The 71,477-nt window shown below is 42.7% G+C and overlaps 3 protein-coding genes across 5 annotated transcripts; 2 read left to right on the top strand and 1 right to left on the bottom strand.

Annotated features, from left to right (window-relative positions):
* The first annotated feature begins 18,997 nt into the window (after positions 1-18,997).
* Positions 18,998-40,968, top strand: ALG8 (ALG8 alpha-1,3-glucosyltransferase). 2 transcript variants are annotated; one of them, XM_036324857.1, is made up of 13 exons: positions 18,998-19,132; positions 23,171-23,249; positions 24,143-24,336; positions 27,143-27,252; positions 28,819-28,886; positions 31,495-31,621; positions 31,863-31,966; positions 32,726-32,846; positions 36,078-36,217; positions 36,938-37,077; positions 38,396-38,493; positions 38,801-38,873; positions 40,342-40,968. In XM_036324857.1, the coding sequence occupies exons 1-13, from the start codon at positions 19,038-19,040 to the stop codon at positions 40,571-40,573; spliced, it is 1,581 nt and encodes a 526-aa protein (XP_036180750.1). In that variant the 5' UTR covers positions 18,998-19,037; the 3' UTR covers positions 40,574-40,968. The 2 variants fall into 2 exon arrangements, with proteins under 2 accessions (XP_036180750.1, XP_036180751.1); XM_036324858.1 differs by lacking the exon at positions 18,998-19,132 and adding an exon at positions 22,796-22,841.
* Positions 40,969-47,864: 6,896 nt separating this feature from the next.
* Positions 47,865-56,799, top strand: NDUFC2 (NADH:ubiquinone oxidoreductase subunit C2). Its single transcript, XM_036324862.1, has 3 exons — positions 47,865-48,176; positions 54,261-54,404; positions 56,621-56,799. The coding sequence occupies exons 1-3, from the start codon at positions 48,008-48,010 to the stop codon at positions 56,668-56,670; spliced, it is 363 nt and encodes a 120-aa protein (XP_036180755.1). The 5' UTR covers positions 47,865-48,007; the 3' UTR covers positions 56,671-56,799.
* Positions 56,800-58,936: 2,137 nt separating this feature from the next.
* Positions 58,937-62,418, bottom strand: LOC118664594 (thyroid hormone responsive). 2 transcript variants are annotated; one of them, XM_036324860.1, is made up of 2 exons: positions 61,681-62,418; positions 58,937-59,388 (listed from the first exon to the last, which is right to left on the bottom strand). In XM_036324860.1, exon 1 carries the CDS (start codon positions 62,162-62,164, stop codon positions 61,718-61,720), a length of 447 nt encoding a protein of 148 aa, XP_036180753.1. In that variant the 5' UTR covers positions 62,165-62,418; the 3' UTR covers positions 58,937-59,388; positions 61,681-61,717. The 2 variants fall into 2 exon arrangements, with proteins under 2 accessions (XP_036180753.1, XP_036180752.1); XM_036324859.1 differs by having other exon boundaries at positions 61,699-62,413.
* Positions 62,419-71,477: the final 9,059 nt, after the last annotated feature.

Here is a 71,477-nt window from a genome sequence, read left to right on the forward strand (position 1 = left end):
CTATGTTTCATGTTAAAATGAAGTGGGCTTTACACCATGGCCGGCGTTCTCTGTAGTTACAGCATTGCCCTGTGCATGGACGGGTCATAAGTTTGATTCACAAAGGCAGGTACTTGGGTTGCTGGTGCAATTACTGGCCCCATTTGGGCCAGCAACCAATTGTTGTGTTTCTCTCCCCTCCTTCTGTCCTCCCCTGTACTCTCCCTAAAAATCAATGGAAAATATATCCTCAGTTGAGGATTAACAAAAGAAAAGAGGACGTGGAAAGATGGCGACTGGCAGGAAGGTAGGGAGGGAGAGAGTGTGAGAGCACGAGGGAGTGATAGCGGAGTGTGTGGATATGTGGTGTGTGTGTGTGTGTGTATGAGCTAGGGACAGCTAGATTCTGCAGGTCTTCTAAGGGGCTGCTAAACCGGGCAGTTTTAGACAGTGGAGCCCTGCTCTCAGCGCGGATACTAGTAGGTGGCCAGCGCAGGCACAGAGACCACGCCATCTTGAGAAACAGAGCAGCTTGAGACTAGGATTCTGGCCTCAGCGCCACACAGTCTGGTCTCAGACGCAAACCAGGACCCTGCAGCCACTGGGGACAGAGACCTGCGACCACAGCTATAGACACACGGACACCAAGAATCCAGACATCCCAGCGGCAGATCTCTGTGAGTAATGGAGCACACCCCCTTCTCCACAGGCTCACGGGCAGCGCCATAGTAACTGATAGACCCACCCCTCACCCAGGCCTCAGTGCTGCTATAGGAATCTTAGCCTGGAAGCACACAAACACTGCGAACTTGCTCCCCGCAGCACGGGCTACAGGAATCTTAGCCCGGGAGCTAATGCACGAACACTGGGAACTTGTTCCCCACAGCACGGGCCCCGGGACCCCAACTCTTCAGGCGGGAGGCAGCACCAAGCACCAGTGACTTGACTATGTTTCCTATCACCTGCACCTGGGATCCCTGATTTCCTGTGCATTCACACAGCCAGTGACTCCAATTATTGGTGCATGTGCAAACAGGGACCCTGATTCTCAATGCGAGGCCGCGCGAAGCAACAGAGACTCTGATACTGGATTCTTAGGGAACTCTGACTCCTGGTGCACGCTAGGGGACTCTGATTTTCAACACACTCCAGGGGGGTTTTCAGCACGGTGCAGATGGGGTCCCTGATTCTAAGTGCGCACACGAGGCCACATTGAGCACTGGTAACACTGACTCTGAGAGATCCTGGTTCCCACCAACCCACCACAACCACACATCTTAGTGTCAGAGCTCTTCAGTGCAACTAGGGTGGTGCAAAGCTGCCACTGCACACGGCCCAGGCCCACACAACTCGACGTTTGAACCATCTGGAGATAGTCAGAATGGGGAGATGACAAAATCCCCAGAGAAAAGAAAATGAGGAGTCACCAAGAAAGGAAATTAATGAAATTGAAGCATGCAACATGACAGAAAAAGAATTCAGAGTAATGGTTGTACAATTCATTCACCAGATGGATGAGAAAATCAACAACCTATGCAAGAATCAGGAAGAAATGAAAAGTGATATAGCTACAATTAAAAACACCATGGAAGGTTTCAACAGTAGACTAGAAGAATCAGAGGACTGAATTAGTGAGTTAGAAGATAAGGTAGAGAAACAAGCTCAATCTGAACAGCAACTGGAGAAAAAAATTAAAAAGCAGGAGGAGAGCCTAAGGGAGCTTTGGGACAACATGAAATGAAGTAACATAGGCATAATAGGGCAGCCAGAAGGACAAGAAGAGCAGCAAGGATTAGAAAATCTATTTGAAGAAATAATGACAGAAAACTTCCCTGATATGGGGAAGAAAAAAGTTACACAAGTACAGAGAGTCCCAGGCAAGATGAACCCCAAAAGACCCACACCAAGAAACGTCATTAGTTTTAGAGAACCAAGATGGCGGCATAGGTAAACACCGGAGTTTGCTGCCTCAAACAACCACTTCAAAAATACAACTAAAAGACGGAACGGACATCACCCAGAACCACAGGAAAGCTGGCTGAGGGGAAATTCTTAAACTAGAAGGAAAGAGAACAGCATACTGAGGCTCAGAGGAGGCGCAGTGCGGAAAATACAAAGGTGCGGAGGTGCGCGCGGAGCGGGCTGGTGGCTGAGGGCGCGGTTGTCGTTTTCAATCGGGAGGGAGGCTCAGGCTCTGAGCTCCAGTTCTGGGCGAGTCTCTAGGGACCCAGACTCAAACGGGAGAAGCGGGACTGTCTGGCATCGGTCGGAACGCGAGGGCAGCTTTCTCTCCGAGGTTTGCAGCGGTTGCTGGGACTCTGAGAGGCAGAGCCTCTGGGAACGGGACTGAGAGCAGCCATAACTGCTCCCTCCGCCCGCCCTGTTTGATCCCCTGCGACCTGCCCCGCCAAGCCCTGCACAGAGCCATTTGCCGGATAGCCTCAGGCAAAGGCTAGATTAGCACCTCCCCAGAGGACAGAAGTTTTCCCACTGCAGACACAGCTGATTCTCACAGCCAGTTGGCCTGGAGGTCAAATCCCCCCAGTATCAACTACAACAATCAAGGCTTAACTACAACAAGACTGCGCACAAAGAACACTAGCGGGTACACCAAGAAAGCATAAAAAATGCGGAGACAAAGAAACAGGACAAAATTGTCCATGGAGGATATAGAGTTCAGAACCACACTTTTAAGGGCTCTCAAGAACTGTCTAGAAGCTGCCGATAAACTTAATGAGATCTACAAGAAATCTAATGAGACCCTTGATGCTATGATAAAGAACCAACTAGAAACTAAGCATACACCGACTGAAATAAAGAATATTATACAGACTCCCAACAGCAGACCAGAGGAGCGCAAGAATCAAGTCAAAGATTTGAAATGCGAAGAAGCAAAAAACACCCAACCGGAAAAGCAAAATGAAAAAAGAATCCAAAAATACGAAGATAGTGTAAGGAGCCTCTGGGACAGCTTCAAGCGTACCAACATCAGAATTATAGGGGTGCCAAAAGATGAGAGAGAGCAAGATATTGAAAACCTATTTGAAGAAATACTGACAGAAAACTTCCCCTACCTGGTGAAAGAAATAGACTTACAACTCCAGGAAGCGCAGAGAACCCCAAACAAAAGGAATCCAACGAGGACCACACCAAGACACATCATAATTAAAATGCCAAGAGCAAAAGACAAAGAGATAATCTTAAAAGCAGCAAGAGAAAGAAACTCAGTTACCTACAAGGGAATACCCATACGACTGTCAGAGGATTTCTCAACAGAAACTTTGCAGGCCAGAAGGGAATGGCAAGAAATATTCAAAGTGATGAATGCCAAGAACCTACAACCAAGATTACTATATCCAGCAAAGCTATCATTCAGAATTGAACGTCAGATAAAGAGCTTCACAGATAAGGAAAAGCTAAAGGAGTTCATCACCACCAAACCAGTATTATATGAAATGCTGAAAGGTATCCTTTAAGAAGAGGAAGAAGAAGAAAAAGGTAAAGATACAAATTATGAACAACAAATATGCATCTATCAACAAGTGAATCTAAGAATCAAGTGAATGAATGCCGAAACCGGTTTGGCTCAGTGGATAGAGCATCGGCCTGCGGACTGAAGGGTCCCAGGTTCGATTCCGGTCAAGGGCATGTACCTGGGTTGCAGGCACATCCCCAGTAGGAGATGTGCAGGAGACAGCTGATCGAAGTTTCTCTCTCATCGATGTTTCTGACTCTCTATCTCTCTCCCTTCCTCTCTGTAAAAAATCAATAAAATATTAAAAAAAAAAGTTTTAAAAAAAAAGAATCAAGTGAATGAATAATCTGATGAACAGAATGAACGGTTGATTATAATAGAATCAGGAACATAGAAAGGGAATGGACTGACTATTCTTCGGGGGGGGGGAAGGGGTGTGGGAGATGTGGGAAGAGACTGGACAAAAATCGTGCACCTATGGATGAGGACAGTGGGTGGGGAGTGAGGGCGGAGGGTGGGGTGGGAACTGGAAGCAGGGGAGTTATGGGGGGGAAAAAAGAGGAACAAATGTAATAATCTGAACAATAAAGGTTTAATTATAAAAAAAAAGGAGAAAAAAAAAGAAACGTCATTATAATGATGGCAAATGTACACAACAAAGAGAGAATCTTAACGACTGCAAGAGACAGACAGAGAGTTACCTACAAAAGATCCCCCATCAGATTACCAAATGATTTCTCAACACAAACATATCAGGCTAGAAGGTAATGCATGGAGGTATACAAAGTGTAGCAAAGCAAAGGATTGAATCCACAAATACTCTATCCGGCAAGACTATCAATCAAAATTGAAGGGAAAATCAGGAGCTTTGCAGACAAAAAAAGGCTAAGGGAGTTTATCACTACCAAGCCAGCAATGCAAGAAATGCTAAAGGGAATGCTGTAAGAAGAAGAAATAAGAAGGTAAGAAAGAACACAGGCATAAAAATAGAAATGACTACAAGCAAGTACCTTTCAATAATGACTTTAAACGTAAAGGAACTAAATGCTCCAATCAAAAGACATCGAGTGGCTGAATGGATAAAAAAACGTGACCCATATATATGCTGTCTACAAGATACCTACCTCAGAACAAGGGACTCACACAGACTGAAAGTGAAGGGATGGAAAAAATATCTTTCAGGCAAATGGAAATGAAAAAAAAGCTGGGGTAGCAAGACTTATATTGGACAAAATAGACCTCAAAGTGAAGGCCTTAACAAGAGAAGGAAGGCCACTTCATAATACTAAAGGGATCAATACAACAAGAGGATATAACCCTGATAAACATATATGCATCCAATGCAGGAGCACCCAAATACATAAAAAAGAAACTCCTGGAAGATACCAAAGGAGAGATCGACAACAATGCAATCATAGTAGGGGACTTTAATACAGCACAGACATCATTGGATAAATCCTCTAGACAAAAAATCAGCAAAGAAACAGCAATCCTAAATGACTTACTAGATCAGTGTTGGGATCCAACCCCAGCAGGTCCAGGGGTTCCCAAAGGTGTGGACAGAGTCAGCAAAGAAGGAATGACACAGAGAGAGCATTCAGTTGATCAGCAGCCTAGCCAGGTTCTCTAGGCAGGTTCTAGCCAGGAACTCCAACCAGGTTCCGTGTTTATTTGTCTTGTTACATCTGTATTTATACCAGTTTATTTTAATCCTATCAATTCTATTTCAAAGGTTAGGGCGTTTCTTATCTCCATTCCAAGGTTACTCTATTGTTCTATTAAACTACAAGGGAATAACTGAAGGAGATTATCCTAAGTAAAGATTATGTAGCTTAAGCGTGATTGTTCGTAGTTAAAGTGATTAATTACCTGCCTGGCACTTAGTTAAGGGGTTTTATTCCCGCCCTAACTCCAGGGAAAAATTCTCACCTGGGGAAACAACCTTTCTCAGGGAGGTGGTCCTGTTTAAAACACATAGCGTTAAGAGGGGGAGCAAACATATGCCATATATGCCAGGTCCCTTGAAACATAAGCTGTGCAGATGTTTCTTCCCTGCAGTGACTGTGTCAAGCAGTGGTCAAGGGTGGACCAGCTTCTGGACGATCAGATGGACTTAAGTGTCATCTTCAGAACATTTCACCCCAAAGCCACAGAATATACGTTCTTCTCAAGTGCACATGGGACATTTTCAAAAATAGACCACATATTGGGTCACAAACAAAGTCTCCCCAAATTCAAGAAGATTGAAATCATACCAAGCATCTTCTCAGACCCCAATGGCATAATATTAAAAATAAACTACAATATAAACAACCCAAAATACTCAAACACTTGGAAGCTGAATAGCATGTTATTAAATATTGATTGGGTTACCAATGAGATTAAAGAAGAAATTAAAAGCATCCTGGAAACTAATGACAATGAAAACACAACAATCCAAAACCTTTGGGACACAATGAAAGCAGTCCTGAGAGGGAAGTTTATAGCTCTACAGGCCTATCTCAACAAACAAGAAAAAATGGTAGTAAATCATCTAACTCTACATCTCAAAGAATTAGAAAGAGAGCAACAAGAAAAGCCCAGAGTGAGCAGAAGGAAAGATATAATAAAGATCAGAGCAGAAACAAATGACATAGAGACCAAAAAAACAATACAAAAGATCAATGAAACCAAGAGCTGGTTCTCTGAAAGAATAAACAAGATTGATGAGCCTCTAACCAGGATCACCAAGAAGCAGAGAGAGAGGACTCAAATAAACAAAATCAGAAATGAAAGAGGGGAAATAACAACAGACCCCACAAAGATTCAAAGAATTGTTAAAAAATACTATGAGGTGCAGCCACTATGGAAGACAGTGTGGACTTTCCTCAAAAAACTAAAAATGGCCAGAACCGGTTTGGCTCAGTGGATAGAGCGTCGGCCTGCGGACTGAAAGGTCCCAGGTTTGATTCCGGTCAAGAGCATGTACCTGGGTTGCGGGCACATCCCCAGTAGGAGATGTGCAAGAGGCAGCTGATCAATGTTTCTCTCTCATCGATGTTTCTAACTCTCTATCTCTCTCCCTTCCTCTCTGTGAAAAATCAATAAAATATATTTTAAAAAAAACACTAAAAATGGAACTCCCATTTGACCCTGTGATCCCACTTCTAGGAATATATCCCAAGAAACCAGAAACACCAATCAGAAAGGATATATGCACCCATATGTTCATAGCAGCACAATTCACCATAGCTAAGATCTGGAAACAGCCTAAGTGCCCATCAGTAGATGAATGGATTAGAAAACTGTGGTACATCTACACGATGGAATACTATGCTGCTGTAAAAAAGAAGGAACTCTTACCATTTGCAACGGCATGGATGGAGCTGGAGAGCATTATGCTAAGTGAAATAAGCCAGTCAATGAAGGAAAAATACCACATGATCTCACTCATTCATGGATAATAGAGACCATTATAAACTTTTGAACAATAGATACAGAGGCAGAGCTGCCTCAAACAGATTGTCAGACTGCAGCGGGAAGGCCAGGGAGGGTTGGGGGGCAGGGGGGATGGGGGTAAGAGATCAACCGAAGGACTTGTATGCATGCATATAAGCATAACCAATGGACATAAGACACTGGAGGGTAGGGGCGGCCAGGGGATTGTTAAGGGCGGGGGGGGGAAAAAAGGACACATATGTAATACCCTTTGTAATACTTTTAGCAATAAAAAAAAAATACTATGAACAACTCTACTCTAACAAACTAGACAACATGGAGGAAATGGACATATTCCTAGAAAAATACAATCTTCCAAAACTCAATCCGGAAGATTCTAAAAATCTCAATGGGCCAATAACTATGGAACAAATTGAAGCAATCATCAAAAAGCTTCCAGCAAACAAAAGCCCAGGGCCAGACGCCTTCACAGGGGAGTTTTAGCAAACATTCAAGGAAGAACTAAAACCTATCCTCCTGCCCTAACTGGTTTGTCTTAGTGGATAGAGCGTCAGCCTACAGACTGAAGGTTCCAGGTTTGATTCCAGTCAAGGGCATGTGCCCAGGTTGTGGGCTTGATCCCCAGTGGCGGGCTTGCAGGAGGCAGCCAATCAATGATTCTCTCTCCTCGTTGATGTTTCTATCTCTCTCTCCCTCTCCCTTCCTCTCTGAAATCAATAAAAATATATATTTTTTAAAAATAAAATAAAACCTATCCTCCTCAGACTATTCAAAAAAATTCAAGAATAAGGAATACTTGCCAGCTCATTCTATGAAGCCAGCATCACCCTAATACCAAAACCAGATAAAGACAACACAATGAAAGATAATTATAATCCTATATCCCTCATGAACATAGATGCCAAAATACTCAACAAAATTCTAGCAAATCGGATCCAGCAATACATCAGAAAGATCATTCACCATGACCAAGTAGGATTTATCCCGGGGATGCAAGGATGGTACAATATCCACAAATCAGTAAATGTGATATTTCACATAAACAAATTGAGAGATAAAAATCACATAGTCATATCAATTGACGCAGAAAAAGCATTTGACAAAATCCAACACCCTTTCTTGATAAAAACTCTCAGCAAGGTAGGAATAGAAGGATCATATCTCAACATAATAAAAGCTATATATGACAAACCCACAGCCAACATCATAATCAATGGACAAAAACTAAAACCATTTCCCCTAAGAACAGGAACAAGACAGGGATGTCCCCTCTCACCACTCCTGTTCAACATAGTACTGGAAGTACTAGCCATTGTGATCAGACAAGAAGAAGAAACAAAAGGCATCCAAATTGGAAAAGAAGAGGTAAAACTGTCCTTATTTGCAGATGACATGATACTGTACATACAGAACCCTAAAGACTCCATCAAAAAATTATTAGACTTAATAAATGAATTTGGCAATGTAGCAGGATACAAAATTAATGCCAAGAAATCTATGACATTTCTTTACCGCAATAGTTAACTTACAGAAAGTGAGACTGAAAAAACAATCCCATTTACCATCGCACCAAAAAAATTAAGATACCTAGGAATAAACTTAACTAAGGAAGTAAAAGACTTATATGCGAAAAACTACAGGACACTGAAAAAAGAGATAGAGGAAGACGTAAACAGATGGAAGAACATACTGTGTTCATGGATTGGTAGAATCAACATCATCAAAATATCTATACTACCCAAAGCAATCTGGAGGTTCAATGCAATCCCCATTAAATTACCAATGGTATATTTCACTGATCTAGAACGAACGTTCCAAAAATTCATCTGGAATTAAAAAAAGACCTTGAATAGCTGCAGCAATCCTGAAAAAGAAGAACAAAGTAGGTGGGATCTCAATACCAGATATCAAGCTGTATTACAAAGCCACTGTTCTTAAAACAGCTTGGTACTGGCACAAGAACAGACATATAGATCAATGGAAAAGAAGAGAGAACCCAGAAATTGACCCAAACCACTATGCCCAATTAATATTCGACAAAGGAGGCAAGAGCATACAATGGAGTCAAGACAGTCTCTTTAATAAATGGTGTTGGGAACATTGGACAGATACATGCAAAAAGATGAAACTAGATCACCAACTCACACCATACACAAAAATAAACTCAAAATGGATAAAGGACTTAAACGTAAGATGGGAAACCATAAAACTACTAGAGGAATCCACAGGCAGCGAAATCGCAAACATATGCCGAAGGAATTTCTTCTGATACTGCTCCTAGGGCAATGGAAACTAAAGAGAAAATGAACAAATGGGACTACATCAACATAAAAAGCTTTTGCACAGCAAAGGAAACCATCAACAAAACAACAAGAAGACCCACTACATGGGAGAACATATTTGCCAATGATATCACCGATAAGGGTTTAATCTCCAACATTTACAGGGAACTCATGAAACTTACCAATAAGAAGATACACAATCCAATCAAAAAATGGGCAAGGGACCTAGATAGACACTTTTGGAAAGAGGACATACGGAAGGCTGAAAGACATATGAAAACATGCTCAAAGTCACTAATTATACGAGAGATGCAAATCAAAACAACAATGCGGTATCATCTCACACCTGTCAGAATGGCTATCAACAAATCAACAAACAACAAGTGTTGGAGAGGATGTGGAGAAAAAGGAACCCTTCTGCACTGCTGGTGGGAATGCAGACTGGTGCAGCTACTGTGGAGAACAGTATGAAGTTTCCTCAAAAAACTAAAAATGGAACTCCCATTTTAACCCAGTGATCCCACTTCTAGGAATATATCCCAAGAAACCAGAAACACCAATCAGAAAGGATATATGCACCCCTATGTTCATAGCAGCACAATTCACCATAGCTAAGATTTGGAAACAGCCTAAGTGCCCATCAGCAGATGAGTGGATTAGAAAACTGGTACATCTACACAATGGAATACTATGCTGCTGTAAAAAAGAAGGAACTCTTGCCTTTTGCAACAGCATGGATGGAACTGGAGAGCATTATGCTAAGTGAAATAAGCCAGTCAGAGAAAGATAAATACCACATGATCTCACTCATTTGTGGATTATAGAGAACAACATAGACTGATGAACAGGGACAGATCCAAAGACAGAGAAACAGCGATCAGACTATCACTCCCCAGAGGGAAAGTAGGGGAGGGAGGGGGTAAGGGGAAGAGATCAACCAAAGGACTTGTAAGCATGCATATAAGCCAAACCAATGGACACGGACAACAGGGGGATGAGAGCATCAGTGGCCAGGGAGGTTGGAGGTTAATGGGGGGATGAGTACACATTTGTTATACCTTAACCAATAAAGAAATTAAAGATAAAAAAAGAAAACTGTGGTACATATACACGATGGAATACTATGCTACTATAAAAAAGAAAGATTTCTTACCATTTGCAACAGCATGGATGAAATTGGAGAGCATTCTGACTTAGTTTGAATTTTGATTCCATCTTTACCATGTTTTTAATTCACTTCTTTCATTGTTTGGAAGTGGAGGATCTTTTTCACCATTGTATTTTGAATGAGTTCTATATTTTGCCTACATTCTGTAAACATATTTCTGCCAGAAATTAAATTCTTCATTGATAATGTTTTTTTCTTCCCTGAGCATGGCCTACAGAAATCATTTAGAGATGTCAGATGTCAGGTAATTATCACTCTTTTGAAAGCAATGTTTTCTTTCTGGTTACTTGTAAGGCCTTTTGGTCATAGCTGATCTGTGATTTCACCAGGATACATTAATTTTTTCTTTTTTTTATTGCTTAAAGTATTACAAAGAGTATTACATATGTCTCCGTTCTTTTCCCCCTTGACATTTCCCCAGACTCCCCTATCCCCCAGTGTCTTGTGTCCATTGGTTATGCTTATATGCATGCATACAAGTCCTTCGGTTGATCTCTTACCCCACCCCCTCCAGCCTGCCAACCCTCTTTCCGCTGTAGTTTGACAGTCTGTTTGATGCTGCTCTGCCTCTGTATCTATTTTTGTTCATCAGTTTATAATGGTCTTTATTATCCATAAATGAGTGAGATCATGTGGTTTTTTTCTTTCATTGACTGGCTTATTTCACTTAGGATAATGCTCTCCAGTTCCATCCATGCTGTTGCAAATGGTAAGAATTCATTCTGCAGTCCCAGCAACAACAACAACAACAACAAAATCACAGATATTCCAGAAAGCTGGGATCTTAAACCAGCCAAAGGAATGACATTTCTATTTTTCATTTTTATTTTTTATTATTATTTTCTTAGCTTTTTTTTTCTTTTTTTTCCCCCTTCTTTCTTTGTTCTCCTTTTTTTTTGTTTGTTCCTTTATTTCCTACTTCTCTTCACATTATTTTTTCAACCACGTGAGCAGCAGACATGTGAGCGGTGCGCTTTTGTCCAGGGTGCATCAGCCCGGTGAGCAGCCTGCCTCGAGCCTAAGAGCAGCAGCCTCATGTGGCCTTCCCCTGTCCAAGGAGCAGTAGCTGTGTGAGCAGCCCACTTCCCCATCCGAAGAGCAGCAACCACGCGAGCAGTCCGACCTGTCTGAGGAGCAGCGGCTGCACGAGCAGTCTTCCTATGTCTGAGGAGCGGCAGCCCTGCGCAGCTTGACCCCATCCGAGGAGCAGCAGCTGCGCACAGCCCGCACCCTGCACTAGTCCGAGGAGCAGCAGCTGCACAAACATCTTGCCCTCGCCCAAGCAGCAGCAGCCACACAAGCAGCCTGCCCAATCCAAGGAACAGCAGCTGTGTGAGCAGACCGCCCCCTTCCAAGGAGCAGCAGTTCTGCAAGCGGCCCAGCCCCATTCGAGGAACAGCTGCAGTCCATCCCGGTCTGAGGAGTAGCAGCCATACAAGCAGATAGCCCACTTCCGAGGAGCGGCAGCCCTACACAGTACACTCCGGTCCGAGGAGCAGAGCCACAACAGCCTGTACCTGTCCAACGAGCAGCAGCTGGTCCTAGGAGCAGTAGCCCCACAAGCAGCCCACCACATCAGAGGAACAACAGCAGTGTGCAGCCAGCCCCCATTCTAGGATCAGCAGCCACGTGAGCAGTCTGCCCCAATTCAAGGAGTAGCAGCTGTGTGTGTAGCCCGCCCCCATCCAAGGAACAGAAGCCTTGTGATCAGCACATCCTCTGTCTGAGAAACAGCAGCTGTGTGTGAAGCCTCCCCACACCAGCCAGAGGACCCACCACAGCTGTGAACAGCACCCACCAGAGGAGCTGCTGCCAACTGAGGAGCAGCTGCTACCACAACCACCCAAGGAGCAACCACAGCCTGAGGAGCCACTGACACATCAAGGAGCAGCCCCTGAACGACTCAATATCTATATATGTCGGTGAGATCAAACATGGGTAGAAAAAGAAACCCCCAAAGGAAAGAAAAGGAGGACTCGCTAGAAAAGCAGCTAAGTGAAACAGAGGCATGCAGCATGACAGAAAAAGAATTCAGATTAAGGGTCCGAGAATGCATAAACCGGAGGGAGGAAAAAATCAACAACTTATGCAAGAATCAAGAAGAAACGGATGAAAAAATCAATAAACTATGTAAGAACAAAGAAGAAATGAAGAGTGATATGGCTGCAATAAAAAACACCATTGAAAGCTTTAACAGTAGACTAGGAGAAGCGGAGGACCGAATTAGCAAATTAGAAGACAGGGAAACAAAACACCCAAACTGAACTGCAATTGGAGAAAAAAATTAAAAGACAGGAGGAGAGCCTAAGGGAGCTATGGGACAACATGAAATGAAACAACATACAAATAATAGGGGTGCCAGAACAACAGAAAGAGGAACAAGGGTTAGAAAACCTATTTGAAGAAATAATATCAGAAAACTTCCCAGAGGTGGGGAAGAAAAAAATCACACAAGCACAGAGAGTCCCAAACAAGGTGAACCCGAAAAGACCCACACCAAGACACATAATTACCATGGCAAATGTTCAGGACAAAGAGAGAATTTTAAAGGCTGCAAGAGACAGATGGAAAGTTACATACAAGGGATCTCCCATCAGATTATCAAATGATTTCTCAACAGAAACACAACAGGCCAGAAAAGAATGGACAGAAATTTACAAAGTGATGCAAAGCAAAGGACTGAATCCAAGAATACTCTATCCAGCAAGGCTATCATTCAAAATTGAAGGGGAAATAAGAAGCTTCACATACCAAAAAAAAGGCTAAGGGAGTTTATCACCACCAAGCCAGCAATGCAAGAAATACTAAAGGGACTGGTGTAAAAAGAAGAAATAAAAAGCTCAGAAAGAAAACAGCCACAAAAAGTAGAAATGGCTACAAACAAGTACCTTTCAATAATAACTTTAAATGTAAATGGATTAAATGCTCCAATCAAAAGACATCGAGTGGGAGAGAAACCAAGATGGCAGCATAGGTAAACACCGGAAATTGCTGCCTCGCACAACCACTTCAAAAATACAACTAAAAGACAGAACGGACATCATCCAGAACCACAGGAAGGCTGGCTGAGTGGAAATTCTACAACTAGAAGGAAAGAGAAAAGCATACCGAGACTCAGAGGAGGTGTGGTGCTGAAGTAAAATATAAAGGTGTGGAGGTGCATGCGGAGAGGGCTGGCGGCTGAGGACACGACTGTCTTTTTCAATCGGGAGGGAGTCACAAGCTCCTGACTGCTCTGAACTCCAGTTCTGGGAAGTCTCTGGAGACCCAGGACTCATACGGGGAGAAACTGGACTGTCTGGCAGCAGGCAGAACTCGGAACTTGAGGGCTGCTTTCCCTCAGAGGTGCTTGCAGCAATTACCAGGACACTGAGATGTGGGGCCCTTAGGGCAGGGCTGAGGATCAGCCATAGCTGCTTGCTCCACCCTGTTGATTCCCTGAGACCTCCCCTCACCCAAGCTGCAGCAGAGGCTTTTGCATATGAATGCCCTGGCCCTTTGCAATCTGAAAATTACCTAACAAATTGCAGCTGGGCCAGACAGACCCAGAACTTCCAAGAGAAGGCCTGAGGCCCCACAGCAGCTTGCATTGCTTCACAGCTGGGCCTCATCTGGGCACCTCCAAACCCCAAAAAAGTAAGGGGAATCTGCAGATCTCTTCATAGCTCCTGCTGGGTAGCCTCAGGCAGAGGCTAAATTAGCACCTCCTTGGATCCAAGAGCCAGTGTACCCAGTGGTCAGAGTGGAACCATCCAGATTACAGCTCCTCAGATCCATAAGGGACACACTCAGGGGGCAGACTCAGTGAGCACCAAAGCCCCACTCAAGCAAGTCTTGCCCCAGAAGGGTGTCTTCAGCACAGAAGTTCTCCCCCTGCAGACACAGCTGATTCTCACAGCCAACTGGCCTGGAGGTCAATTCCTCCCAGTGATAACTACAACAATCAAGGCTTAACTACAACAAGACTACAACAAGACTGTGCACAAAGCCCACAAAGGGGTGCACCAAGAGTGTCCACCTCAGGTAATTGGGGAGGCTGAGCCACTGGGCCCTATAGGACACCTAGCACACAAAGCCACTCCACCAACAAGGGAAGCAGCCAAAATGCAGAGACAAAGAAACAGATCACAAATGACAGAAATGGAGGAAAGCAAACGACTGGATATAGAGTTCAAAACCACAGTTATAAGGTTTTTCAATAATTTTCTGGAAACCGCCGATAAATTTAGTGAGACCCTGGAGCAGGGGTCCTCAAACTACGGCCTGCAGGCCACATGCAAATACAAATATTGTATTGTTCCCGTTTTGTTTTTTTACTTCAAAATAAGATATGTGCAGTGTGCATAGAAATTTCTTCATAGTTTTTTTTTTAACTATAGTCCGGCCCTCCAACGGTCTGAGGGACAGTGAACTGGCCCCCTGTTTAAAAAGTTTGAGGACCCCTGCCCTGGAGGATATGAAAAAAGACCAACTAGAAATTAAGCATACACTGACTGAAATAAAGAATAATATACAGAGATCCAACAGCAGACAAGAGGATCCCAAGAATCAAGTCAAAGGTTTGAAATACAAAGAAACAAAAAATACCCAACCGAAGAAGCAAAAAGAAAAAAGAATCCAAAAATATGAAGATAGTGTAAGGAGCCTCTGGGACAACTTCAAGCGTACCAACATCCGAATTACAGGGATGCCAGAAGAAGAGAGAGGGCAAGATATTGAAAACCTATTTGAAGAAATAATGACAGAAAACTTCCCCCACCTGGTGAAAGAAATAGACTTACAACTCCAGGAAGCGCAGAGAACCCCAAACAAAAGGAATCCAAAGAGGACCACACCAAGACACATCATAATTAAAATGCCAAGAGCAAAAAAACAAAGAGAGAATCTTAAAAGCAACAAGAGAAAAAAAGTCAGTTACCTACAAGGGAGTACCCATACGACTGTCAGCTGATTTCTCAACAGAAACTACGCAGGCCAGAAGAGAGTGGCAAGAAATAGTCAAAGTGATGAATGCCAAGAACCTACAAACCAAGATTACTTTATCCAGCAAAGCTATCATTCAGAAGTGAAGATCAGATAAAGAGCTTCACAGATAAGAAAAAGCTAAAGGAGTTCATCAACACCAAACCAGCATTATATGAAATGCTGAAAGGTATTCTTTAAGAGGAAGAAGAAAAAGGTAAAGATAAAAATTATGAACAGCAAATACATATCTATCAACAAGTGAATCTAAAAATCAAGTGAATAAAAAAATCTGATGAACAGAGTAAACTGGTGAATATAATAGAACCAGGGGCATGGAAAGGGAGTGGACTGACAATTCTTGGGGGGAAAGGGGTGTAGGGGTGCAGGAAGAGACTGGACAAAAATCATACACCTATGGATGAGGACAGTGGGAGGGGTAAGGGCAGAGTGTGGGGTGGGAACTGGGTGGAGGAGAGCTATGGGTGGGGGAAGAGGAACAACTGTAATAATCTGAACAATAAAGATTTAATTTAAAAAAAATAATTATCATCTGTATCTGGAGGTCAGGCTGTTCAGAAAATCAAGCTCAGGATTTAGTCGTAAATGGGTTTAGACCAGGAAATGAAATTGAATGTACAGTTTCCTATGCTAAACGCAAGGCTGTAAGAGAAGAAAGTGGTTCAGTGAGAGACAGCATAGAAATATTTGGGTGAATGTGTTTGATACCCTTGAACATTCAGATTCCCTTGAATGTTTTGGGCCATAAGGCCCTTTACTGGAGGGTCTGGTTCTCCCTTGACTCTCATCTCTCCCAAAAATCTGTCCACTTCCTTTTGTGGCATCAATAAAAGAAAAGACTTAGCTCAAAAAGTAAATATAGACCCTGACCCAAGGGAACAGTTTGTGAAATAAAAGGATAAAAGGACCTGGGCAATACCAGCAAGAACATGCAAACACAGCTGAGAGTCTGTATAGAGATATAATCTATAATATAAGGATGGGTTATTAGCAGGGAACAGCTGTCTATTACTTAGGATTTATATCCTGTTAAATTATATCTATTGTCTATAACACCTGGAATAGTAATCCTGACTCATATAATCAACTGAAAAAACTAGCGTTTGCTGTTCTTTCCTTATTCGGGTCTACATATTTATGCGAACAATCATTTTCAAGCATGAACCTTATCAAGAGTAAATTGAGAAGTCGTCTTATTGATGAGAACCTGGAATCGTGCCTACAATTAAAAACAACATACAAACCTGACTTACCCAAACTTTCCAAGGAGATGCAAGGCCGTTGTTCACATTAGTGTTTGTCAGTCATTGTCATGATTTAATTTTATGGATATTATAAGATAAATTGCAAGGAATTTAATTTTATCAATAAATAATATCATTATTAAGTATGATATCAAGTTTTATTCAACATACCTATAGTTTAACTAAGACTTAAAACTTTAAGTAAAGTTTATTAAGTTAATTTTAGGAAATGTTGTGGAGTGAAAGAAGATGTAGTGTCGAGGATTGATAAAGGTATGTTGAGATGGTTTGGACGACATATAGAGAGGATGAACGAAAGGAGATAGACGAAACAAGTATACAAGACGAGTGTGGATGGGAGAGTTGGAAGGGGTCGACCTCAGCGAATGTACCTCAATCAGATTGAGGATGTTTTTAGCAAAGGCCAGCTTAGGAGTACCCTAATTAAGTTAATAACAATGTACCTACCTATATAGTTTAAGTTTAAAAAATTTGGCTCTCAAAAGAAATTTCAGTCGTTGTACTGTTGATATTTGGCTCTGTTGACTAATGAGTTTGCCGACCACTGTCTTAGTGAATACTATTGAGAGATCACAAGTTCAATTTGGGATATACTGAGTTTGAGGTGTGTGGCCAACTAAATAATGACCTTCAAAAATACCTATGTCCTAATCCCTGGATCCTGTGACTATCACCTTATTTGGCAAAAGGAACTTTACAGGTGTGATTAACTTGAATTTTGAGATGGGGAGATTGTCTCAAATTATCCATATGGCCCCCCAGATGCAATCACAGGTGTCCTTGTAAGAAGGAAGCATGGGGAGATTTGAGTCCAGAAAGGTAAAAGATGTGACCATAGAAGCAAGAAGTTAGAGGCCAAGGAAGGCGGCCTACTTCTAAATGCTGAAAAATAAAAGATTCTCCCCTCAGAGCCTCAGAAGAAACCAACCCTAATAACACCTTGACTTGAGCCTAGTGAGACTGGTTTTAGACTTCTGATCTCCAGAACTGTCAGGAAATACTAGTAAATCTGTGTTGTTTTCAGATTGTGCTTTACGTTTGTGGTAATCTGTTATAACAGCCTTTGAAACACCTAAGAGATGTCCGGGAGGCAGATGGACAGAGGGTCTAGAGGTGAGAGAAGAAGACTGAGCTTGGGATATAAATGTGAGTGCCCCCTGCATTTGCATGGTGGGCATGTGATGTTGCGGGAGGGCATGCGCTCATATGAGCAGAGGGACACTATCGCCCACCAGCTGGGCATCTTCCAGCAAGGCACTTCACTTCTCTGAAACATTATTTATTGAACATCTATTCGGTCCTGGCACCAACATATCAAGTAACGTACATGCATCCTCCTTTAATCCTCACGACCACTTTACGAGGCAGACACCACTTTTATGTCCTACTTACAAGAGGAGGAAAACGAGGTCAAGAGAGATTCGTCATTTGTCCAAAAATCAGGGCACGAGGGAAACAAAACTAACTCCATTCATCCCTTGTGCCTCAGCCCCAATGGCCCAGGTACCAGCAGCACTGACATGGTCTGGGAGTGCGTTGGGCCGAGGAAGCAGAATCTGGATTTTAACCCCTAGAGTGCCAGGGAGTTCGCCAAAAGTGCCAGGAGCGCTATCAAAGCTTTGAAATGGCGTCCAGTTCTAAGTCTGGTTTTACTAGTGATGATGATATTGCTAAATATGTCAATGTAGTAAAGGTTTCCTTAAGTTTTTGAATATGTAAAAATAAACTTGCGATTCATAATTTTTTTCCTAAACTGCTGTAAAATCAGCAAAAATGCCTTGGCAATTTTAGCATAGTTCCTAGGATATTGGTTGGCACTCAAAGGGTTAACCAGACTCAGGTTACCTGCAGAGGGCGTGTGAGCAGCACCAGCGCCTAGCCCTCCTCCAGCATGGGCTCCGTCCCGGGCTCAGGCAGGTGCCCCACGAAGACCCGCGCTCAGAGCTCTGGAGGCACAGAGTGTTGTTCACCCTGTACTTTTGCTCCTAGCATCCTCTACCTGGAGTTGGCATTCCTGTTGTAACTCATCACAATTCCGTCTCCCCCACTAGCGTGGGAAGGTCACTGTGAGATGCAGTTCTCTGTCCCACAGGGACCCCAACGCCAGGCACAATCACGACCCGGAGCGGACGCCCAGCAACTACTTGAACTTAAGAATGAAGTCATGGGGGGCGGGGGTGGAGAATGACAGAATAAATGAAACTTAGCTGGTCGCCTCAGAGACCCGCGCAGGGGTACGAGTCCCTCCCGAGTGGCGAGTGTGGCGCGACGGTGTGCGAACCGAGTGAGCGCGAGGTTTAAATGCCAGAGCCACGCCCTCCCGCCAGCGGGGCGGGTCCGCGCATGCGCGCAGCCCACGGCGCCGGCTCCCAGGACCTTCCCCGCATGCGCATGCGCGGGGTCCCGGATGCTGACCCAGTCGGTGGAAAGCGCGCGGTGCGGCAGCCATGGCGGCGCTTGGTCTTGCGGCGAGTGGTGGCAATTGGTTTTCGGCTTTGGCGCTCGGGGTGACTCTTCTCAAATGCCTTCTCATCCCCACCTAGTAAGGGGCCCGCGCGGCCAGGGGCTGGGCAAGGAGGCCCGCGGTCGGTCAGGGCGGGAGAGAGACGTGTGGATGACTCCAGGTGGGAGCAGGAAAGGGAACTTGGGATGGTGAAGTCGCCGCTTCGTCTTCACTAAGCTCCCCATCCTGCCTAGTGATTGTTACTTAACCTTATAACTCGATTTTAGCCCTGGAAGTCTGGGTTCAGGCCAGGCGTTCTCTTACTTGAACCTTCTCTGAGCCTCAGGGTCCTTCCTCATCCCGAATGTGCAGAATAAGGACACGCGCCTCGACTGTTCGCTCAGCGGGTGTCCATCAGCTTCCTGCAGCGTTAGGCACTGCTCTCAGCCCCGGAGAAGCCGGGGGAGGAAGGCGTCTCCCGCCCTTGCCTGCGGGGAGTTGGTGGGCTCAGATAGACAAACACAAAGGTCTAAGGTTGTGACGACCGGACAGGTCTGTACAACTCTTTTAGGAAGTGATGTTTGAGTTAAAATCAGAATGAAAAAGAAGCGGCAATGTGAAAAGAAGCTCAGACATAGGAAAGAGTAAGTTCAAAGGCCCTGTGGTAGGAACGAACTCGGCATTTTAGGAACAGAGAGTGGCCATTGTGGCTCAAGAGCAGTAAGTGACGCTGACCGATTTGGCTCAGTGGATAGAGCCTCGGCCTGCGGACTGAAGGGTCCCGGGTTCGATTACGGTCAAGGGCATGTACACTGGTTGCGGGCACATCCCCAGTAGGGGGCGATGTTTTTAACTCTCTATCCCTCTCCCTCTCTATAAAAAAAATGAATAAAAAATATATATTTTTTAAAAAAGCAGTAAGTGAGGTAGGCAGGGTTAGACTGCAGTGTAAAAATGGATGCAAGGTCCTGGCCAGTGTGGCTCAATGGGTTGGCCCCTGCACCAGAAGGTCTCATGTTCAATTCCCTGTCAGGGCACGTACCAGGGTACCTACCTCTGTTGCAGGTTCAATCCCACCCCAATTAGGGTGCATGGAGGAGGCAACCAATCAATGTTTCTCTCTCATACCCCTTCCCCCTCTCCTTCTCTCCCTCCCTCTTTTCCACTCTCTCTAAAAATCAATGGAAAAATATCTTTGGGTAAGGATTTTTTTAAAAAATAAGATGCATGACCAAGACTGAGAGCGAGGAAACCAGTCAGAAAGCAACCACCAAGTGGTAATGTGTGTACAGTGGGTACTCAATATTTATGAATATTGGCTTCCATCTTCTCTTCATCCCTCCTAACTCCTCTCCCTTGACTTTCCCCCTCATTTCTTTTTCCCCTTCCTTCCCTGTTTAGGGTTTGGTTATTGGTATCCTTTGGTTCAAGCTCTTGATGACTTCTTGTTGATTTGAGTAGGGAAGAGTTGTATGTGTAGAACAGGGGTGGGCAAACTTTTTGACTCGAGGGCCACAATGGCCGGAGGGCCGGAACAAAAGCATGGATGAAGTGTTTGTGTGAACTAATATAAATTCAAAGTAAGCATCATTACATAAAAGGGTACGGTCTTTTTTTTTTTTTTTAGTTTTATTCATTTCAGACGGTCCAGATCCGGCTTGCCCACGGCTGGTGTAGAATGTATGTCTGTACTGATGCGTATATGTAATTAGATAAGCAGTGAAATGTAGATGTAGATTCAGCAAAGTGACTTATCAGGGACTTGGGGGAAAGAAGGGGTTGATCACTTGGACTTTCTGCAGAACTGGAAACAAATGAACATCTTTACATTTTAAAAGCAAATTGGAAAAATCTAAAATGTAGGAAATTCCTTTCAAATCAGAGTGAAAAGAGATTTTTTTAAAAACTGTAGGTTTGTGCATATAAGGTGATGTTTCTTATTTTTGTTACCTCAGCCTAGAAATGTGTCTTTAGGATTGTTACCTTGAATACTACTCGTAGTACTGGTCCAGGATTAAGAACATATATAATTGTAGTTGATACTCTGCTTCTCAAAATGGGAACCTCTGGGAAGTGAGGTGGAAACTATAGGATAAATGCAAATCTATTCAGCAAATTGTATACTCACTGCTTTATTATGAACTAGTTACTATGGCGAGGCACTGGAGGCAAAGACAAAGGATATGACCCCTAACCCTATAAAGGGTTTAGTAAGGAAAACAGTCCCAGAAACAAACCATTGCAAATATGTAATTGCATAATTATACTTGTGTTAAGTGTTATGAAGGAAAAGAATAGGATCCTATAAGGGGACTAACAAGAGGGACTTACTTTAGATTGGGTGTCAGGAAGGGCTCTGAAAACTGACATAATTGGAGGCCTGAAGACACAACCAGTACATATGTATGCATTTCTATTGAATATATATAAATGGAATTGCTAGGTCATCAGGTCAGTTTTGAGTTGTGATTTTGAAGAATCTGTAAGAAATTCTTGTGACATTGTCAGCAGGAAGTTTGTCAGCAGGAAGTTGGAGATGTGTGTCTGTAATTTAGGAAAGAGACCAAGGTTGTATATTGTGATCTGGGAGTCATCATTATACAGTTGATAATGGAAGCTGTAAGTGTGAATAAGATTGTCCAGTAAGTTGCATAAAAAGAGGACCAAAAACTGAACCTAGGAGACCATCAATACTTATTCATCAATACTATTCATCAGTTTGGTGAATATTGGGATGGGAAGTACTGAAAGAGACTTAGAAGGAGTTGTCTGGGAAACTCAGGAAAGGATTGTCATTGTGGAAAGTTTGTGTAAAACATTTGAAAATGTAAAGCAGGTTTTGCTGCGGAACTGACTGTTGACTTTGGTGAGTGGTTAATTCAGCAAGAATGTGTTGAGCCCATCCATGTATCAAGTGCTGTTCTAGATATGGAAAGGAGGTACAGCACTGGACCAAAAAAAATTTTTTATTAAAGAGGGTAGAAAGGTAGCAGAACATGCCACTCCAAAATATGCCTCTTTGGCATAAGAATTACTTTGGACTGATTATTTTGAGAAACTGCAGACACAAGAGAAGCTCTGAAAACAGAATAGAAGTTACCCTTTTGTAAGAGAAAAGGGGGCCTGTACTAGAAAGAGAACTATTACCTGAAATCACATTTTCACCGAAAAGACATATCTGCCTGGCTGGGCAACCTTTGTTTACCATACATTTCTCACCTTCCCATAAATTGCCTTTTTCCCTTTGAAAACCCAGACCCCTATCCTTTTACCTAGCTCAGGATGGCATACAAACTTCAACCACCTGGTGCCTTTGAGTGCCATATCTTTTGAGGCTCCTGTACATACCTCAATGATTAAAATTGGCTTTTCTTTTTGTCCTGCTAATCTGTCTTATGTCAATTTCATTCTTAGACCAGCCACAGAACCTAGGTTATAAGGGGAAATTTTTCTTCCCCTACAGGGAGAGTTGACTATATTTATACATAGTAAGGGGGCAAGCAGTAAACAGGGAGATGCTGGAGATGTGGGAAAGGCAAAAGCAGGAGCCTTTACCATCTTCCCTGTCTGATGATAGAGTTAGTTTGTAATAAGAATACGTCACCTCTGAACAACAGACTGAGGACCTTCCTTAAGAAAATGTATGGGCTTTTGGTCAGCCCTTTATTTTTATTTTTTTTAATATATATTTTATTGCTTTTTACAGAGAGGAAGGGAGAGAGACAGAGAGCCAGAAACATCGATGAGAGAGAAACACCGATCAGCTGCCTCCTGCACATCCCCCACCGGGGATGTGCCCGCAACCAAGGTACATGCCCTTGACCGGAATCGAACCCGGGACCCTTCAGTCCACAGGCCGACGCTCCATACACTGAGCCAAACCGGTTTCGGCTTGGTCAGCCCTTTAGATAACTCTGAGAACCGTTTCACTTAATTGTAGTTTCCCCATCTTTTTCAAAAGGTCTGGCCTCCAGATAAGTGGGGTGTTTCAGGATTATTGTAATACCTCTTTGTGCCTATAAAGGATAGTGAGTTGTGACTGTGTGGGGGTGTTGATCCATGTAAAAGCATAATGTTAGAAATGTGATATTGATAATTGACAAAATTTCATTTTTTTCATCTGATTGTTTTGAATAGTCATTCCACAGATTTTGAAGTACACCGAAACTGGCTAGCTATCACTCACAGTTTGCCAGTATCACAGTGGTATTATGAGGTAAGTTTCGATTTTCACCTTTTTTGGATTGTGTGTTTTTTTTCAAGATATGTGAAATCATAAAGTATTATTGATATTAAAACAGTTTTCCATGTGGTCATAGGTCAAATAAATTTTTATAAAAAGTGTGTTCTTTCCTCAGTTCTTTTGCCCTCTGGCACTATTAGGGAATCCCTTTACTTTAAAATGCATTTACCAAACCATAAATTGGTAATTATAATATTTGCCACACCCTTTTTGAAAGCACATTGGATTGGTTTCAAAAATTGGGCTCTATGCCTGGCTCTGCCACAGCATAGAAAGTATATTTCATTTCTTTGAACCTTAGTTTCTCATCTGGCAAGTGAGGATTTGGAATGAATTATTTCTACAATCCTGTCTTTCCCTAATATTTTGCAATTTGTGAGGAAAGAAATAATCAAATATGATGTGTAACATCTGGTAATAAACCATTCTCTTCTATTGTTGTTTATAAAAACCATGTCTGTATTTTTATATCTGGTATGAATTACTAAATTGTATATGATACTCACTTTACAAATAGGGAAATTGCATCTCTGAGACAGAACTTGAACCCAAGCTAGTGAGTCATTGGTTATGCCATAGCTCTCTTTTTTGCATAGATGAATAGAACTATGTCATAATCAAGTTTATTATTCCACGGTTTTAGATTAATTTCCTTTGCACTTTAGTTGATTCTAAGAAAATTGAAGATCAAACTTATGATACAAGTTTTGATGTTCTGCTCAATGTTAAAATGGAAATTGTTCTATTCGTGGCATATTTTAAATGCAGTTGCATTTCATGTGCTTTTTTAAAAACCAGAGAATCTTTGTATCCTCTTTGTTTATTCGGTTACTTAGGATATGTTCTATCTTCAATTTTTACTACAGGAAACTTCAGAGTGGACCTTAGATTACCCGCCTTTTTTTGCATGGTTTGAGTATGCCCTGTCGCATGTTGCCAAATATTTTGATCAAGAGATGCTGAATATCCATAATCTGAATTATGCCAGCGCAAAGACCTTACTTTTCCAGAGATTTTCTGTCATCTTTACAGATATACTCTTTGTGTATGCTGTGCATGAGTAAGTCTGAGAATATCATTTTGTGTGGAAAATATTGAAGAAATAATTATAATATTAACTTATAACTCATTTGGGGGAAACAATGTCATATAATAGCAAATTTTAGAACAGTCCAAAACTGTGTTGTTGTGCTTTAAACTGCACAGTAAATCATTACAGTAAGCAGTGTCCCTGAATGTTGTGGAAGAAAAGGGGAGAGAAGGTCAGGTTACAAGGCAGAGGTAGAACCAGTTATTGTGAAATGTAGTCCCAAGTAGAGTTCCAAGACCATATCTCCTGTCCAAATGGCTCCATATGCTTTTCTTTCCTTCCCTGTAGCAGTCCCAACCCCCAACCCCCACTGGCTTCTGTGACCTGCCCTATTTTTTTCATTTCAGAGAGGAAGGAAGAGGGAGAGAGAGATAGAAACATCAATGATGAAAGATAATCGTTGGTCGGTTGCCTCCTGCGTGCCCCATACTGGGGATTGAGCCCACAACCCCAGCATGTGCCCTGACCGGGAATCGAACCGTTACCTCCTGGTTCGTAGGTTGACACCACTGAGCCACGCCAGCCAGGCACCTGCCCTGTTCTTTACACACATACATACAGCACATATACACTCATGCACACATATGCATTGTGCTAACCACCAATGGAATTTTCATCCTAGTAAACTCAAGAAATCATGGAATGCTTTTAGTTATTTGAATTCTTTCCTTCATGTTATATTTTTTTATGTTTTGTATCTTTTACCTATAAATTAATTTTAAGTAGTTAAATACACATATTTAGAATGTTTTGCACAATGACATCCCAGTAGTAAGTTTCTGGTTAATGTTGGTTTCTATTGTCATAATACTTAGGCCTGCTGGTATGACTGTGACAGAGCAGTAGCTGGTGTCCATTCGTTGACCCTTGTCATAACTAGTTCATTTCAGCCTTCTAGACTGAACCCTCACTCACCCCATTCAAGAAAGAGTCCCTTGGGAATGCTTTAACCTCTGCTAATTCTCATGGAGTAACTCCTGTGTGACACCCTAATTCTCAGTGTTTATGGCCTGGCAAGTGTTGAAAGGGAAGGTGATTAGTAATTCACTGCCTTTAACTCAAAATGTTTGAATTCAAGCTCCCAGGAAAAATATGTGCAGGCAGAAAGAGAGAGTGAGTCAAGTTCAAGTCCATCTGCAATGCAGAGAGAGCAGTTAAGTAAGATAAAAATTGTTGAAATCCATGTGCCAGTTCCCAGAACCAGGCACTATGTGTAGATTAGTCACTTAACTTTCTGAATTACCTGTAAGGTTACTATCTCTTTTTATGAGGAAACTTAGGAGAAGCAGGCATCTGTTGCTACGCTCTAATTGCATCTTTATTATGTCTATACTTTTTTGTTTTAGATTTCTTGTTTTTAGAGTATGCCAGTATTCAAATGAACCACATTTTTTAAAAAAAATTTAATAGAGCCTGGCCGGTGTGACTCAGAAGTTGAGCGTCAACCAATGAACCAGCAGGTCACGGTTCGATTCCCAGTCGGGGCACATGCCTGGGTTTCGGGCTCAATCGGGGCATGCAGGAGGCAGCCAATCAATGATTCTCTCTTATCGTTGGTGTTTCTATCTCTCTCTCCCCCTCCCTTCCTCTCTGAAATCAATAAAAATTTTTTTTAACTTTTTAATAGAATAATACATCCTCGTCAAAATTTTGGAAAGCAGAAAAGCACATAAACACACACAATGTAAAAGTGACCTATACTCTTCCACTTACAGCTATCATTATCAACAATTTGGTGTTTATTATTTCAGCCTCTTTTCTGTGTTCAAATATAGTTATTAGAGAATAAAAATGGGATCAGCTGATACTATCACTTAATATGTATATCACTACCTTTGAACGACATACATTTTTACATAAGGGTTTTAAAGTTAATTGGACAATCAGGGGCTGCAAGTTTCTGGCTCTATTTTTTTTTTATTTCCCTATGCCATCCCCTCCCAAACTCTTGAAGCTTTATTCTTCATCTGGCTGGTATGATGATATATAATTTAGAGTGCTACGTCATCATAGTCTGCATTTTAGTCCTTGCCTGATGATGTTTTGTACTGATTTTAGAAAGGGGAAGAGATAAAGAGAGGGAGACAGAGATGTATGAGAGAAACATTGATTGGTTGCATTCATATGTGCCTTAACCAGGGATCAAACCTACAACATAAGTATGTGCCCTGACCAGGAATTGAACTGGCATCCTTTCGGTGCACAGGATGACACTCTAACCAATGGAAATGCACCAGCCAGGGCCTGGTCTGCATTTTTTACTCTAAAGGACTGAAAAAGTGTGTGTTCTCTCAATTTTCAAATTTGTTACTTTTGGGGGGTTTGGTGGCTGGTTTTTCTTTTATATTTTCATTATTATTATTATTCTATATAATAAAAGGCTAATATGCAAATTGTTCCCTTGGGTGGGAGTTTGACTGACTGGGAGTTCAACCAGGGGGCGGGGCTGGCCCACCAACCTTTTGCCTACCCTCACCCCAGCCACCCAATCTGGCCAGCCAGACCCTACCCGTGCACGAATTCATGCACCAGGCCTCTAGTTAAATACAAAGACTTTGTTCCAAATCAGCATAGCTGAGAAAGAGACAGGGAACCACCCCTGAGGGATTTGTTTCCACTATCACCTTTTAAAGCAGTCAAAAATGGCATGGACAGTTTTATTAGCAGTGGCTAATGAAATGTACCAGAATGTATCACAGTGTACTCTGTAGAAATATTGTGATGTTCTAATGAAGATCAAAGTTGTTTATGATTCTTTTCTGGTGTTTCAATGTAGGTGCTGTAAATGCATTGATGGGAAAAAAGCAGGTAAAGAGCTTACAGAGAAGCCAAAGTTTATTCTCTCAGTATTACTGCTGTGGAACTTTGGGTTGTTAATTGTGGACCGTATCCTTGACATTTTATGTACTATTCCTTTATTCTGTTATATATTAATTATAAGATTAATTCTTTTTATATTGGTGATTCTGAAACATAAGCTGCTTTTGGAAAATGGGTGTGAGGTGGGTTAGTGGGTTCCCAAAACTGTAGTCTGTGCCCAACTTTACCAAGCTCTGGTTGTTAACAGCACTTTGTCCCTGAAAATTTTTTTTTTTTTTTTTAATATTTTATTGGTTTTTTACAGAAAGGAAGGGAGAGGGATGGAGAGTTAGAAACATCGATGAGAGAGAAACATCAATCAGCTGCCTCCTGCACACCCCCTACTGGGGATATGCCCGCAACCAAGGTACATGCCCTTGACCGGAATCGAACCCGGGACTCTTCAGTCCACAGGCCGATGCTCTATCCACTGAGCCAAACCGGTTAGGGCTTGTCCCTGAAAATTTAGTGGTGATATGTGAGAACCAATTAAACCAAAAGTAAAGCAATATACTAGGATTTGTTAACTGTCTTTAGATTAATCTAATACATAGTTATTAAACAGTTTTGTAATACATTAGTCTAATACCTTTTATAGGAAAGAGCATATCATAGTGCTACATATGGGAACAGACAGGCCTTCATGCTTTCTGCCAGCTTGGCTTACCACATATTAATGGGCAAAGTTCTGAAATCTTAATAACAGAAGCCTAATTTTTATAGTTTTCATAGAAGTAGCCTGGTGTAGAGGAAAACACCCAGACTTTGGTTCAAATTTGATCTGAACTCAAATCCTAGTTATGTCATCATAGTAGCTTTAGGCCATGAATAGATTAATGTCTCTGAGCTCAGACTACCTTACAGGTTCATTGTGAGGCTTAATAAATAAGATTGTACAGACAATCCTCGGGTTATGTCGGACTCAACGTACGTCATTTCATGGTTACCTTGCCATCTCCCATTTATTTATAAAAAAAAAAAGTTCCGTCATTTCGACGTATGTACGTATTTGCTTTATGTTTTTTATTATTTATTTACCACAAGTAAAGGTCAGGAATTGTTATCTTTAAACTTTTTTTACTGTTTCACTTCATTACTTATGTGTATGTGCTCCATGTGAGTAACGTGAGTGCTTATGTAGGTGGGTTCCAACATAAGGCGAAAATCGCGTTACATCGCGCCATAGGGACGGATCTCCGATGTAACCCGAGGACCTACTGTATTTGTACTATAAACAGTGGGCGCTGCATGCTAGTGGCCTTCAGCCTTCACTAGCTGTTAGGTCCCTTCCTTTCTCGTCCCTAATTTAAAAAAAAAACAAAAACATTTTGCCCCTTAGCTGCTAGATCTTTAAGGTAGAAAAAACATGGGAAAGTTTTCTTGTTTTTTCTTAAATATAAATCTTAATTTAAGAGTTTGTCCAGGGTTTGACTTGTTTATAGAAACACATTTATGAGAAGTCCAATCCAGTAGTAATACTTTTGTCTTTAATTTATCTATTAAGAAAGCATTTTTAGTTTTTAAACTCAGTCTGCTGGCAAGGTTCATTAGGAATTTGGTATCCTTTGTTGTCTTTCCTTGACCTAATTTCAGATATCCATTTCCAATACAATGGTTTTTTAATGGGATTAATGCTACTCTCCATTGCTCGATTATTTCAGGTAAACAAAATAGGCTAATTAGATTTTTCCCCTTTAAGTTTGCTCTTTAATAGAGGCAATAATATAGTGAGTGATGGGTCCATTTATTTGACCAACTGTTTTGAGTTACCAACAACTTTTATTGAGTATTTTTCACAAATTTCATCTTCTCTTTTGACAATTTTCTTCATGTTACAGATGAGAAAACTGTATTCTTAAAAACTTGTTAGAGTATGACAGTCCTGAAATGAATTGAGTTTCTACATGTGGTTGGGCTCATGTACCTAGGAATGAAATATTCAGCAGTTTTTATAATGTAATAACTATTATGGTGGGGCTTTACCATCAGAAGCATGTGGTGTAGTGTAACGGAGGGTATGGGATTTGGAATCAGAAAACCTGAGTTGGAATCCTGACTAACCCTAATATGCTGTGTGACTCACACAGGGATTACCAAATGCCTCAACTACTTCAGATTAGGTGCATTATATGTAATATCTTATTGAACAATCCTTGCAACTTGGCAACAGATAGGCCTTCATGCTTCTGTGAGGTTGTTATAATTATTAGTCTCCTTTTTATAGAGGAAGAAATCAGAAATTCATATTTTTGGGCCATCCCTCTGTACACTGAATCAGAATCTCTGGGATTGTGGTTTAGGACTCTCCAGGGAATTTATATAAACTGTTAGGTTTGGAGACCATTAACCCAATACAAGTCATTTAACCCTCTCAGCCTAAGTTTTCTCATTCATAAAATGAAATTTGCCCTTTGTTACAGTTTTATTTGTAAAATGGGGTTAACTACCTCACATGGACTTTGGAAAGATCACATTTGATAATCTTTTTTAAAGTTATTTGTCAACTATAAATATCTGGATAAGTGTTGTTGTTTTTTAAGCCATAAAAAGCCACAAAGTACTTAGAACATAATTGGTGTTCAGTGAATGATTGTTGAATAGCTGTTGAACAAATAAACTAAAGTTTAGCTATAGAACCATCAAGACCTTCTCTGAATCTTAAATAAATTATAAAATTGGTGAAAAGAGATCTGGAAGCATCTTATTCTTTTTCCTTATCATTCCCAACTCATCTATTCTAGACTACACCTGACGAGACAGTGAGAGAAGGAACCTGGCCTTTCATGGTCCCTTTGACAGTTTCCTTTGCTGAACCCCAGGATATTATCTCATTTGATCCTTCCAAAATTCCTGTGAGGTAGGTAGAGTTCACACTTCTTTAGTTATAGTCAACTCGGTTTGTTTGTTTGATTTTTAATCAGAATACCGTTAGTTCTTTTAGGTAGTTTGTTAGGATCAAGTATTATCCTTGATGCCTTCAGCCTGATAGTACTATATTAAATTACCTGATCTATAGTTTAAGAGTTAAATAATTTTTTGGTAGCATAGCATTATGTTTATTCATTCATACTCTCATACCTAGCTCCTCTAGAAATCAACTACAGCTATTTTAAAACTTTGTAAGGGTGGGAATGGGGGGTAATTTAATTCTCTGGGCTTTAGTTCCTTAGGGAAAATGTGTAGTGTGTTGTCAAGATGATGTATCCTGAGCTTCAGCATCAAGCTTAGAACTTAATAAATATTTGTTGAAATAAGGAATTTTTGAACCCACTAGATTCATATACTGGAATTACTTGCCTGTGTTCACCTTATATTGCATGTAGAATTTTGCCTAAATTTTTAAAAATTTATTTTAATTTAAATCTTATACAAAAGTAGAGAAAACAGCATAGTAATCTATACACACAAAGGATTAATTTGAAACACATCTAAGACATCGTATTTCATTTGTTAAGTATTTCAAAATAGATGTTTTAAAAAATATATATATATATTAATATATTTTATTGATTTTTTACAGAGAGGAAGGGAGAGAGATAGAGAGTTAGAAACATCGATGAGAGAGAAACATCGATCAGCTGCCTCCTGCACATCTCCCACTGGGGATGTGCCCGCAACCCAGGTACATGCCCTTGACTGGAATAGAACCTGGGACCTTTCAGTCCACAGGCCAACACCCTATCCACCGAGCCAAACCGGTTTCGGCTATATTTTTTATTTTACACACTTTGTTTTCCTCACACTGCCTTATGATCTTGTATGCGACACCTAGTTGTCTGAGATGGGGAAATTATAAAAGTCATGTACTCTTAATTTTCAACATTATGTAAGTTCACAAGAACAAAAAAGGATTTGATTTTAATATCTTTAAAATATTTGTATTTTTAAAAATTGTGGTAAAAAAGCACAACATAAAGTTTATCAACTTAATTAATTTTAAGACAGTTCAGTAATGTTAAGTATATTCACATTATTGTGCAACCATCTCTGGTGTTCTTGTGTAATACATTTTATTTATTTAAATAATTTTATATTTATAGAAAAGTTACAAAGAGAATTCCCATACCCCTGCCCATTTCCCCTAACGTTAACATCTTATGTAACTATGGTATGGTTATTAAAACTAAGAAACCAATTTTAGTACATTCAGATTTCACCAGTTTTTCCACTAATGTCCTTCTTCTGTTCTAGGATCCAATCCAGGATACTACATTACTGCATTTAATTTACTCTGAATTTTAAAGTGATATTCCCTTTTAAATCTCCTAGAAAAGGCATATGGAAGGAGCACTTCTCTTTGCTGTTCTCCTACATTTCAAGCACATTTACCTCTACATAGCACCAGCTTATGGTATATATCTGCTACGATCTTACTGCTTCACTGCAAATAAACCAGGCAAGTTTTAGTGAGAATAGCAAAACCTCCTATATTTTAATTTGTCTTGACTTGGTGGCTTGCTTGGTAAGAGGGTCTGATGAAGCACATTGGTCCTATAACCTCTTTACCCATTCTGACTTTCCTCTGCTCTTGCCACATCATGAAATTGGTGTACTGTCGGGATCCCTCCAGGTTTACCACATGGTATAAGTTATGATTTCCTGTGCTCCTGGTTAATGAGAATGTTCCTTTTCTGTAGATGGGTCTGTTCGATGGAACAGTTTCAACTTCGTCCGCCTTATTTCCCTGGGACTGATCGTTTTTCTAGTTTCTGCCCTTTCATTGGGTCCTTTTCTAGCCTTGGTAAGCCTTTTATTTTTTTATAAAATAATACATGTTTTTTGCTGCTGCTGTTGTCATTTAGAAAAAATAATAAATTATAAAATAGGCAAAACTAGTCCTTTCTTACCCCTCTTTAGTATGACTCTCCAAATATAAGGATGGTATTCCTTGAGTCATTTTTGTGCATCTTCAGATATCTGTATGTTTAACTACATGTCACACATAGTCGATCATCATTATTCATAGATTTTGTATTTGCTAGCTTGCCTACTTGCTAAAATTTATTTGTAACCCCAAAAATCAATACTTGAAGCACTTTCATAGTCATTAACTGACAGCATTCTAAAGTGCCTAGAATGTTAGAGATGTTCAACAAATATTTTTTTCCCTTCTTCCCTCACCCTGAATTCAACTAATTAACTTTAATTCCTGCTAAAACTGGAGAGCACTACATTTTTTGTAGTCTTCCCTGCTCTCACCTTCTCTTCAGTAGAGTTGGACACACTGCAGTCTTTCTCCTTTGCAGCTCATAAATTCTTCCATTATTATACTTATAATATATTGGACTGGTGTTCAGAGTACTTTCTCGTATCTTGTCCTACTGAACCAATGAGAAGGTTAAACAAAAGAGGTTCTGTGACCTGCTCAAGATCATACTACTTACTTGAAGGAACAAAGACTGGAACTCAGACCTCATAACTTCCTACACACTGTGCCATAGACATAGTACTCTTTTTGAATTTGGGAAAGATTGATCACTGTTTAATCTCTTTTCAACAGAACCAGCTGCCTCAAGTCTTTTCCCGACTCTTCCCTTTCAAGCGGGGCCTCTGCCATGCATATTGGGCTCCAAACTTCTGGGCTTTGTACAATGCTCTGGACAAAGTGCTGTCTGTCATCGGTATGATACCAAGCTTTCTTACTTAGACTCTGAATATTGAAAGGACTGGTCACATTGGGAAATGAAAAAACCTGTTTTGTGTTTTGAATGAGGTTGAACTGTTTGTTCTCCAGCCCTGCATTTCAGCTTTCTGAATGAACAGGGGAGTGGTTCTAGGGATTGAGGCTTCGGTGCAGTAAACAGATTGCACGTCTTATAAAAGCTCTTTGTGGCAATGAGGTTGTTGACCCTTTCCTTGAGGGGAAAAATAAAATATTTAGACATTTTTAAAAGGTAATTTTGCCTTAAGTAGAACATTAATAATTAACCCTACTTTTAAACTTTAATATGGGAAGAAGCAGGATGGAAGAATGTGTAAGTTATGACTCTAAGTATTAAACCAATAAGGAAATGATAGCCATGCATTTTAGCAAGAGATGAGAAGACATGGAAAACCTAGGCTATATTTTTAAGTTTGGGTTGTGATAAAAAATAATTTATACCTTGAGTTGATTCTACCAAAAATAAGTCACTTTGGAGTAACTCACAGTCTTCATTTGTGAATACAGCTAGCTCAATGGCAAGTAGTAGGATTGAGAGAAAGTACGCAAACTTTTTCTGTAATGGGCCAGATAGTAAATATTTTAGGCTTTGCAGATCATATAGGTGTTTTGTTTGTTTGTTTACAACCTATAAAATGTAAAATCATTCATAGCTTCAGGGCCATGCAAAACCAGGTCATAGGCTGGATGTGGCCCCCAGGCTAGGGCCGGGGTTTACCAGCTCCTAATCTAGAATCTGATTACTTAGTTGGATGCCCACCTGCATAAATTGCTGGCTGTGTGGCACTGGGCAAGTAATTTGATTCCTCTAGTCTTGTTTTACTGTAATAAGGAGATAATAGTACTTTACCTATTTCCATGAAGCATGCTGTGTGAAACAAATACAGCAATAAAGAAATGCGCCGAAACCGGTTTGGCTCAGTGGATAGAGCGTCGGCCTGCGGACTGAAGGGTCCCGGGTTCGATTCCGGTCAGGGGCATGTACCTGGGTTGCGGGCACATCCCCAGTGGGAGATGTGCAGGAGGCAGCTGATCGATGTTTCTCTCTCATCGATGTTTCTAACTCTCTATCTCTCTCCCTTCCTCTCTGTAAAAAATCAATAAAATATATTTAAAAAAAAAATAAATAAATAAATAAAGAAATGCTAGGTTGTCAGTAACAGGAGCTTTGGAACCAGACAGAACTGGGATCATTTCTACCACCTATTAGTGGTGGCTTTGGGCAAGTTACTCCATTTCTGTGTCCCTCAGGGGCTAAAAGTAATGGCTGTAAATCCCTTGTCACATGATAAATGCTCAATGCATGGGGGCTATTGTAGGAAATCATAATTTGGTACTATCCTTCACCCACTGTGAATCTAGCCTTGATGTACATAGCATTCTTAAAGAGTAATTTCTTTTTTAAAAATGTTTTGTAATTGATTTATAAAAAGAGCAGAAGTGAGAGAGAGAAGTACACATCAATTTGTTGTTCCACTTACTTATGCATTTATTGGTTGCTTTTTGTGTGTACCCTGACTGCGGATGGAACATGCAACCTTGGTATATCAGAACAACGCTCTGGCAATTGAGCTTACCTGGTCATGGCAGTAATTTCTTAACATATTTCAAAAAAGCTTTGAGTAACCAGTATGGGATGAGGTACAAGGGCCACTTGCCTTATCTGAGTCAGGAAACTGCTGACTTACTTTGGGTTTTTTGTTTTGTTTTGTTTTAATACATTTTTTTAAAATATATTTTTTATTGATTTTTTTACAGAGAGGAAGGGAGAGGGATAGAGAGTTAGAAACATCAATGAGAGAGAAACATCGATCAGCTGCCTCCTGCACATCCCCTACTGGGATGTGCCCACAGCCAAGGTACATGGCCTTGACCGGAATCAAACCTGGAACTCTTCAGTCCCCAGGCCAATGCTCTATCCAGTGAGCCAAACCGGTTAGGGCTGTTTTAATACATTTTTATTGATTTCAGAGAGGAAGGGATAGGAAGAGATAGAAACATCTATGATGAGAGAGAATCATTGATCAGCTGCTTCCTGCATGCCCCCTACTGGAGATCAAGTCCACAACCCAATCATGTGCCCTTACTGGAATTGAACCTAGGACCCTGCGGTCCACAAGCCAGTGCTCTATCCACTGAGCCAAGCCGGCTAGGGCTGCTGACTTACTTTGTACATCTGTCTTAAAGATGTCTTACATGAGAAGTCTGTGGGGCAGATTAGTCTGTGTTTCAGGGACATAGTTATTGGCTTTAAGAGAGAATAGGCTGAAGGAAAAAGGAAGAGGTGAATGACTACAAAATATTTTGGTAGTATATATCTTCCCCATATTCCACTGATTTTCAGTGGCATTAGGTAGAACTACGTAGGTGCTCAGACTGCCCCGCCTGTCCTATTAGCTTGTTTGGAATAGGGCTTATAGCATCCTCCTTAGACTTGGTTCACTTAATAAGTATTTCTTGAACTCCAAAGTGCTTGGAGTAGGAATGAATTACCATTTCTGCCTTAAGTACCTCCCTGTACAATAAGGAAATGAGTGTGTAAACAGATACAGTGCAGTGTGGTGAACACTAGATAGAGACTTGTACAAGATATACCTGACCCATGAGGAAATCAGCTTTATTTCTTGATTGAGAAGCTTCCTCAGATGAATAAGTGAATTAGGAGTTAACTCTGCAAAGGGAGGAGGCCATTCTAAGCAAAGTGAGTAGCATGTACCAAGGGGATGTAAGTGTTGAGAGGGGTATGTCAGTTCATTGTGGCCAAGTCACATTTAAGAAAATGGAGGAGATAGGCTGGAGAAGCAGGAAGGGGCTAGATCCTAGAAGACACTACTCCATGCTTAGGAACATGAACTTCATCCTGGAGGCAATGAAGGATTCAGAGCTGGGGTGTGGCATAGTCAGACTTGTATTTCAGAAACTTTATTTTAGAGGAGAGGGCAGATTGCTGTTCGTGGTGCCTGCCTGTTAAGGTGCACAACCTTCCCGTCCCAATGCAGACAGCTGCCTCAAATGGTATAATCTCAAGACCAGCAGCATTTTAGGTAGACTAGCACAGAACTGAATTAATGAAATCTTAACTTTGAACTAGTTGTAAGGTTTCGTAGCTTATTTTTTCCTCAAGGAATTGTTTGGTAAAATATGGTGTGCCATTGATCAAAACAAAGTAAAATGTCTGCTTGCTGTGTAGGTTTAAAATTGAAACTTCTTGATCCCAACAAGATTCCTAAGGCCTCAATGACAAGTGGTTTGGTTCAGCAGTTCCAACACACAGTCCTTCCTTCAGTGACTCCCTTGGCCACCCTCATCTGCACTCTGATTGCCATATTGGTAAGAATTCACACATGGTACTCATTTCTTGAGTTTTCTCTGTGGTTTTTTTTTGTGTGGCTGGTTAAATTTCAGCTTCCAGTTTGTTCATCCACAGCATGAATTCCATGGTCGTACCCCTGCTGCAGATTGGGACATCTTAGCAATTCATAGGTCCTTCCCAGAAGGAGGGATCATTAGTAAAGCTCTGTGAGAGAGACTCTCTGTGAGAGAGACTCTTAGACGATCTGTTCACCGTGGGATGAGGGCAAAGAAAAGCCCACGGAGAAAGGGGCATGGGCCACACTGTGGGGAGAGGAAGAGGCTTGTAGTCATGATAGCCCAGATTTATGTTGTTTTCACCCATGGCTAAGTGACCCAAAATCCAGAGTTGTCTGGAATGCCTGGATATTGATGATGACGGAGTCAACATTTTTGTAATTTGACCTATAGGTTCAGTGACTATTAACTAATTATGAAGATTTAATAGGGTTATACTGGCCATCCTAGAACTTAGTTATCATTTCTTATGAAGTCTATATACTGAATGCCTTTTTCTCTGAGTAGTTTTTATGTTAATTTTGGTGGACTGTTCACAAAGTGATGAATTATCCCAGTTTAATGGAGAATAGTCTTTTTGATCTACTGTTTTTCAGAGATGATGCAAATGCACCTGAACAGTGTTTCTGTAATGCCTGTTTTAAATGATACTGAAGTTTTATCTTTGCCTGTTGTTTCTAGCCCTCTATTTTCTGTCTTTGGTTTAAACCCCAAGGGCCCAAAGGCTTTCTCCGGTGCCTGATCCTTTGTGCTTTGAGCTCCTTCATGTTTGGGTGGCACGTCCATGAGAAAGCCATACTTCTAGCAATTCTCCCAATGAGGTAAGCAGATAGCTCAGTCAGTCAGCATTTCTGGAATATTCACAGTGACATTATTGTTTTCTATTTGCTCTGTCCCTTTTTGACATGTTCAGTGGGGTAGGCAAAGGCAAAGATGTATAGGAACAGGTTTATACTAGAAAAGGACAGGGATGCTTAACTTGGGATCCTTGCAACCTGTGAAGGTTCTGAGGTATGCAAAATTGTGCATATTGTTCCTGGATATTTTGGTGTAAGGGGTACTGTGGTGATTTAAGAACCATGAATGACACCAGACTGTTACATCTGGATATTGAGCAGCAGCACAGTATGAAAAAAGCATAGGCTTTGGAAATAAGGTCTGCTGTTCCTTGTTAAGTGTTGTTAGTTAAGGTAAGGATTGAGTCCATTATGCAATAATATCTAACATAGGTACAGCATTAAGAGTTTTCAGACCTGTTATTTTTGGGGCTTTCATCTTCTTTTTGCATTCTTTCTTTTGAGCCTCACATAAACCTTTAAGATAATTAGGATAAATGACTATCATCCCATATCTTAACATCTGCAAAAACTGGGGCTCAGAGAGTTTAAGTGACTTATTCAAAGTTACATAGCTAGCAAGTAGCAGAGTAGAACTAAAACCTGAATCTTAGGATGCTGAATCTTATATTTTCACTGTGCCATGCTAAAAAGGCATTTTAAATTCAGGAGTGTCCATTTTATATATAATGTAAAGCCAGTAGATGGATAGGTAGTAATAGAATTAGCATGGTTTTTTTTCCTTGAGGTTTTTGGTTTTATTTTTAATCCTGAGAGAAATCATTTAAGCTCTAAAAGAATATTAAGCAAATTTGTCAGGCCAGTATATGGCTTGTCTGGGTTCATTTAGCGACTTGGAGTTTCCAAATTAAAAAATAGAGCAAAATTTCTAATGTCTTCAGTTAAAATTCCTACTGAACACCAGCAGGTTGCAGGGCATTGTCCAAGAGAAGAGCTATAGGGTTGGAAATTAAATTCCCCAAGTTCGGTTTCCTGGCTACGTACCACTAGGCAGCTCCAATCCCACAATATCCCTTTTTTGGGAGCAGACAGTTACTCAAGGAAGCAAGATCCTTTTTTTTAATATTCCCCGATTCAGTGTGGTACATTCTTCTATCAATTGCTTGAAGTTTCCCATTAAAAAAATTAATATTTGCAATTGAATTGGACTTGTAGCAAATATTAGTATGTTGTATTATGCCAGTTTTAGAAGTGACAACAGATGCAATTTATTCAAACTATTTGAAAATGATAAGTTTCATTTGTTGTTTTAAGGAATTATTATGAGAATTTTTATTTTTAGCCTTCTGTCCGTGGGAAAAGCAGGTGATGCTTCAATTTTTCTGATTCTGACTACAACAGGACATTATTCCCTCTTCCCTCTGCTCTTCACTGCACCAGGTAAGCAGCTTCTTTTTAGAGCAGTAGGTTTGATTGCCATGCCCTTTTCATCAGGGCCTAGAGATCCATACTACCTGACTTAAACAACCTTAAAAGCTCTTAGGAGGAAAGGGCTCACCCATTCTCTCAAATAAAACCTGTCCCTAATTCTCAGTACCTTTAGATGTCACAGAAATGCACAATTAAGCTCAAAAAGCGTTATTAGCACTATATAGTTGTGTCAGTGTGTTTATATGACCTAAAGTCTCATAAACCTTTCCCTTACCAACTAAATTATTGTGTGCTTTTTCTTTTCTTCTTCCAACAGAACTTCCCATTAAAATCCTACTCATGTTACTGTTTACCGTCTATAGTATTTCCTCACTGAAGACTCTATTCAGGTAATCCAAAAAAAATACATTTAAAATTATATTTTCTCTTGTGAAATCTTTGCTCCTAAATGTGCAATAAGCCTTTTAAAAACTATTTTTACTAACAGTAATATAACATTATGAATAATTAGCAAGTAAAGAGAGAAAATTACCCATAACCCCATCACTCTGACATGGCAACATGGGTCATATCTATAGTTTAGGGATTGAAACTTTGTGGCCCATGCGCAGAAGTCGGTGTTTTGTGGAAGAGCCACACTCAAGGGGCCAAAGAGCCACCTGTGGCTCGTGAGCCGCAGTTTGCCAACCACTGGTTTAGGGGAATATTTGAGGAGAGACTACCTAGCTCAAATTAAAACCTTTTATAAGAACTAAAAAATGTAAAATACGCATTATGAGTAAAACCACATAAATACAGATGCATAAAACTAAAAGATATAAAAATTCTTACATATCTTAGAATTATAGGTGGAATACAATCATTGATGGGATGTTTTGCTTTTATAAACTTTATGAAATGTTATCTGTAATAATTTTTAAAGCTTGTTTATGGTTCATATCTGATTGTGTTCATAAAACTCTATATATTTAATTATATTAAAACTTATTTATAACCATGTGACCCAGCAATTCCACTCTTAAGTATACACCCAAAAAAATTGAAAACGGGTACTCAGGCAGCTACTTGTACACCAATGTTCATTATAGCTTTATTCACAGTAACCAAAATGTGGAAATAACCCAAGTGTCCATCAACAAATAAATGGATAAACAAAATAGTGTATATATACATATATATGTATATGAATATTATTCAGCCAGAAAGAGGAATGAAGTTCTGATATGTGCTACAATATGGATGAACCATGAAAACTTAGGCCAAGTGAAATGAGCCAGATACAATAGGACTAATATTGTATGATTCCACTTATATGAAATATCTAGAATAGACAAATTCATAGAGACAGAAAGTAGATGAGAGATTATGGGAACAGGGGTGAGAGGGATTGGGAAGTTACTGTTTAACATTTCCAGAAATCCTGTTTGAGGTGATGAAAATGTTTTGAAAGTACAACTTGGTCAATATACTCAGTGCTACTGAATTGTATACTTTAAAATGGTAAAAATAAAATAGCAAATTTTATGTTATTTTACCAAAACAAAAAAGTTATATATTGTTTGCCATATTTTTACTCTAATATAACAGCATCTAGCCCTCTTTTCTCTTCCAATTGCATAGCTAATTCCCTCTCAGAGCTTCAGCTAAGTGACAGCAGAGGTAGATAATTGGGTATGCTTGGATTGTTGAGATAATATAATGGTATATCATTATCATTTTTTTTCTAAATGTGAAATTGGATGCACTCTTTTGACTTTGGCTTTGGTTTCAAGACAGCACAGATGGGAAGCTTTAGCTGAGAAATGTTTGCAAAACCAGAATGACTCATCTAAATCAAACCTTTCCTTTTTTCTTCAGGAAAGAAAAGCCTCTTTTTAATTGGATGGAAACTTTCTACCTCCTTGGCCTAGGGCCTCTGGAAGTCTTCTGTGAATTTGTATTCCCTTTCACCTCCTGGAAGCTGAAGTACTCCTTTCTCCCTTTGTTACTGACCTCAGCGTATTGTGCAGTGGGCATCACATATGCTTGGTTCAAACTGTATGTTTCAGTATTGACTGACCCTCCTGTCAGCAAGACAAAGAAGCAATGAATAAAGAAACTGCTTGGATGTATTTCAAGCAATTATTTCATGGGAAATTAATCAGAACTTGGAGAAAGTTGCTGGTGGCATGAACCATTCACTAGATCTGTTTGAGAACCATTCTTCAGACTTGGCCTTGCCCAGCCTAGCAACCTGATTGTCACCATGGTGAGAAGCCACTTGTCCTCCATAAGCAGTGAAATACATCCAAAACAAATTTTGCCTTTCCTGTTAAAATTGTCAGATCATCCATACTGCTGTGCTTGCTGCAGGCAAGCAGCGAGTCTGATCAACAGAATTGATTATTTGTAGCCTGTGATAATCATTGTCAGGCTATAAAGCACAATTAAAATCATGTGCCAAGGAAGACATAAATAAAATACTATTTTATATTTCTACACAAAAACATTTTTGGATCATTACCTACACCTTCCTATTGGCATGCACACAAGCAGATGGTGTACTGTCCCCATTCTGTAAACCTTGTTTCAGGAGATTTTTTTTTCCATTGAAATTATACAATGACCACACTCACAAAGCTAGGTGGAATATTTAATGAATGATTTGGCCTGTCAGCAGAGATTACAAACCACATTTACTCTTATATTGAGTTAAGGATATCCTGTACGATTCATTTATTCTAACAGCAAGCACTATAATTTTGATCAAGTTGCCATTTCTCAGACTTTCCTCAACTGAGCAAACTTAAGTGGTTTAACAGCCTGACCTTGTCCTCACCCTTCCTTCAGCATATTTCATACACAGTTTTTATCCAGGGCCCCAGTTTGCCTCATATCTGCTTCACATTCAAATTCAGCCAACATTTATATGGCTGACAATAGGAACTTGGACACATTTTTATTTGTCCATTATCCCCTTTTAGAGGATCAGAGAGACTCCAAGGTCATTGGCATCCTGGGATGCTAATCCAGCTATCCATCTCTTAAATTCACTCTGTTTTCCCAGGCTGCTTTTGAGTCTCCTTGCAGAGACAAAGATGGGGATTTTGCCAAGGGTGTGTGGGAGGAGCCCCTCAAGCCTGTGTTCCTCACCACAGTGCCCTTTGCACCCTATGCCCCAGCTGACCTAGCAACTCAGAGTTCCCAGCGTGCCATGCTGTTTTGTACATTTGTTTTCATTCATGCCCCTTACTCTTTCCTCTTTGCTGATTTTTCTACCCTGTCATCTAATTGTTCATACCTCAAGATTCAACTTAATTGCTGCCATATCTATGAATATAAAGGTAGTACAGTGTAGTGATTAAGAATTGGGGCCCTGGAGTCAAACAGCCTGATTTTAAATTCTGCCTCCATGATTTTTAAAAATCTGTAGCCATGCCCTAGCTGGTTTGGCTCAGAGGATAGAGCATCTGGATTTGATTCCCATCAGGGGCACTTACCTCGGTTACAGGCTCCTCCCTCACCCAGTCCTGGGCGCAAGCCGGAGGCAACCAATCAATGTGTTTCTCTCACATCGATGTTTCTTTGTCTTTCCCTCTCTCTTCCACTCTAAAAATAAATGGGAGCCCTAGCTGGTTTGGCTCAGTGGGTAGAGTGTTGGCCTGTGGACTGAAGGGTCCCAGGTTCAATTCCCGTCAAGGGCACATGCCTGGGTTGCAGGCTCAATCCCCAATAGGGGGCGTGCAGGAGGTAGCCAATCAGCGATTCTCATCATTGATGTTTCTATCTCTCCCTCTCTGAAATCAATAAAAATATTTTTTTAAAAATAAAAATCAATGGGAAAATATCCTTGGGTGAGGGTTAAAAAAAAAATTTGTAGCCAAGTTATTTAGCCATCTTTTGCCTCAATGTCCTCATCTTTAAAATGATCACACAAAAATTTAGAACTCTGCCTGGCACATATTAAGTGTTTAATAAATATCCTTTTTTTTGTTTTAAGCTTATCGATTTCAGAGAGGGGGACAGAAGCAGCAATGTGAGAGAGAACATTGATCGGTTGCCTTCTCATATGAGCCTCAGCTGGGGGGTCGAACCCACAACCTAGGCATGTGCTCTGAATGGGAACTGAACCCAAAACCATTTGGGACACGGGACAAAGCTCCAAGCAAATGAGTCAAATCAACCAGGGCCAGGACAATATCTTCATATTTTTATGAGTCCTCTCCCTCTACCTTCTCTCCCCCCTCCACCAGAATTGAGTACCCCCACCATGTGCTTCCAGGGGTCTACTACTATTAATGGCTGAAATTGTTGTTTATCTGTTTTCCCCAAGAGACTAACAATTTGAGAGCAGAAACCACAGTTGCTTTGATAGCTCCAGTTTGGGGCACAGTTGAATAAATGAAAACACATCACAGAGGCCATGATTTAAATCTGAATGTTTATAGTATCAGCATTAACCCAAGGGGCCCAGTGTAGTTCCTCACATCTTTGCCAATTGGTAAGCAAGCCAAAAAGAAAATTAGATGAATTTGAATACATCTCAACAAGGCCAAATTTAATTATACTTTGAAGCTTGTTACTGTGAATGTGATGTCATGTCAGAACTGGAAGAGCTCACCTGGTGCAGAGATTTCCAGAATGTTCTACAGAGCCCTTAAGGTTCTCGAGAGTTGCCTCAGAGACTCTGGGCCCTGTCCCATCTTCTACCAAAGCAAATATGCTTTGATCTATTTCATATATTAAGCTTCATGTGAGTTTTTGTTTGGCTTAAGGATTCAAAGTCCTAATATAGTCTTTAAAGCAATTCAACCCCTTATATTGCCAAGAGTGCAATGACTCCTGAGACAGGCATAGTTTGTTGGTGCCAGCGCAGACTAGAACTCGGACTTCTGCCTACAGCCCAGGACTCTCGCAAGCAATATACTTTGTATTTGTATATTTAAACTTCGCAGAGATGTGGACGATTTTCAACAACAAATTGCTAGGTTTCAGCAATTACTAAATAGTATAGTTTCCAAATATTTTGAAAACCTAGAATGAAGCAAAATCAAGAACAAGCCAAAGTTACTATCAAACTTTAAACAAACAAGACCTATAAACAAGTCATTTTTTCATCTGCTGCTTAATTTATATACAGTGTACCAAAATCTCACAAGATAAAAGAAAAGTGGGAGGAACTTGGTATTCTTGGCCACTGTATCTTTCCCCAGGGAAAGGCATAGAGCCAGAACCAGAAGAGAACTAACTGCAGGGGCAGGGGAGATGAGCTGTCTTCCCAGACCAGCACTGGTATAGTTTCCTTGTTAATGACTTCCACCTGGAAACTACTCTGAAGGCTATGTGCATTTATAATTCTGGTAGATGTTGTCAAATTCGTCATAGAAGTTGCACCAGTTTATGTTCCCCAGGCAAGGAATGATACCTGTTTCCCCACAAACTTGCCTACCTAGTGAGTGTGTCATTAGTATTTTAGATCTTTGCCAATGATATCTCAAGGTAATTTTCATTTGCATTTCTCTTATGAGAGGTATTAGAGTCTTTTCCTATGTTTAAGAGCCATTTGTACTTTTTCTTCTGAAAACTGTTTATGCTCTTCATCACTTTTTCTATTACATTTCTTATTTACTTGGAGGTTGGAATATATTTCCAAAAAGTTACTCTGCAGAGAATTACCTAGGAGCAAGGTTATGGAATATGGAAGAAGAGTGGTGGCAGTATGATGGAGAAGCAGATGGATTTAGAATTGGAATTGACAGTAGTTGGAAATGGATTAGATATAGGGCTTGAGGGTAAGCAAAGAATCATAGATGATCCCTTTATTTCAGGTGTTGCATCTGAATGGATGGTGGCACCATTTACTGAGGTGGGGAAATGCATAGAAGTGATATCAAGAGCTTTGTTTTGGAAACTGTAAAATTCTTTAAAAAAAAATTTAGGACCTTGCTTTGGAAATATTTTTTTAAAGACACAAAACAAACCATAAAGAAAAATATTAGAGATAAATATTACTACATCAGAACTTTAACTTCTGTATAATAGAAGACCTTACAAATAAAGTTAAAAGACAGACAATAGATGGGGGGGAGTATTTTGTAAAATATATAACAGACAAAGGATTTATATTACTTCACATTAAAAATTCCTATAAATCATTTAGAAAGAAGACAACCCTAAAGAAAATAAGCAAAGTATATAACTAGGCAAACAGAAAGAAACCCAAATGGCAAATAACTGTAGAAAGAGATACTATTGCCTGGCCAGTGTTGCTCAGTGGTTGAGCATCGACCCATGAACCAGGAGATCTCTGGTTTGATTCCCAGTCAGGGCATATGCCCGGGTTGTGGGCTGGATGTTTCCATCTCTCTATCCCTCTCCCTCTTTCTCTAATCAATAAAAAATATTTTTTTAAAAAAAGATACAATTTTCACTAGATAATAGGGAAATGCAAATTAAAACAACATTGAGATCCCATTTTTTACCATAGACAAAAACTGAAGTCTGATAACAGAAAATATTGCTATGTTCACATAAATTGTGGATATAAATGGAAATTGGATCAGTTTCTTTATGGAGGAACTTGATATTATATAGTAAAATTAAAAATTCATATATTCTGAAATTCAGCAGTTCCAATACTAAACAAGGAGATAATCTGTAGAGAATGTGTACAGTTTTAAAACCACACACACACACACACACACATCATGTTTTATGTTGTCTATGAATTCATCTATGAATGTGAATATTAAAATGACGCTAATAATATATGGAATTAGGACCAGGGTTGCCTCTTGGAAGGAAGGAAAGAGAATGAGAATGAAGACTGAGATCAAAAGGAGTTTTAGCACTGTACTATTTTATTTTCATATTTTTAAAGGAGAATATAGCCCTGCCAGCATGGCTTAGTGGTTGAGCATCGACCTATGAACCAGGAGGTCATGATTCCATTCCCAGTCAAGGCACATGCCCGAGCTGTGGGCTCGATTCCCAATAGGGGGCTTACAGGAGGCAGCCGATCAATGATGCTCTCACATCATTGATGTTTCTCTCTCTCTCTCTCTCTCTCTCTCTCTCTCGATTTCAGAAAGGAAGGGAGAGAGAGAAACATCAATGATGAAAAAGAATTATTGATCTGCCTTCAGCACACCCCCTACTGGGGATTGAACCCACAACCTGGGCATGTGCCCTTGACCGGAATCGAACCCGGGACCCTTCAGTCTGCAGGATGACACTCTATCCACTGAGCAAAACTGGCTAGGGCAGTAAAAATATATTTTAAAAAAACTTTAAAGGAGAATATATACAAATGTTGTGTATATGTGTATTTTACATATATACATCAGGCAATAAATACCTGAAGCAATATGCATATATGCATAACCGATGGACACAGACAAATAGCATGGGGAAGGCCTAGGGTGGGGTGGGAATTAGGTAGAGAGGGGCAAAAAGGGAGAAAAAGGGAGACATTTGTGATACTGTCAACAATAAAAATAATTTAAATAAAGACCTGAAGCACATACAACAAAATGTTATAGTGACAGAAATGTAGCTATTTTTTATATTCCTTATATTTGAAAATATTTTTTATTGATTTTTTTTTTTTTAGAGAGAAAAAGGAAGGGAGAGAAACATTGATTTACTGTTCAACTTATTTGTGCATTTATTGGGTGATTCTTGTATGTGCCCTGACCAGGGATCAAACACACAGCTTTGGTGAATCAGGATAATGCTCTAACCAACTGAGCTAGCCAGCCAGGGCCTGAAAATATTTCTTAACTTTCTCAATGTGAAGAAGAATTTTATTTTTGGATATACTTAATTTGAGATGTTTCTTCCGAGATGGTTTTATTTCTGGGCTCTCTATTTTGTTCCACTGGTCTATATATCTATCTACATGTCATTACCACACAGTCTTTATTACTGTTGTTTTGTAGTATGTTTTGAAATCAGGAATTGTGAGGTCTCCAATTTTGTTCTTTTTCAAGATTGTTCTGGCAATACAAGGTTACTAATACATTTAGAGAAGTTCTGAGAATTCTTTCAATATTTACTGGTCATAGATGGATGAAGAAGAGAAGGATGTGTAAGCATCATTTAAATATTTAAGTGTTTGCCTAATGATTCATCTAATATTCAAAATTTACATAATCCTACTATGGAAGATTTTTTTGTTTGTTTTCATTCTTCTGATATTTTCAGAGAAACACTGGTTAAAAAAAGAAATTTTGTGCAAAATGACATACTATTTCCATAGGACAGATTCCCAGACATGTAATTACTGGGTCAGAGAGTATGAATCTTCGAAGCATTTGCTGCCTTCCAGGAAAGTGTTCCTTGGGAGAATCCCAACTTGAAATCTAGCGGATCTGGGAGTGCTTTCTATAGGCCTAAAAGATCTGTCCTTTATTTAATGACTCTTAACTAATAATTATTCCACTTTGGTTGATGCATATACCTTTGTATTAACTTCTGGTTTAATTAGTATTGATCCCACTAATGAATGAACACAAAAAGAAAATATCTTTGCTCAATATCAGGAAGGGTTTGCTGAAGAAAAAACTGTTCCAGGATAGACACTCCCCAGTATTGGAGGTAGGTGAGCAGAGACTGAACAATTATAGCAGAATGTTATAGCGTCCTTCTTTCTTTCCTCAAACCTTTAGAAAACACCTCTTCCCTCAGTCACGTACAAGGACCTGAAGACCCAGAGGTGAAAAAAAATTTTTTAATGTATTTTATTGATTTTTTTACAGAGAGGGAGAGGAATAGAGTTAGAAACATCAATCAGCTGCCTCCTGCCCACCCCCCACTGGGGATGGCAACCAAGGTACATGCCCTTGATTGGAATCGAACCCGGGACCCTTCAGTCCGCAGGCTGACGCTCTATCCACTGAGCCAAACTAGTTAGGCAAGGTGAAAATTCTTAAGGTGCTGCCGCCCAGGCTGAATTTCAAGAGTTTAGCTAAAGGATCCAGTCCTGGGTCCTCTGAATACTTTGTTGATGGATGGACCTTAATTTTAGGCTTTGCAGGGTGTGCCGGTACGAATGGACGACTGGAAACCCAGAAAATGAAAACAGCTTTTATGGGAATTCAATTAATTACGTTTCTTGAAACTATCCATCAAGTGCACTTGTAGATGTTGGATGCAAAGATAAATTCTTGCAGAAGGGACATTCAGGGGCGGGAGAGGAAGAGACAATTCCGGGTGGGGAAGGTTGGGCGAAAAAGAGCAGTACCTCCTAGTCTCCCAACTGGGCTCCTTTTGTGTACCCCCTCGACTCCTGATACCTGCCGGCTGAAATGAGCGCCCGCGGACAGGCTAGCCGTCTGGGTCACTTAGTGCCCCGGAACCTCCCGCGCAAGCTCGTGCAGCAGTGCGTCTGGGGAAGCGTTTGCGCGCTGCACGGCCCTGCGCAGTGCCCTTCAGCCCGGTGCCGGGAGGAGAAAGTTTAGGACGCGGGACCCGCCGGTGGTCGTGGTGATTTTCTTCCCAGTGGGCGGTCTGAGGCCAGGCCTCAAGTAAGAGCGGCCTCAATATGATGACCGGACGGCCGGGCCGCAGGCCCTTAGAGTTCCTGCCGGATGAGGCCCGGAGCCTGCCCCCGCCCAAGCTGACCGACCCGCGGCTCGCCTACTTCGGCTTCTTGGGCTACTGCTCGGGCCTCCTTGATAACGCGATCCGGCAGAGGCCCGTGTTGACGGCCGGTGAGGGCTGCGCGGCGGGATCCGGTGGGAGGGGAGAGGGTCGCCGGGCTGCGGCCCGGCCCCGCCGTAGGCTGCCGAGCCTTGTGCGGGCCTTGCCGCCTCGCAGGCCCTGCCTCGCCTTCCTAGGGCCTCCGCGCCCGTGAGCGCTTCGGAATTGGGCAGGGCCAGGGGGGCGTGTGGCTCTCGGAAACGGGGTGCAGTGAAAGTCACGACCCCACAGTGAGGCGGCGAAGGGCCGGGCGGTGGACTGCCCGCGCCCCTCTCGTGTCGCGCTGTGGTGTGTGCAAAATGAGCCTTCATTCCAGGCTGCATGGACTACGGACACTTAGGTACATTACGGCGTTTGATCCTCAAAGCACCTCACGGGGAGACATTATCCGCAGCGAGAAAGCAGCCTCCGCGGGGGTCAAGCAGCTTGCCCAAGGTCATACGGCCAGTAAGCAGCAGAGCCTGTTTTTGGACCTCAGAGTCTGTATTTGAAAATCGTGCTCTCACACGGTAGCGCGCTACTACTAACCTAGGGTCTGGTTAAAATGTGCATTCTGGCTCATTCGGCCTGGGAGGAGGCCCGATGGTAAACCGCCAGACCCCGCGGGTGCTGCTCGTGTAGAGGCCCCGCTCTGAGCAGGAGGCTCCAGGCCGCCGGGCTGTGTTTTCTCCCAGTGCAGTGGTTCTCAACCTGGGCTGCACATTAGAATCACCTGGGAATCTTTTTTTTTTTTTTTAATATATTTTATTGATTTTTTACAGAGAGGAAGGGAGAGGGATAGGGAGTTAGAAACATGGATGAGAGAAACATCGACCAGCTGCCTCCTGCACACTCCCTACTGGGGATGGGCCCGCAACTAAGGTACATGCCCTTGGCCGGAATCGAACCTGGGACCTTTCAGTCCGCAGGCCGTCTAGTCTGTCCACTGAGCCAAACCGGTCAGGGCAATGGGAATCTTTTTAAAATCCCGATTTTGGGGCCTCATCCTCCGTAATTCTGTTTCTTTGTTACTAATGTTGTGGCCCCACCCCATAACAAAGAAACAGAATTTCCCGAGGATGAGGCCCAGAAATCAGGATTTTAGGAAGATTCCCAGGTGATTCCAATGTTCAGCCAAGGTTGGGAACCACTGTCCGAGTGCATCAGCGGCGCCCTGTCAGAGCCATTAACAGCCGACACAGTAGGTGTGCCGAGGGCTGTGGATCTCCGCAGGGAAAAGTGCAGGGAAACGGAGGTTTTGAACTTAGCGATGACTTAGCCTCCCAGACCTATGGGGCTGGTAGGAATAAATGAAGGCGAGGGCCTGTGGTGGGCAGGTGGTTTGATGAGTGCGTGAGTGTGCAGGCGAGGGCAGTAAGGCTGGTGGGTACCCCGTGGCCATTCCCTAGGCAGGCGGGAACCTTTTGAGCTTTTGATGGCTTGGGTTGTTGGGAGAGGTGGGCAGAGATGCAATGATCAGACCTGTGTCAATCTGTCAACAATGTGAAGCAATGCTGAGTGGAGCCAAGGAGCCCAGTTAGGAAGAAAGCTAATCCTGCAGTGATTCCAGCAACCAGGAATCACCTCTCTGGGGCCTCTTTTGCCTTCTGCCAGCTGTATGTCATGCCTGGAGGTCACCTTCCAGCCCAGCAAACCTCAGCATTTCCATTGCTCAAATAGTACTGGGGTCCCTTCTCCCTTGGACATGACCCTACTCTACAGAAAGGAGTGATCTTTGGCCATTTCTGCCTATGGAGGAATGGGGTTTTCTCCCTTCTCTTTACCACTCCTCATGTACCAAGTCTTACTCTTCATGTAAGAGAAAGAGCGCCACTTTGGAACTAAATGGCCTTCCTCCACTGCTTCCCAACTGGGTCACCTTGGGCAAGTTAGTTAGGCAGTCCAGAGCCAAAGTTTCCTCATCTATAAAACGGGAGTAATTGATCTTTGCATATTTGTTGTGGCAATTAACTGAGATAGGTAACATGCCTGGCCCACAAAAGGTGCTGGACAGAGTTCCCTGTCCTTAGCAGTTGTTAGGCAGACAGTTTACAGTTTGTTTAACATTTACAGAGCTCTTTCTCTTTGCCAGGCAGTGTTACATGCAGCAGCGGTCGCCAACCTTTCGGACCTCGCGGACCACCAGGGTCTGCGGACCACCGGTTGGCCACCGCTGACATACAGGGTATGTGGGGTGAGGAATTCCATCCCCGACCCTGAGGAGCTTTTAGTCTGGTGGACAAATGGGTCTAGGTGAGACCGTTACCTGTTTTGATGAAAGTGGATGAGCAGGGAGAGCCTGTGGAGCCTATAGGAGGTACAGATCAGAGGGGAACTGTTCCAGAGCAAGTACAGATTGGCTGACATGTGAAGTATATAGCACTTAATCTCGCCTTATCAAGATAGGCTTTGTGTCTTTTCTGGAAGACAGAAGAGCTTAGTGGTTACGATTTGAGTTTGACACCACTTCCACTTTACCAGCCATTTGATTCTTTGATTCTAGGGAAGCAGCTTATCGCTATGAGCTTTAGTTTCCTCATCTATGAAATAAGGCGAATGTCTACCTCTTTGTGTGGCTGTGAGAACTAGATGAGATGATGTACATAAAGCACTTAGCCCAGAGCTAGGGGTCAGAGTTCCTCAGTTCCCTGGGTTTCCCTAGGTTGCTTTGGAAAATTTAGGTCTTGACTTTATTGAAATGGTATAATTAGCAGCATTTATTGAATTCATAATGTGTCTAGATTAATGTCTGGCATATAGTACTGCTCAGTAAGTATTTATTGGATGAATAAGTCTGTGTAGATTGCAAGGAAATATAAAACATGGTCTCAGCCCTCCAAATATTTACAAACCAGATGAGCATATCCATTAAAAAGACAAATTGTGGTACAAGTTTATGCACATAGGGAACAGGTGTGACAGAGCTGGAGGAGTGGGAAAGGATTTTCAAAGTATAGCCCTGGAAATGACCTGGCATTCTGTGGGTAGTATTGGAATATTCGGTCAATTAAATCAAATTGTGCAGATCTTATTCAAGTTAACAGAAAACATTAAATAGAATTTTTTCTTAAACTTTTCTCCTATCATTTGTTTTTATTTTATTTTATTTTTTTAATATATTTTATTGATTTTTCACAGAGAGGAAGGGAGAGAGATAGAGAGTTAGAAACATCGATGAGAGAGAAACATCTATCAGCTGCCTCCTGCACATTCCCTACTGGGGATGTGCCCTCAACCCAGGTACATGCCCTTGACCGGAATCGAACCTGGGACCTTTCAGTCCGCAGGCCGACGCTCTATCCACTGAGCCAAACCAGTCAGGGCTGTTTTTAAAACCTTGTTACTGGCTACCACTTACCTGCCCTAAATTTACAGTTAGTTGGTATCTATGTGTAGTCCACAAAATTAAATATTTATTGATTTCTAGTTTATCAGTAATTTACAGTGTTCTGCAAAGAGCACCATGGCTCCAAGTTTAGATTAACTGAGTAAAGGAAATGGGAAAATGATTGTGGAGGGGTGGTTTATGTGGTAAGAGGGAGACACCACTGAGAGAGAAGAGAGGTTAGGGCAGAGGTTCTCAACCTGTGGGTCGCGACCCCTTTGGCGGTCGAACGACCCTTTCACAGGGGTCACCGAAGACCATCCTGCATATCAGATATTTACATTACGATTCATAACAGTAGCAACATTACAGTTATGAAGTAGCAACGAAAATAATTTCATGGTTGGGTCACAACATGAGGAACTGTATTTAAAGGGCCAGAAGGTTGAGAACCACTGGGTTAGGGAAATGGGGACTTGGGAAGAGGCTAAGCCTGCCTTTAGGGCTGGGACACTGACAACGTCTAACATGTTTATGAAGTCTTGCTGTGAGAGATATGGGTAAGCACAGAAAGTCGGTCTTTGTAGTCCAGTGGCACATGGGACAACCCAGCCAGCACCCTTTGGTTTGCTGTGCTGCAAGTGGCCCAATTTGGGAGAACAGTGGCTGTTTGGGGCAAGGGATAACGCAAAAGAGCCTGGGCCCTATCCAGTCCCAGGGCATAGTAATATTTCACATTTTTGATTTTTTTACACATTTTTCAAAAATATTTTATATGCATTTTTTGTTTGTTTATATACTACTGCTGTGAGAAAGATAGGATATGTATTGTCTTTGTTTTAGAGTTAGTAAATTGCCTGGCCCAAGGTCATTCATTGACTTAATTAAATATTAACTGCTATCTATGTGCTAGTATACAAAAACAAATGAAACATTGGTGTTGCCTGGTAGTAGAGAAAGAAATAATTACTATAGCAATTTACATATTAATAGAGATGAGCTCACCCTTTTAAATTCAGGAAAGTTTTGGGAAGACTTCTTAGCTGAAGTGATGTCTGAGTTGAGCCTTGAAGGATCAGAGGGTTTCTGGGCAGAGAAATAATCAGTGTGTGCTATGTAGAAGCATGAAGAAGCCTAGTTTTTGTGAGGAGTTAAAAGCAGTTCAGTCCTACCTGGTTTGGCTCAGTGGATAGAGCATTGGCCTGCGGACTCAAGGGTCCCGGGTTCGATTCCGGTCAAGGGCACATGCCCAGGTTGTGGGCTCAACCCCCAATAGAGGGCATGCAGGAGGCAGCCAATCAATGATTCTCTTTCATCGATATTTTTATCTCCCCCTCCCCTCCCCTCCCCCTCCCCTCCCTCCCCTCCCCTCCCCCTCCCTCTCCCTCTCCCTCTCCCTCTCCTCTCTGAAATCAATAAAAATATATTTTTTTAAAAAAGCAAAAAGCAGTTCAGTGCTGCTGGAGCACGCTGCCTCTCAGGGAGTGCCAGAAGATGAAGGTGAGAGAGTTGGCTCATGAAGGGCTTCGGAGGTCATATGCAAGAATTTGGACTCCTGTTGACCATAATTGAAGGAGAAGGGACCAACAAGCTAGATTTATAGTTCAGTAAAAATTCCTCTAGTGACAGGATAAAAGCTGGGATCATTATGGAGTGAAAAATTAGATGAAGAGGAGACCAGTTAGTGCAAGTGAGAGATAAGTGAGGAAGTATTTACAAGGTAGAATTAACAGCACTCAGTGGCTGGATATGGGGAAGAGGGTAGAAATAAAGGATGATTACTGTGTTTATTACCCAGGACTTAGATTCATGGGTAAAAGGTATTATTCTTGGAATTAGGAGAAAGATGCGTGAGTAGGAAGGAAATGAGTTCATTTGGGGATATTCAAATAAACATACTTGGATGTATTTCAATATGAGTGTCTGAGTTGGATGTACTTGTGGGTCACTAGCACATGGATAGTAGATAAAAGTATAGTAATAAACGAGTTCTCCAAAGGAAGGTGTATGGGATAAGAAGTGTAGGGCTGGGGATAGAGATCTGGGGCTTAGCTAGAAAATCAAACCTGCAGTTAGCCTTTTGCAAAAAACATTTCACATATAAAGATCATACCCTTGGATCTCCCCTTCAAACTAAATTTTTCTCTAGGGCATGTGATTTGATCCTCTCTAGTCTCATTATAATAGTGATTTTTTAAATATTTAATTTTTTTTTTAAATAATAGTTGTTGAATGGATAATACATGCAAATAGGAAATTTAGATGGTACAAAAGAGAATTGAGATATATTTGTAGTTAGCCTGCTGTTGTAGTAACCACTAATTATGCAAATATAAATCAGTATATGAAGACCAACAAAATTGCTTTTAGACCATTTGTGGAGGACTTTCCCTCAGAGCATCCATCATATCCTGAACATATCCTGGAATATAGATTAGTTTAGGTCTAAAGTTAACTTATCAAAGAAGAAAATATTTTTTTCTTTTCTCAGTCTAGCATTTGGGATTTGGTACTTACACACCTTTTTCCGTGAAGAAATTTATAAAACCTTATTTTTAAAAATCTTGGTTCTATTGGTAGTGATTGTTGTAGACTTAATGTCTTTTATAATTGTCAAATTGCTTTAAGACGACATCTCAAGATCAAGGCTGTTTGTTCAGAATAGCCATATAGAAAGTCCTTTAAAAAATTTTTTTAGAAGAAAAACAAATTATATATCTGAAATGTAAGAATATAATCTTACATTATATTGACTGACTGATTTTTGTTTTCTTTGGGATTTGATTTTCAGGTTTGCATCGCCAGCTTCTATATGTTACTTCCTTTTTTTTTGTTGGATATTATCTTTTAAAACGTCAAGACTATATGTATGCTGTGAAGGACCATGATATGTTTTCATATATAAAATCACATCCAGAGGATTTTCCTGAAAAAGGTACTTCAAGTTAATTGTAAAAAACCTTTCTTACTTTGCATCATTTCCCCTGGTTAATCTTTTCCATGTCTGTAGCTTCAGGTATCTTCTCTATTCTGTTAACTCCCACATGGTTGTCTATAGACCAGAATTCTCTTGAATTCATGTGTCAGGTTTCTGGCTAAGTACCTCAGACAGCAAATAGATCCTCATGTCCCCTCTGCCTTCCCAGACCTTCTGTTCTGTGTCCTGCTTCAGTGATGGCACCACTGTCCACCTGTGTATTCTAGCAGAAGCCTGCAAATCATCTTCAAGTCTTTCTCTTTTACTTCCCATCAAGTCTTACTGTTCTGCTTCCTATTTCTCACCTCTGAACTCTTCTCTCTGTCCCACTGCTACTACCCTGGTTCAGGCCCTAATAATCTTTTGCTTGAATCATTGCACTTGCCTTCAGTCACCTCTGTTTTTGGTCTTGCTGAAGATCATGTCTCGGGTTAATTGCCTGGTAGAAACACTTTGCCCATACCTTTTATCCACCACATTACTTATACATAGTTGTGTGACTCATTAGACTGCAGCTTCATCTTTGAATGTCCCAGCCTTTAGGACAGAGCCAACACATAGTAGGCATCTATACTAATAAAAGGGTAATAATATGCTAATTAGACCAGGAGACTTTCCGGACGTCCTTCCTGACAAACCAATGGTGGCAGGGCTGAAGCTGAAGCAGTTAGGGGCGATCAGGCCAGGAGGGGAGGGCAGTTGAGGGCAATCAGGTCGGCAAGGGGTTGGGGGGGGGGGAGTTTGGGTGAGCAGGCTGGAGGGGGGGGGCAGTTGGGGACGAGAAGGTTGGCGGGAGGGGGGGGGAGTTGGGGGCAAGCAGGCCAGCAGGCAGAGTGGTTAGGGGCAATCAGGCAGGCAGGCAGGCAGGTGAGCGGTTAGGAGCCAGCAGTCCCGGATTGCGAGAGGGATGTCTGACTGCCGGTTGTGGGATCTGGCCTAAACCGGCAGTCAGACATCCCCCGAGGGATCCTAGATTAGAGAGGGTGCAAGCTGGGCTGAGGAGCACACACACACACACACACACACCCTCCATGCACAAATTTTGTGCACCGGGCCACTAGTTTGATAAATAATAGCTGACCTGAACAACACTGCCTCATGAAATGCTGGGTCCTGAACCTACCCTGTATCACTTTGTACACACTGCAATTTTTTCTTGATCCTCCTCTTGTTCCATTTCCACCCTTCCCATCTAACAAATTTCTGCTCAAGTTTCATCATCTCAATGACGTTTTCACCCAACTACAGACAGGAATTTCCTCAGCAAACTGCTTATCTCTGTTCAACTATAATTATGATATAATTGCCTTCTTTTTATTTTACACATACCCACAATACAGATGTGTACATATGTGAAGGAAGGAAGAGAAAAGCAAAATTTTAAATGTGTAAATACATAGATTTTAAGTAGACTTTCCTATATGTATAATATTAAGCATTGAAATTTCATTAGACTGAATGATGATCTCTAAGGTTCTGTTTATTCTAAATGTTATTAATCTATTTAACATTCCTATAAACTTTAGTCACATATGTAATATTAATGGTGGATCAAAAAGGTACAGTTTTTTGTTTTGTTTTGTTTTTGCCAATGAAGAGCTCAAAGACTAGTACAAAGCCATGAGTAGTGGTTGTATGACACATGGGGAATACTCAGAACTGCTATATGTTAGAGCTGGAAGGAACCTTGGGAATATTGATTCCTAAGAGTGAGAACCAATGGCAGAGCAGACCTCAGTTCCAGACCTCTAGCTCTTTGCCTCCATATTTCCACTAGCTCCCTCTGTCAGCAGGAGCGTGTATAGTCTCATGGGCTCCTTTTGTCTCTGAGCAGCAGGTTACTGGCAGGTGTGCCAAGAGCCTCATGCATTGAGTGCTTGACCACCTCAGCTCTGGGCCCCTCCCTGTTCTTCCTTCCTTCACCCCTTTAGCCAGGATCCCCCTGGCATCTTGCCCCTCCAAGGCAGCCATCTGGATGTCACCACAGAGTCTTCAAAATCCATTCAGTATAGCAAAATGTTTCAGTGATCACCAAACCGTGGTTGTGGACAAGAAAAGAAGGAAATTTTAGGGGTTTCTATCTGTAAGAATATTACATTTTAATTTTATTCTTTAGGAAATATGATTTAAAACATAACTTAAACATAAATCTTTTGTGATCTTTCCTTTTATAGATAAGAAAACTTATGGTGAAAAATTTGAAGAATTCCATCCAGTGCGTTGAAGTCTCCAAAACACTTTCTTTGGTTTCACTGAGAACAGTTATTTCTGAATTTTGTGGAGCATGATTTCATACCTGAAGTTTATATTAATCTGTGTGTTAATACCTTGTGATTAAAATGCTCATCCTGAACATTCTGACTCCTTTTTGTCATAAAAACAGAATGGTCAGTTTCCATTTACCCAATTTTAAGAAGGCATCTAACAGATTTAAAAACGAAGTTTAGTTCTAGTTCAGAGTTGAAAACTATAGCCTGTAGGCAAAATCAGGCCCATGCCAGTAAGTTCTTTTGGAACACAGCCATGCTCACATGTTCACATGTTTATGCTTGTTTCCATGCTACAACAGCAGAGGGCAGAGTTGTGTAGTTGTGACAGAGACCTTGTGGCCTGCAAAGCCTAAAATATCTAATATATGGCCCTTTACAGAAAAGGTTTGCCTGCTCCCATTGTAGAGCAAAGCAAGCTAGATTATGGAGGATTTTGTAAGTCATGTAGAATAATTTTGACTTGATCCTCTGGGTCTGGGGTGGGGAACCTTTCTTCTGTGAAGGGCCAATTGGATATAACATCATTCGCGGGCCATACAAAATTATCAACTTAAAACAGCCTGCTATATTTGTTTAAACATTTAACTCAACCCTAATGCCTTGTCAAGGCCAAACCAGATAATTTTTCAGGCCATATGCAGCATGTGGGCCAGACATTCCCCACTCCTGCTCTAGGTAGTAGACAGTCACTAAAGGGTTTTTAATAGGAATAACATGGGCAGGCTTGCATTTTTGAGCTCTCTGAACAATATAGCAGGTGGTTTATGAGCAGGAGACTCAAGACCAGGAGAACAGAAGACTGATTCTACAAAGGGGTATTTGCTCTTAGATGGATCATCCTGGAGAGAGTGGGCTCAGTGGAGCTCAGTGCAATTAGTAGTAAAAGATCCCACCTAACTGGGATGAGCTTACAAGCTTGCTCTTTTATATATATATAACTTTTATTGATTGATTTGATTTCAGAGAGGGAGAGAGAAACATCAATGATATGACAGAATCATTGATTGGCTGCCTCCTGGGATCAAACCTGCAACCTGGGCATGTGCCCTTGATCAGAATCAAACCCGGGACCCGTTAGTCTGCAGGCTGATGCTCTATCCACTGAGCAAGACCAGCTAGGGCTGAGCTTACTCTTTATTGCTCAAATTCAAGTGCTTGTCCAGAAAGTTTTTGTTTCCAGACTTAGATTTTATAATCAGATTAGTTTTTGTCGATTAATAAAATTGTTTCTCTCTTTCCATGTGACTTCAAAGTAGGTGGCAGTGTGATTATAAGCGTGGTTTCTGGGCAAAATCAGATGAGTTCCATCTCTTCTCAAGTGCCACTTGTTGAATATAAAATCATGACTGAGGAAGTACTTCAGAGTTAATGTACAAATACAAGGTATTTTTTAACTAGAGTCCTGGTGCACAAAAATCAAGCACCAGTGGGGTCCTTCAGCTTGGCCTGCCCCCTCTTGCAATCTGGGACCCCTTGGGGGATGTTGGACTGCTGGTTTAGGTCTGACATCCCCTGAAGGATCTAGCAGTGGGCGAAGCTGCAGGCGGCTGGGGAGGACCCGGAGCTGGAGCCCGGTGCCATGGTGTTCCCATTCATCCCAGCCCCACTGCACCTGCTGCCACTGCTGGGTAGCTCTGTTGCAGAGGCGGGAGAGGCTCCTGCTGTACTTGCCAGCTGTGAGCCGGCTTCTGGCTGACCAATGCTCCTGCTGTGGGAGCACACTGACCACCAGGGGACAGCTCCTGCATGGAGCATCTGGTTTCATCGTCAGGGATAGTGACCCTGGTGGTCAGTGTTTATCATAGTGACCAATCATAACGGTCACTTAGGCTTTTATATATATAGACTAGAGGCCCGGTGCACGAATTCATGCATGGGTGGGGTCCAGCCAGCTCACCCCAACCAGGACTAATCGACCAGGACTGATCGGGCCAAGTCAGCCAGGAGGGGCCTGCTGGCGATTGGCAGGCAGGCCCCACCCCCTGGTTGAACTGGTTGAGGGGACAATTTGCATATTAGCCTTTTATTATATAGGATTGTTGCTGTACTAAATAGGCTTATAGTTCACCTGTGCTTGGCAGGAACAAGAGTGAACCACTCAATCCAGGGACTCTGCTACCTCTTAGTTCTGGAGTGTAAAAAACAAAGGCTAGAGCAAATACAGAAATATAGGTGGCGGTGGGGGAATGAATATATAAGTAACAGCACTTATATGCCAGGTGCTTTTGATTCTATTTTGTTTAATTTCTAGAACAACCTTGTGAGGTAGGCAATACTATCCCCATTTTATAGATGGTGAAATTTAGGTTCCAATGGATTAAATAACTCGCCAGAGATCACACAGTGAATGATTGCTAAGAATTGGTCAAATGCTAAAACCTGTGTTCCTACCATGCCACACTGGCTAGGTATCAGCTAGCCTCTCATGATCCCGGACCACTATCCCAGGCTGGTAAGAGGAGAGAGGGAGAGTTGTAAATAGCAGCAAGCATCCTAAAGGTGACCCAGTGACGAGTCCATGAATTGGTGTCCAAAGGAAGGTAGTGAAGCATCCCAGAGAACCACGTCGCCTCACTTCCAGTGCAGGTCTAGCCTTTCTGGTCTCATCGTCAGGGCTAGTGAACTGCTCCAAGTCCTCATCACAGAGTCTGCCTTCTCTCAGATAAAGGGATCTGTGGAATGCAGAAATATTAAAAAACCAAGTCAGTGTAAAACCACATCACTGAGGTACTGTCATGTTCCTCCTGAATAGGAAAAATAATGAAAAAGCTCAATGATGTTGCTGTAGGAGAAGCCTGGCAGTCTCATAGCACTGTAAGAAAATCATGTTATCAGAGCTGCAATAACTTCATTTTACCAAAAGGGGAACTGCGATGCAGAAAAGTAAGTTAGCCCCAGCTGGTGTGGCTCAGTTGGTGGGAGCATTGTACTGGAATGTCACAGGTTCGATTCCCGGTCAGAGCACATACCTGGGTTGCAGTTCAGGTCCCTGTCGGAGCATATACGGGAGGCAACCAATTGATGTGTCTGTCACACCGATGTTTCTCTCTCTTCCTCTCTTTCTAAAAATCAATAAAAACATATCTTCGGGTGAGGAATAAAAAGAGTCTGGCCAGTGTGGTTGAGCATAGACCTATGAACCTGGAGGTCACAGTTTAATTCCAGTTAGGGCACATGCCCAGGTTTCGGGCTCGATCCCCAGTGTGGGGCTTGCAGGAAGTAGCTGATCAATGATTCTCTCTCATCATTGATGTTTCTATCTCCCTCTCCCTTCCTCTCTGAAATCAACAAAAATAAGAGAGAAAAAGAAGAAAGGTAAGTAAGTTATCCGGGGTCATACAGAGCCAGGACCAGAGCCCAGGTTTTTTAACTTCTGCTATGCCATGAAAATCAGTAGTATTGTGTAGAACTGCTGCGCATGTCTGAAGCAGTTTGGGGTTGGTCAAAGAGTGGATGTTCTACCCATGCAGTCTCAATCCCCCCGCCCCCCAGTTCCCATCTCCAGCCCAGGCTGCAGAATTCTATAGTGCTCAGGAAATTCACTAGCACAGAGGAAAGGACTTAGACGCCAGTTAGGCCAGGGCTCATTTGCATCTCAGCTCCTACATTTCCTGAATAACCTTGGACTCATTTTACTTCTCAGGCCTCCAGCCTTTTCATCTGTAAAAGGGGATGATAATTCTATTAGATAATATACAAGTGATTTTAACCTATAAAACTATTCAAATGCCTGTTGTTTTTACTACCACTGTTATTATTCAGTGAAGAAACTGTAGCTCAGAAAAGTGAGGCCTCACAGCTCATTAGTGGTGGAACCAGAACTTGACTCCGAACTGTTGACCCAATTCAGTTAGTTATATCCAAGAACCTCTGAGAGGCGACCTAGGGAGCCTTGAGGGGAGAGAGAAGCCAGGCTAAAGTTCGGATTTGGGTTTGAGGTAGTGGAAGGAAGAATGGCTGAGTGGAGCTCGCCATAGACTGTTCAGGTCCCTGTTTAATCCCCATCATTACAGAGTGGCCTTCAGGCAGATTATGAAGATAACACATATAGCCAAGACTGGGTGTGATGAAAAGAATACCCAGTTCAAAGTTGGGGCCAGTCTTGCTTTTTTCCTGTTACGATATGACTTTTAGTGAGTCACTTCACCTCTGGCTTTCATTTCCTAACCGGTAATGGGGATAAAAATCCTGCCCCAGCTACCTCCATCTGTGGTTTTGAGATTCCCATGGACATGGGAAGCCAGTTTGTGGGAGCAGGGCTAGCAGGTGGCCCAGGATTAAAACAGGCAGGTGATGTGGCCAAGTTTCTCCCCATCTACCCAGGAGTGACCCACCCATGACTGTCCCAAGTCCATTCTTGTCACCTAGTGCCATCACCTGCTTGTATAGCTGGCTGCTCACCCACACCTCACAACTCCAACCCTTCTGCACATAAACATGTGGGCTCGGACTCCAACACATATGTCCTCACAACAGAGCTTCCCAACAGGCATGCCGGCACAGGTAGCAGTCCTGTAGCTTTCCATTGGCTAGCTGCACCCCTGTCAGGAGCAGGAATATTGTGAGCAGCCTCACCTGTCACCCCTATGTGACATAATATAATTTTTCATGTTCTGTGACTTTAAAAAATATTGGGTACATAGAATTCGCACATGGAATTCACAATTTACCTGAGTAAATACCCATACTTATTAACTAATGTGCACATGCATAAGCACATGCGCATACATCAGGTATGCACTCACAGGTCACTTTTCCCTCTGTCTCTATCACAGGCACTCCATTACTCACCAATTCTGGGTCAGAAGGAGAGTAAGGCAGGCCTGGCCTTGGACCTTCCTGGGTGATGTTCCCAGAACCCTGAAGTGAGTGAAGGTGGCTCTGTCTGAGACACCCTCCCACTGGGTTGCACCACTGCTCCCCACGCTCCCCTGGAATGTCCCTCAGTGGACCCTGACACCTACTAGCATGGCTACCGTTACCTTCCGTAGAGTCCGAGGCTTAGATGGCCTGTCCCGTTATCTCCTGGTATGTCCTCGTCACCTCCTGGGCTTTCACGGTAAGGTGAGTGAGGATGTGATGAAGGCTGGAGAAGTGCAGGTGGAACTGGGCTTGTAGGTCCAGCTGCCCCAAGACCTCCTCGCCCTCTTCCGTCTCTGCAGCTTCATTCTCAGCCGCATTGGCTCCACCACCTGCCATCTTGACCTGCCCCTGCTTCCGGGGCAGCAGCCCATGTTCCACATCCACGCGGATGGCCTTGAGCATGGTGAAGTAGTTGTAGAGACTGGGGGCTCCAGCCTGGGCCTCACACCCGTGTGCACTGGGCTGCATGTCCCGCAGAAGGCTGGGGAACATCACCACCTGCTCCATGTTCTGCACCACGGCCGAGTACCGGTCCATGACGGTCAGCAGGCAGTTCTTGGGGTAGCACCTGGTGAACTCCTGCATGGTCGCTTCCTCTGGCACCCTGAGTCCGGCAGACTGCCCGGCACTGTTTCCACGCTGTTATTTTTAACGTCGGGGTGTGATGACAGTTTGACAGGAGGCCAAGGCCCACCTGGTGGGTCAAAAACACAGCCCAGTTTTAAGCTAATCCCAGTGCTTGGGCCCCAATGTCTCTATTAGGCGATCTATCTGCCCAGGGACTGGCCCGCCAGCCTTTTGCATGTCATTTCAGCACTCCTGACCGCCTGGGCGAGAGCCTGGCTCCTCCTCCGTCAGCTCATAGGGCCAGTTACAGGGAAGCTTTGCTCTTTGGCAACTAGTGCACTTGACCTCAGGGCAGTCATTAATTCCTTCAGGTCACCTGAGACCAAGCTGCCTCTTGCTGCCTACTCAGAGCGGCCTCCCTTCTTCAACCTGGGGTGCCTCGGCTGTGGCATGAACGAGGGGGGTCATGACAAGAAAGCGCTGGGGGGCGGGGGAGGGGCAAAGAGCACTGAAAGAGGAAACAGAAGCCCAGCCCTGCAGTTTCCGTGTGTGTTTTGTTTTTTCTTTATTCAACACACTTATTCAGCACCTACTCTGCACCCACTTCTGCCCTAAACTCTTTCACAAGTTATCTCATTTCATCTTCACCACAACCCTATGATGAATACTTAATCTCCCTGTTTAACAATAAGAAAGCGGAGTGTAGATTGCTGCAGGAACTCACCCACGGTCCTACTGGAGCTGGGATTCCAGCCCAGGACCGCCTCTCTCCCACCTCCGGTCAGTGCCCTAGACCACGTGAGGTTGAACGAGTTACATGAGGTCACTGGGTCTGTATCTTTATCTGTAAATTCAGGGTATTGTTGTGAGGACTGAATAAAACGAAGCTAAAGAAAATGCTTTGTAAGCCACAAAGCACAGTCCCAAATGTATTATCTGAGCAGATTCTAGAGCAGGGGTGGGCAAACTTTTTGACTCGAGGGCCACAATGGGTTCTTAAACTGGACCGGAGGGCCGGAACAAAAGCATGGATGGAGTGTTTGTGTGAACTAATATAAATTCAAAGTAAACATCATTACATAAAAGGGTACGGTCTTTTTTTTTTTAGTTTTATTCATCTCAAACGGCTGGATCCGGCCAGCGGGCCGTAGTTTGCCCACGGCTGCTCTAGATTCATGCTCAGGTCCCCCCCAACTCTAACCTGTAGTTCCACAAGTTACCATGCTCCCTCTTTACCACTGTCCTAGTCCTTTGGCCAAAGTCTTGGAAGATAATAATTCTCTTCACAGCCACATGATCACAATTACCAAACTGCATTTGTTATCCTTACTTAGGAGAGAACTAGGGAAGCGAGGCCCAGAGGGAGGCTCAAAGTTGCACTGCAAGCTCGCGTCAGAGTCAGAATTCTGGTTCAGCCACCTGCTCACAATGTCGCCTAGGGGGAAAGATCTCTAGGTACCTTCTGCCCAGCAGGGGAGGAGAGAAGAGGAGAGCACAGGGAGGGGAACTTGTCTCACCTAAGCGACTCTTTTTTTAAAAAAATATTTTTTTATTGATTTCAGACAGGAAGGGAGAGGGAGAGAGAGATAGAAACATCTATGAGAGAATCATTGATCGGCTGCCTCCTGCATGCCCCACACTGGGGACCAAGCCCACAACCCAAGCATGTGCTCTTGACCAGTCCACAGGCCGACGCTCTATCCACTGAGCCAAACCAGCCTAAGCGACTCTTACTCTCACCCCATGGCAGGAGCCCCTCTGCATCCCTGGGATTGACAGTTACCCACTCGCCTACTTCCTTCCACTCCTATGGCCTGAGCGCCGAGAAAGTTCATCTTTATGTTGGACTGAATTCTACCTCCCTTTAGTCCTTCCCCATTAAGTTATAATATCCACCCCACCCCCAAATCACTGGTCTTAACTCTGTTTCGCACCACAGAGTAGTGTGAAAAACCATTTCCCAGCCTCTAACTCACTCAAAGCCCACAACATGAGGCAGAAAAACAACAGTATATCCCTTTTCAGATAAGGAAATGGAGACTCAGAAAAGGGGAGGTAGTGGCCCAAGGTCTCAGACGCGAGAGAGGGAGGCTCAGCCCAGCCCTCTGGGCTTCAGAGGAGAGCAGTTGCCCCGCTCGCCAAGCGGCCTTTGTGGGCTGGCTGTGTACACAGCTGCAGGTGACCTGGGTTCATCCTGCATTGGACAGTTGGCCTTGCCTCCTCAGAACAGAGAGGGCAGCCAAGTCCAGGCCCCTGAAATGAAGGGCAAAGCTTCCCCTTTAACCCTGGCTGTACTGCAGGTTATGGAGTGGAACAGAGTACGGCCAGTCCTTCCTCCCTCTGGCTGTGTGGCCCTGGGCTAGTCCTGCCCCTCTCTGAACCTCAGCTTCCTCCTACATCCTAATAACAATCTGAGCAAACATCGATCCCGGGCTTGCTATTCTAAGCAAAGCACTTGGAACAGAACTCAGTCCTCCCAATAATCATATGTAAATGAGGCTCTCCATTTACAGAGGAGGAAATTGAGGCCTCAGAGCACACACTATTAGTTTAAGGCAGGGGTCCTCAAACTAAGGCCCCGCGGGCCACATGCAAATACAAATATTGTATTTGTTCCCGTTTTGTTTTTTTACTTCAAAATAAGATATGTGCAGTGTGCATAGGAATTTGTTCATAGTTTTTTCTTAAACTATAGTCTGGCCCTCCAACGGTCTGAGGGACAGTGAACTGGCTCCCTGTTTAAAAAGTTTGAGGACCCCTGGTTTAAGGCAAGGAGGAGCTGGGATGAGTAATAATTCCTACCCATGGATCGTTATGAGGTTTGGAGATGATGGTTGTGAAATTTATGGTTTTATTGCGAGGCCTCAAAAAATATGCACTGCCTCCCGCCTCTTCCCCTTTCCTACACTCAGCTTCCCAATTCCTCATTCACTCCTCCATCCTACGACTCCTTGCATACATTTCGGTTCAGCTCCTATCTGCCCTGGTGCCCAGAACTGCAAATACTACCAGATTCTGAGCTCCAGTGTCCACGGCTGTAAAGTAAAAGGTTTGCAGATCTCTGAAGGGAAGGCCCTTCCAGCCCTGGTTGGGTAACTCCTTCTGAATCCACGTGCAGTTCCCTAAGAGCATTGCCCTGCCTTGGTGCTGGCACTTATAACCCAGTCCCAGCCCCATCGTCACCAACTCAGAACTGGAAAACATGATGTCCCAGTTTCGTGCACAGGGCTGGGAGAGCTGACTCTTTCACCCTGTGACCGAGAGCCACCCGGGCCCTTATGGGCCACCCCTGCCTCATCTATTCAACAAGGGGACTGAGCTGTGTTAGGGCCTCTCCAGCTCAGACTTTGGGGACCTCCACCTGTGCAGTTCCTGCGCCTGGTAGCACCCAGCCCCTGTGCTTGCATGCTAAAGCCAGTCTATTCCCAGACTTGATGCTGGACCTGGCCCAGAAGGATGGAGTGAGTAAATGGGTGTGTTAATGAAAAAGGGAGAGTGTGAACAAACTGATAATTGGGGGTAAATGAGTTGTGTGAGCGAATGAGTGCAGAACTCTCCAGTTGCCCTGGGAAGGAGGGAGAGGCCAGGGTCACCCAGTGCCGCCCAGAACAGCAGGCTACAGACAGAGACTGCCCCCAGGTCTACTTGGCAGAAGGGAGGCCCTGGATAAAATTCTGCTGAATCAGCAGCTGCCAGCCATCTCGGATTAGAAGACAGAGAGCAGGGATCTAAGGGGAGAGGCTGGACTCAGACAAGTCCTGGAAGTGGGGAGCGGGGGAAGGCAGAAAAGGGAGTGGGGGCTTCTCAGGGGCTGCTGTGATGCAGGACCCAGTGGACTCAGGTGTCCCTGCTCTCAAGCTGCCCCATCCCAGGGTTGGGAGGTCATCTGGTCCACCTGGGCACTGCAGGTGGGGAATCCTGGCAATGGAAGGGAGGGAATTAGCAGAAGCTGGGCTAGACCTCAAGCGTCACTCAGTACCCCCAGTGTCCTCTCCTGCCCTCAGGTGGGGGAAACTGAGGCTGGGTGAGGCATTTTACTGGGATGGCCTCCACAGAGCTGCCAGTGGCCTCATCCTCAGGGCATCTGCATGGCCCACGTTGGACAAACGGAACTGACTCCAGATGGACTGGAGTCAAGGCCCCAAGGGCCTGGCCAGGAACACCATGTGAATGTGGTGCAAGGGTTAGGATGATTATGTCCTGCCCCAGGGCTGCCCGTCTCCAAGCAGCCCAGCTGGGCGAGGACCCAGGCAGCTACAGAAGGGACTCAGACAAAGGTTGCAGCAAGTTTTCTAGTTTTACAAATGAAATTTAGCCCCAGCCAGTTTGGCTCAGTGGATAGAGCATCGGCCTGCAGACTGAAGGGTCCTGGATTCAATTCTGGTCAAGGGCACGTACCTCAATTGCATGCTTATCCCCGGCCCTGGTTGGGGAGTGTGCGGGAGGCAGCCAATCCATGTGTCTCTCTCACATCAATGTTTCTCTCTGTGTGTCTCTCCCCCTCCGTGCTACCCTCTCTAAAAAGCAATGGAAAAATATCCTTGGGTGAAGATTTTAAAAAAAAGAATTTTATACACACATATCACCTGATATCGATGGGCCTCAGGCTGTTTTTCTTCCCATTGTCACTCTAGTCCTGTCCTATTGGGAACACATGGGCTCAAGGGTCAGAAGCTGCTCCACCTCCTCCCTCCAGTCACTGAGCCCTGGTGGGCCAGGAGGAAGCCCAGAGAAAACAGGACATGGTCCCTGCCATCCAGAACCTGACTCCCTCTGTCACCCAGGGGACCTCATGGATTGAGGGCCTACTGTGTGTCTGCACTGTGCTGGGCCTGGGGCTATAACAGGGCATGAGGCAGACAAGGCACCCCAGTCAGGCAATTTATATCTAGTGGGAAGAGCTACAACAAGCATATATGCAGATGAATACGATAATATCACCTTGTGACATGTACTAGGAAGAAAATAAAGTGAAATAACGTGTTAGAGCCTTGTGGTCTGCAGACGGGCCGCAGCGAATCACCAGGGAGCTCATCAGAAATGCAGGTTCTCAGGCCCTGCCCAGGACTTTCAGATCAGAAACTGCATTCAACAAGATCCCCAGGGAATGCTGATGGCCAGGGAGTCAGGAATTCACTCCAAACCAGTGATTATTATCCCAGGGAAGAATAAATATTTGTGTTGAGACCTGAATATTCTCAGCTCTTAGAACAGGGGTCCTCAAACTTTTTAAACAGGGGGCCAGTTCACTGTCCCTCAGACCATTGGAGGGCCGGACTATAGTTTAAAAAAAACAAACTATGAACAAATTTCTATGCACACTGCACATATCTTATTTTGAAGTAAAAGAACAAAACGGGAACAAATACAATATTTGTATTTGCATGTGGCCCGCAGGCCGTAGTTTGAGGACCCCTGTCCTAGAAGATCTGTCTTCCAGGCAGTGGGAACAACCAGTGCTACTGAACATAAAATATTCTCCTTAAAGGCACACCTAGCTCACCTGGTGACCTAGCAAGTCACTCTGCCTCTCCAGGCCTCAGTGATCCTGGAATATTGAGGAGTTGGACTAAATGGAGGCTCTTTTAAGGTTTAAAGAGAAAAGGAAAGGAAAGGAAAGGAAAGGAAAGGAAAGGAAAGGAAAGGAAAGGAAAGGAAAGGAAAGGAAAGGAAAGGAAAGGAAAGGAAAGGAGAAAATAAAAGGAAAAGAAAAGAGAAAAAAAAGGAAAAGAAAAGGTGAGAAAAAAAAGAAAAAGGAAAGAAAAGAAAAAGAAAATCACCTGATGGAGAATTTGGGGGATCAAAAGTTAAATGACTGCCCTAGCCAGTTTGGCTCTGTGGTTAGAGCGTCACCCCATGAATTGAAGGATCATGGGCTCGATTCAGGTCAAGGGCAACCTACCTGGGTTGCAGGCTCCCTCGACTCCCCCCCACTCCTCCCTCACCCTCTCAACCTCGCCCCCTGGCATGTGGGAGGCAACAAATCAATGTGTCTCTCCCACATTGATGTTTCCCTCTGTCTTTCCCCCACCCTTCCACTCTAAAAATCAATGGGGGAAGATATCCTCTGGTGAGGATTAACAACAAAAAGGAGTCAAGTGACCAGCTAAGAAAGCTGTTTGCGGGAGTGTCAGGCCCCCTCTCCGGAGTCCTCAGGTCACCCCAGGAGGTCCAGGCTTTTTCTGTGACTCAGGAATATGGGTATCTCTGCTGTTCTGAGAATCCACTGCAAATTCTGCTGATACAAAGACTGTGAATAGAGGACGGGAGGAGACCCCGGAAACTGGCAAGTCTTGGGTCCAGCCACTCCTCCCTGTCCCACCCCCTCCCCAAGTTCTGGGAACACTCAATGCCTCTTCCAGCTGATGCAACAAGCTCCCAGGGCAGCCTCAGGGCTCTGGGCTGACGGAATTGTAGAGAGAGGGGTCCACATGTCAACAAAGAGCCCCTCAGTCAGTCAGGAAGGTCTGGTTATTGGAGCTGCGTATACTCTAGAGCAGCGGTTCTCAACCTGTGGGTCGCGACCCCTTTGGTGGTTGAACGCCCTTTCACAGGGGTCGCCAAAGACCAGCCTGCATATCAGATATTTACATTACAATTCATAACAGTAGCAACATTACAGTTATGACGTAGCAACGAAAATAATTTTATGGTTGGGTCACAACATGAGGAACTGTACTTAAAGGGCCAGAAGGTTGAGAACCACTGCTCTAGAAATCCTGAACTCAGCCTCTACTTTATGGACGAGGAAACTTGAGCGTCCAACTTATAAGTCCAATCATGTTTTGTTCACGGCCCTGGACGGACTTCACCTTCCATATATATCGTTATAAGGCTATGATACTTTAAAATTCTGTACAAGACTAGTCACTCATACAGATAACATGTCTGTCTCTCCTCCACCTGGGAGCCCCAGAGGGTAACAGACAGGACAAACTCTACCCTGTGGCCCCGGAACCCCAGCAACTCAGGAAAGTTTCCTTAGATGGTTGATTGAAAGGATGAATAAATGGAAATTGTGGGAATTTTGTCCACCTTTGGTGTGCTCCCCAGATACGTTTTCACGCCTTCCTTCATTTCTCTTTTTTTCCTCTCGACAAAGTTTTACAGAGGAAACCTGGCCACAGGGAGGGGAGGGGTGGGGTGGGAGGCTGCCAAAGCCAGGCCCAGGACTCCAGAGAACTCAACCATGGCTGGTCTTGGCTCAGCTACCTCCTTCTGGGGCGCTCCATGAGTCACCTGGGGATGGGGTGGGGGGTGTCTTACTCTGCACAAAAGGCTGGCCTCCAGGCTTGGACCTAGGCCAGGGTCCAGGAAGTGTCTGAGCGTCCTCTCCCTACTCTGAACGAGTGTTTGGTGATGGCTTGGTTGGGGAAGGAGGCCATGAGCTCACACACAAAACTTAGCCTATGAACACCCTTCTTCCAGGCCTTCCAGCCCTCAGGTGACACCCAGCCATCTTTGGGGTTTCCTTTCCTTTCCAGCCAGGGTTCACAGTGACTCCTGCTCTGGCTTCTCCCTCGATTCCTCCATACACAATCAATCTTCCTTTGGTATAAGAAGGAACCACCCCTCCCTGGCTCAAATACCTTCAATAGTTCCTGCATCAGCGTCCTATAGTTCTGTAACAAAGTACCACAAACTTAGTGGCTTAAAGCAACACAAATGTAACCAGCCAGAGTGGCTCAGTTGGTTGAGTGTCATCCTGTGTACCCTAGGGCAGTGGTTCTCAACCTTCCTAATGCCGCGACCCTTTAATACAGTTCCTCATGTTGTGGTGACCCCCAACCATAAAATTATTTTCGTTGCTACTTCATAACTGTAATTTTGCTACTGTTATGAATCGTAATGTAAATATCTGATATGCAGAATGTATTTTCATTGTTACAAACTGAACATAATTAAAGCATAGTGATGAATCACAAAAATATGTAATTATATATGTGTTTTCTGATGGTCTTAGGCGACCCCTGTGAAAGGGTCATTCGACCCCCAAAGGGGTTGCGACCCACAGGTTGAGAACCGCTGTTCTAGAGGTTGCCAGCATTCCTTGGTCTGAGGTCCCTTCCTCCATCTTCAAAGCCAGCAACACCTACTCTTACTGCCATCTGTCTGGCTCGCCTTCTTCCAGTTACAAGGGCTTTTGTCATTACATTAGGCCTGACTGGATAATCTAGGATAGTCTTCCCATCGCAAGGTCAGCTGATTAGCAATTTTACTTCCATCTGCATCCTAATTCCCCTTTGCCAAGTCACCTAATATTCACAGGAGCCAGGGATTTGGACATTGATGTCTTTGGGAGCCATTATTATTGTACCCATCGCACTCCTCATCCCTTTCGATTTGTTTTTACATGCCACGACACATCTTTACATGAAATTTTACACAGAAGCTCAATGGAAAAGAAACTGATTTGGCTGAAGCAGGATGAGGGGGGCTATAGCTGACCATCTTTCATTAGCCCTAGGGTTACCTCCAGAGAACCCAGAACTCCACAGAGCACAACTGGAAAACCCCAGCCACAATGTAGTCCGAAGTCTTACCTGGCATTCAAAGCGTCAACTAGCCTTTCTGGCTTTCTTCTCTGCCAGCAGGACAACAACCTGAGCCCCACCTCTGGGCCAGGCTCTGAGCTGGGCAGGAGGGACACCCGGATTCAGTCCCTGCCCCCAGGAAGCTTAGAGCCTGAGGGGGGAGGAGAACAGGCAACTAAGCAAGCCACTTCAGCCCAGCTGGGTGACTATCCCAGGAGCACCCGGCACCGAGAAGAGAGGTGCTTGGGGAAGCTTCCTGGAAGAGTAACAGCGTTGTGGAGTTATCAAGACAGAAAAGTGAGAATAATCTTAAGTGCAGGATGGTAAGGGGGAAATGTGGTTTGCTCTCTCTCTGATGTATTCACTATACACACAGTACATGCACTATATATGTATATATGTTAATATTATATAATACTAGTGTATAATATTATATATCAAAGTATAGATAGCACATATATTCTTTATAGTATATGTAATAAAGGATATACCTATAACAATTTTTCTGATTTCATGCGTCTACATATTATTTATGAATGCATACATATACAGTAAATAAAAACTTAACATGGGAATGAAAACATGCATTTAAGGAGCCATCTCTGGGGAGGGGCGGGTGAAAGGGAGTAGACTTTACATTTAAGTCTTATTTATCAAGCTCAGTGATGGGTACATGGATATTTATATATTCATTCTGTAACGTTTTTGTATACATTACGTACTTATAAAAAATAAAGAAAAGTGGGAAATATTTTCCGGGTAGAGGTATCAGCTTGAGCAAAAGCTGAGACACAAAA

This window comes from Myotis myotis, unplaced genomic scaffold (assembly GCF_014108235.1).
Source record: "Myotis myotis isolate mMyoMyo1 unplaced genomic scaffold, mMyoMyo1.p scaffold_m19_p_10, whole genome shotgun sequence".
NCBI lineage: Eukaryota > Metazoa > Chordata > Mammalia > Chiroptera > Vespertilionidae > Myotis > Myotis myotis.

Bases quoted from the DNA above. Each gene is read 5' to 3' on its own strand.
- ALG8 (XM_036324857.1), top strand. From the start codon at position 19,038: ATGGCGGCGCTTGGTCTTGCGGCGAGTGGTGGCAATTGGTTTTCGGCT. The intron at 24,337-27,142 runs GTAAGTCTGAGA...GTTTCAATGTAG, and splicing joins TTTGTGTATGCTGTGCATGA to GTGCTGTAAATGCATTGATG. The intron at 38,874-40,341 runs GTAATCCAAAAA...TTTTTTCTTCAG, and splicing joins TCACTGAAGACTCTATTCAG to GAAAGAAAAGCCTCTTTTTA.
- LOC118664594 (XM_036324860.1), bottom strand. From the start codon at position 62,164: ATGCAGGAGTTCACCAGGTGCTACCCCAAGAACTGCCTGCTGACCGTC.
- NDUFC2 (XM_036324862.1), top strand. From the start codon at position 48,008: ATGATGACCGGACGGCCGGGCCGCAGGCCCTTAGAGTTCCTGCCGGAT. The intron at 48,177-54,260 runs GTGAGGGCTGCG...TTTGATTTTCAG, and splicing joins GAGGCCCGTGTTGACGGCCG to GTTTGCATCGCCAGCTTCTA. The intron at 54,405-56,620 runs GTACTTCAAGTT...TTCCTTTTATAG, and splicing joins AGAGGATTTTCCTGAAAAAG to ATAAGAAAACTTATGGTGAA.